Genomic DNA, 72,089 nt, shown 5'->3' with positions numbered 1-72,089 from the left:
GTTTTGTTTTTTTTTAAACAGAATTGACATTTTGCTTTTTTAAAAACAAAAACAAATAAAAACATTCCTCATTAATATAGATATAAACCGTATTCAAAGATTATCTGAAACAGTTTTTGATATGGAGTTTTAGCAGAATCCAGCTACAAAACCCATGTCGAAAACGCTGTGCAGATTTATATCCTATCCTTATTTCTACACATTACATTTTTGTGATAATGCCAGTACAACTTTTGGCGCAGCAATGAGCGCTTCTGTATACAGTGGGGAAAATAAGTATTTAATACACTGCAGATTTTGCAAGTTTTCCCACCTACAAAGAGTAGAGAGGTCTCTAATTTTTATTGTAGGTACATTTCAACTGTGAGAGACAGAATCTTAAAAAAAAAAAAAAAAATCCGGAAGATCACATTGTATTAATTTTACGTAATTAATTTGCATTTTATTGCATGAAATAAGTATTTGATACAATAGAAAAGCAGAACTTAATATTTGGCACAGAAACCTTTGTTTGCAATTACAGAGGTCAGACATTTCCTGTAGTTCTTCACCAAGTTTGCACACACTGCAGCAGGGATTTAGGCCCACTCCTCCATACAGATCTTCTCCAAATCTTTCAGGTTTTGGATATGTCGCTGAGCAACATTGAGTTTCAGCTCCCTCCAAAGATTTTCTATTGTGTTCAGATCTGGAGACTGTCTAGGCCACTCCAGGACCTTTAAATGCTTCTTACTCCTTAGTTGCCCTGGTTGTGTGTTTCGGGTCATTGTCATGCTTGAAGACCCAGCCACAACCCATCTTCATTGCTCTTACTGAGGGATGGAGGATGTTGGCCAAAATCTAGCGATACATGACCCCATCCATCCTCCCTTCAATACACTGAAGTTCTACTGTCCCCTTTGCAGAAAAGCACCCCCAAAGTATGATGTTTTCCCCCACCATGCTTCACGGTTGGGATGGTGTTCTTGCGGATGTATTCATCATCCTTCTTCTTCCTCCAAACACAGCAAGTGGAGTTGATACCAAAAAGTTCTATTTTGGTCTCATCTGACCACATGACCTTCTCCCATGCCTCCTCTGGATCATCCAGATGGTCATTGGTGAACTTCAAACGGGCCTGAACATGTGCTAGCATGAGCAGGGGGACCTTGCATTCCCTTCAGGATTTTAATCCATGATAGCTTAGTGTGTTAATAAAGTTAATTTTTGAGACTGTGGTCCCACCTCTTTTCAGGTCATTGACCAGGTTCTCCCGTGTAGTCCTGGGCTGATTCCTGACCTTTCTCAGAATCATCCTTACCCCACGAGGCGAGACCTTGCATGGAGCCCCAGACTGAGGAAGATTGACAGTCATCTTGTGTTCCTTCCATTTTCTAATAATTGTGCCAACAGTTGTTGCCTTATCACCAAGCTGCTTGCCTATTGTCCTGTAGCCCATCCCAGCCTTGTGCAAGTCTACAGTTTTGTCCCTGGTGTCCTTAGACAGCTCTTTGGTCTTGGCTATGGTGGAGAGGTTGGAGTGTGATTGACTGAGTGTGTGGACAGGTGTCTTTTATACAGGCAACGAGTTCAAACAGGTGCAATTAATACAGGTAATGAGTGCAGGGTATGAGGGCTTCTTAAAGAAAAACTAACAGGTCTGTGACAGTCAGAATTCTTGCTGGTTGGTAGGTGATCAAATACTTATTTCATGCTATAAAATGCAATTTAATTATTTAAAAATCATAAGTGATTTTCTTTTTATTTTTTTTATTTTTAGATTCTGTCTCTCACAGTTGAAGTGTGCCTACGATAAAAATTACAGGCCTCTCCATTCTTTGTAGGTGGGAAAACAAAGAGTTGTCGAGTTAGCTATTGCCTGTGATAAATACATACATTAGCGATTAACTCTAATTGACTGGTAGCTCATCTACCTGAAATTCCACCCCAAAAAGTCAATCTAGCACTGAAAATGTCTTATTATTCATACTGTAAATTCTTCCTCTTACATATGTGTGAGGCTAATGACGCATTCATACATCCGTGTGTCATGGTCTGATTACTGACCAACATTCACGACCAGCCGCAGGTCTCCTGAGATGAACATGACAGCTGGTTCTCACAAAATTAGAATATTATCAAAAAGTTAATTTATTTCAGTTCTTCAATACAAAAAGTGAAACTCATATATTATATAGAGTCATTACAAACAGAGTGATCTATTTCAAGTGTTTATTTCTGTTAATGTTGATGATTATGGCTTACAGTCAATGAAAACACAAAAGTCATTATCTCAGTAAATTAGAATAATAAACACTTGAAATAGATCACTCTGTTTGTAATGACTCTATATAATATATGAGTTTCACTTTTTGCATTGAAGAACTTAAATAAATTAACTTTTTGATGATATTCTAATTTTGTGAGAAGCACCTGTATATGGCTAAGAGGCTGTCAAGTTTGTGTCAGGAGACCCATGGCTGGTCCATGGATCACAGTCCATACTCAGAACAGGACACACGGATGTAAATCTGGCATTACAAACATTACTTACATGCATATAACTATTTTATAAGTTGATGCAACCAACAAATGTATCAGTATCTCATACTTAGTTTTAAGTTGATATCAAAGAGCCCTTGGTAGTTTTCTTAGCACACGTAGCGAAAAAAAATGGGTTATCAGTTATTTTTACAGATAGATCACAGACCCATTATAATCATAGGCTTTTCACATGTCCTTTTATTTTACTTATGGACCAATTTTTCACTAAAAACTGTGACCCCAAAATGGAGCAATCTGGCCATTGCCGGTCAATGGCCCCTGAAAAAAACACAGATGTGATCTGTGTGCTGTCTGTACTCTACTGTTAAATGGTTAGGAGAAGCTAAAAAGCAGATCCAACAAGGATTGTAAAAAATTTACAAGGACTGAAAAAAACAAACAAAACAAAAATGGACCATATGTTATGTATGAGAAAAAAAACTTACGTGTGAAACCGGCTTTAGGGGTATGCGCACATGATGTCTTGGATGCGGGTACATTGGCATCTAAAAGATTCCGTGTGAAGGTACTCACAGACATCTCTCTTTTCAGGGGCATCTGGTGATGTTGAAAGGGTACTGAAGAAGATCCGGTTTAATCTCACTGAGCCATGTCCAAACAACAATTTGTCGGATATAATGTGTGCCACAGCTAGAAATGGAAACCTTTCTGATTGTACGGTAAGATACGTATTATCTGGAAATAGAATTTTACTTCAGTCCATTCTGTATGTTCTTGTTGTATAACGTACAATGGAAAGCCCATTTACACCTTACACTACTACACTAAGGGGGTTGTCCAATACTAATGGCCTATTCTTTGGATAGTTTATTAATACGAGATCGGTGGGGGTCTGACTCCCAGCACCCCTACCGAACAGCTATTTGCAGCATTAACAATAGCCGGATATAAATCATGTACAAGAACCAGAACATCAAGACTCCATACACCATGTTATGGAAGTTCTAGAGAACTGCAGCTCATCTCTATTGAAGTGGATAGGAACTGAGCTACAGTACCCAAAAACAGCCACTAACAAGGACCTCAAGTGCTGGGGGATGTCAAAAATAAAAGATGTTGAAAATCATTCTGATAAACAGGTGGTCAAGCAGCCTCTTACCACGTTGGTGCTGCAACGAACATGTCTGAACACACAAGTGTTCCTTAGCACAGATAATCTATAACAGCAATCAGTTTGAGAGCCATTACTGTCAAAGGAAAAGAGAATGGCAAGGCTCCAGTGAGCAAAAAAGTGCAGATGTTGGATCACTTGGCAGTGGATAAACAGTTCTGGACAGATTAATCCAGATTTCTGCTGTGCCATGCTCATGGGTGGGTAACAATTTGGCTCCCACAACATGAATTGATGAATCCTCACTGTCAGGTGGCAACAGTTAGGGCTGGCGGAGGTGAAGTAACAGTGTGGGAAATGTTTTCATGGCACACCCTAGATCCTCATTTACCTGTGGGTGAATGTTTGGACAGTAGGGCTTACCTAAGCATTGAGGATGACCAAGTTCACTCATTCATGGCAGCTCTCTACAGTATGGTAGAAGGACTTTCAGCAGGACATTGCACCATGGCACAAGGGTCGTATAAGTTATGGATTGGTTACAGGAACATGATAGTGACTTTTCCTTGCCTTCTGGGATGTAATATTCTACAGATCTTAATCATATAGAGCAGTATGAGATTTAGTAGATTGGGTTGTTCAGAACATTTCAGTATCACCATCTAATTTGTAGGCCTATATTACTGCTGAACAATTTCAATGGCTAGTAGAATTTATATCATATACAAATCTGAAGACCAAAAGTCCAACACGCTATTAAATGGGTTTCTCTAATAAATTGGCCAATTTATTATTGTCTAGTGCCAACATATCACATCACACTATTGAAGACTTCCGAGCTCATACACACAAACACAACACTGGGTAAATAGTATAAGTCCATGTAGATGTATTTTAGTGGCTATAAACCCGCACCCCTGGGAGAGGAATACATTTGGCTTCAGATAACTTCACCAACAATTTATATTTCTAAACAGGTAAACAGTGGTGATCCTCTAATGTGCCAGTATGCAAGGACCAATGTCTGGACAGTGGTAGGAATAGCAGCTCTTGAGACAGATTGCAAGTCAACAGTGATATTTGCCAGGACAGCCAGCTATATTACTTGGGTTAAAGAAAGCACAGAAATCGAGGGGAAGCCTTTCATTCCCAACTTAAACTCAGAAGAAGAGTCAACCGGAGATGCCTCTAATAAGGAAAACCTTACAAACAGCAGTGTGTACTATGAAGAAACTCCTTCTGGAGATTATGATGAAAATAAAGACATGAGAGCATTTAACAAGGAGCGGAAATTAGAGGCTGAAGAAATGATGGCCTTATTTTTATTTTACGCTCAAGCTTTATTCATCATCTTTGCAATATAAAACGTAATACATGCTTCTTCCAAAAATCTGAATTTTTATCTTTTTGCTCCTTACCAGAGTCAACCGGAACCCTACATCTCTCTGATTATTGTTGAATGGATTAAGGCTCATTCAGACAGCTGAGTCAATCAGTCCAAGCACCGACTGCAATGCACGGACTGGCTGCGGGTCTCCCAACTTGAAAGCTTCATATATTTCTATGAAACTCATGCTCAGGTGGGGAAACCTGTGGCCAGTCCGTGCATTGCGGTCTGATCTCAGAACGATTTGCATGTATGTCTGAATGAGCCTTTAGGGTGCAATTACACTTGCTGTTCATGGCCATTAAACCATTCTCAATCCACTATGTATAAGCCAATTGGCGGTCAATTTATACAAAAGCCAACTGCACTTCCCTTAATTTGATCATTCTGTAGAATATCATTGATCTTGTTAGTACATCTCCTGGGAGGCCAGGCTTTGTATGGAAAAGGAGCAGTATGGGGGTGGGAAGAGAGACCTCAATATGGAGAGGGCTTTGTAAGGTAGATAGGGCAATATGGAAAAGAGGCAGTTTGGAGTTTGGGAGGGTTCTGTATGGAGATGGAGAAACAAATTGGAAACAAGGCACCAGAGAGATAAGTTCATTCCTTTATTTATCCAAATGCATCATAACGGCAATCTCTCGGTCAGCAAGCGGCCTTTTTCAAGCATAAGCAAAATGGCAGATGAAGCTAATGCAGTACACAGAGCCATTTTATATCTGAGAACCATTGGGCCGCTCCTTCCAACTCCTCCCGCATGTCCCTCCCATGTTACCATGGAGACTGTATACAATTGAAAGACATTGGGGTAAAACATAGTACAATATAAAAACAACACTTGCATAAAATCACATCGCAAAGTAAGGAGAGCATCAATGATGTGCAGCGCCATTTCATCTCGAAATTATGTTCCTGATCATGTCCTGTTGCTATAGCATATGAGTCCCACCATTCAAGAAGGGAACACCCCTATTGTAGAAACACCAATCAGAGAGTATCTCTCAAACTTAGATGTGACTGCTCATGTCAGTGTAATATGCATTGGTGCTTAGTATATGGGTGTATCCAATTGGGGGTTGATAGCTCCTCCTACACCAACCAGCTGTGTGTATACCTGATGCTCTGATGTGGTGATCATGTGATCAGGAGTCATTACACGGAGACCATGTGCCTCTGTTGCATCATGTGGGCTAGTAACCCATCGACCATTCGGTGGTCATGTGGCTGGATGTCATGAGCTAGCAGCTCCTCCAACAGGGGCTGTATATATCAGAGGCATATTTAAGGGAGAAAGGCGGGACATCGGCCCCGGGTGCAGCCGACAGGGGGGCACTGTCAGGCCGCCTAATGTGATGACTTGAGGTGTCTCCCCGGTGGCTGCATTTTGCCACCCCCCCCCTGGATTAGGAGTTGGCTGTTCCCTGAGCTGGCTGTCAAGCTGATGGTGCAGCGCGCCGACTCCCAGTGATCAATTGTACTCGCATCTTTCAGACACGAGAATAATTGAAGCTCTGACCCCCGGGTCAGGGCGACGTCAGCAGCGTGATCAGGTCAAGTGATCATGCTGCTGACATCACTCGCAGGTGCTGCAGAGGTGCGAACAACGTTGGTGGTAAGTGCTCCAGTGGAGCTGAAAACACCGAAGATTTAGTGTAACGAGGGGAGATTTGAGAACACAGTTTGGGGAGCAAGACAGGGACAAGTGCAAATACAATATGGAGAGCGAGAGAAATTTGAAGACACAATATGATGAGCAAGGGAGGAGATGTGGGAATGTATGAGGAAACCGTATGAGGGGGGATGGATGCGGATGCAGTATGAGGAGCAAGGGGGGAATGGGTGCCGACAAAGTATGGTGAATGGGGGCATTGGTGCGGATGCAGAATGAGGAGGATGTGTGCAGACACAGTATGGGGAGCGAAGGGGGGGATGTATGCAGACAGTATGGTGAGCAAGGGGGGGGATGGGTGCGGACATAGTATGAGTAGCGAAGGGGGAGAATGTATGCAGACACAGTATGAGGAGCGAGGGGAAGAATGTATGCAGACACAGTATGAGGAGCGAGGGGAAGGATGTATGCGGACACAGTATGGGGAACGAGAGTGATGGGATATATGCGGACACAGTATTTTGAGTCAGGGGGGATGTGTGAGGAGGCAGTATGGAGAGTGAAGGGGTAAATATAAAAGGAGACACTATGGTGAGCAGGGGGATGGGAGAGGAGACAGTATGAGGAGCAAGGGAGAATGTGTGAGAAGACAGTATGGGGGGAGAAAAGTGTGGGTGGGCACAGAATATGGATTGAGTAGTTTGGCGTTGGGGGGGGTAGCATGGGGGGACAGTGTAAGGGCACAGCCAGGAGAAGACAGTAAGTCAAGGAGGGGGAAGTGTGATAAGGGGGACCCAGTGTGAGAGGACATTTTGAAGAGGGGCCCAGTATGTAAAGGAGAGGGCAGTGTGGTGGGCATGTACCATAAGCAGGACATTGTGTGGGTCATATTTTGTGCAGGGAATACAGGGGCTTAGTGTAGGGCAGACATTTTTAATCAGGAGCGTTATAATGACACTATTGTTAGGCTGTGTGCCCACAATGCGTTTTAAATGCGTTTCTGCAGTGTATTTGCAGCTGCGGAAACGCATTAAAAACGCATGGTAGAAGGGCAGCAATGTTCCCCAATGATAATCCGCATGTGCTGTGCACATGCTGCGGAAATTTCCGCTGCGGATTACAATTGCGTAAAAAAACGCAGCACTACCAATTATTTTGCGGAAGTGCTGCATCTTCGCCGCCACTGACTTGCATTAGGACGCATGGATTACGCATCACTGTATATGTAGATGCGTAATCCAAGCGTTCTAATGTGCGGATGGTACCCGGGTGTAGATGAGAGGAGAGTCTCATCCACACCCAGGTACCATTAAAAAATCTGTAAAAAAAAGAATAAAATAAAAAAGAAATATACATTTACCTTCCGGCGGCCCGCGCAGCGCTCCTCCTTGCTTCCCGGCACTTTGCAGTGGATTGAAGGACCTGCGCTGACGTCAGAGTCATGTGACGGGTCACGCGACGCTGACATCGGCAGGTCTTTCAATTCACTGCTGCTGGCAGCCGGGACCGAGCGAAGCAAGCCAGCGCGGGCCATCGGAAGGTAAGTATATATTTATTTATTTTTAACACTCTCTCGGGTCACACTATATAAATCCATGCCGTTTGCATGGATTTATATAGTGTGACCTAGTTGTCACAAGCACTTTCCAAGTGATGCTAATCGCTTGGAAAGCGCTTGTCAATCTGCATGTGGAAATGTCAGTGAATAATGCTACATTTCCGCATGTCCCTGGCAGGAAAACGCATGTACAATCCACATGTACAATCCGCATGCGTTTTTTTCTGCCAGGGAGATGCAGAAACGCTCAGGAAAAAACCTGAGCATTTCTGCATCGTGGGTACATAGCCTTAAGGGTTTTGTGGGGAAAAATGCTGCAGAAGACCGGAGCATTCTTCAGAGATTAGCTGTGGCTGTGAAGTCATCATGGAGTCTGGACAAAATGAAGAAAAGAGAGAACGTCTCCAATAAGAGAAAATGTCATCTATAAGTTACCTGCATGCAAATAGTTTTTTTGAGATGACTAATTCTCATGTTTATATCTTGGGAGCATTAAAGGGGTTGTCCAAGTTTGTGATGAGCAGCTAACAGTCTATTCAGTTGTGTATCTGTGGCACCCCAGGGGTCTGGTTTTCCACAGTAATGTAATGTTATGTCTGAGAGCAGGTGGGAGGTCCTTTGGTCAGGGATCCTGTGCATGCCACACCTCCTGCCCAGTCTTGGGAGGGGAAGAACTTCCCCTGTATAAACCCGGGGCTGAGGCAGGGTGAGTCAGACAAGGAGAGTGGAGACAAGAAGCAGCATAGGAAACAGCAGAGTTCCAAGGAGTCAGGGGCTGGCAGCTGCAGCGCTCGCCCTGACTAAGAAGATTCTTTACCGGACCCGGAGTCCGAGGCTGTGGGGACTAACTTCTACCCAGCAGCAGAATCCGTCAGGCAGGGGATTTCAGGTCCTCTGGCCCAGAAGCCCGAAGGCACGGTCACACGCGTGGGACCAGCACCGCCATCGTGGAGCGGAAGCCATTAGAAGGCCCCGAGTCACCGGCCATACGGGTGAGCACCACACGGTACACTCAGGGACGTGGGCTACTTACATCAGCTTCTAGCAAGGTAGCCAGAAGAGTACAGTCAGTTTGTGAGGCCTATAACTACGCCTGGCCAGGGGAGATCCCATCTGCTCAAAGACTGACCAGGCCCCGTTTGCTAGCAAGTACTCCGGGAGGGTCTATCGTTGTTACCAGTAAAGACCCTGAACTACACCGTACCGTCTCTGAGTGGTTCCTGCTACCCCCATCATCCACGTCGGCTGCCCTGAGGCCATACCCCTCCCGTTGGGGGTTATACTATCACGCTGCACAATCCTACCACCGGCCTCAGCGGTCTGCCCTGCAGCAGCAGCTCCCTGGCTGCACTCAACGGGTGGCGTAGTCATCAACTATTTACTACTAATAGACTGCCGTCTAGTTTGACTCCCTGGGCACGGACCGGGTCACCGCCACGAGACTACAACCCTCTACTGATCCGGCTCCGGGTAGGCTCCCGCATGCGCAACGCAGCGCGACACAGGCCCAGGGGCGCGTCAACTTTGGCGTAGTCGGCAGGATTTCGTGCCCGCAACCACCGGGTACTGCGTGCCTGAAAAGCAAAGACTGTTCAAACTTACCAGTGGTGAAGATTCCCGCTATCCGTGGAGGTTTCCCGCCATCCGGCGCCATCTTCTACCTTCTTCCCGCCATCGGTGAAGTTTCCCGCCATCCGGCGCCATCTTCGGCCTTCTTCCCGCCATCCGTGGAGTTTTCCCGCCGTTGGACGCCATCTTGGGGACGCCGCGCGGGAAGAAGAGGGGCGTGGACTCCGAAAGCGCGCGAGAACTGAAGCCCCGCCTCACGTCCGGACGTTGCGTAAGGTCCTGGAAGGAGCCCAGCAGACGCCGACGTCACAGGAGCGCGACGGAAGGTCCTCAACCCTGACGATCCACTGCGGAGCCGCGGCCTACGGAAGAGGATCATCGCAAGGTAGGCCACGGTCCACTAGGGGGGAGGAAGATGTCGGATACGGAGGAGAGCTTCACTGCCCCAACCCCCGCCAGCGCTACCGCTGCTGCAGTTATGCCCTTCACCATGCCCTATATCCCGGGAGCAGCTTGGCTACCCCAGTATTCAGGGGAGTCACATACCCTGCATGACTTTAGAGAAAAGCTGGATAGCCTCTTCCAGGTGTACCCCCTCACAGAAGAGCAAAAAGTGAGCATCCTGGTGGCCCAACTAACCGGGGCAGCCAAAAGGGAAGTAAAATCCTGGCCACCTGGGAGGAAGACTGTCGCAGGGATACTAACCCGGCTGAAGGACACCTTTGATACCCGCACCTCAGCCGAGATTAAGCTTAGATTCTACGGGTGCAAGCAGCGAGCGCATGAGAGTATAAGGGACTATGCACTAAACCTACAAGAGGCCCTGAGGGCCATAAAGCAGACCGACCCTGATGGGGTGGGAAACGAGGACAGGCTGTTGACTGAACAATTTATAGAGGGTTTATATTGCAATGCCCACCGAACCCAGTTGCGGGCAATGGCCTTACAGGATCCCCATCTGGACTTTGCACAGTTCAAGGACAGAGCCATCCGGGTGCTCCGAGAACCGGCAACAGGTGGCGTTGTGACCCACAGACGCCCCACTACCACTTACTACCAGGAGGCGGCGCCCTTGTCAGCAGGGCCTGTGGGAGCTGATGCGCAGGCTTTGGACAATGACCCGGCTCCAGACCTACACCATCAGGTCCAAGAGCTAGCTAAGAGCGTTGCTGCGCTAACCCGAACTGTGCAGTCTTTACAGGTTTCCACCCCAGGGAAGATCCAGCTGGCATCCGGACCGGAGGACATCCCGTGGCGTCGACCAAGGAGGACCCCACCGGCCAGAGGAAGACCCAGTGACCGATACAGCGAGGACGGACGACCCATCTGCCGCCGCTGCAATCAACCCGGACATATGGAAAGGTACTGTTCTTTAAACGGGCACAACCTGGGGTAGAGGGCCAACCCCCAGGAAAAAGATCACCAGGCCCATCGAACTGGCGCGACAGATATGTGGGAGGACGTCCAGTCTTGCCTGTGGTACTGGATGGCATTCCCATGAGTGCCCTACTGGATACCGGGTCACAGGTCACCACCATCCCATACGTGCTCTTCAAGCAGTACTGGAATGACTCGGATATTACCCACTACCCTGACGACGACTTGAGTATCATCGCCAGCAATGGCCAGCCCGTGCCACAGATCGGATTTAAGGAGGTGGCCCTCAAAATCGGTAGAGTCGAACTGGCCGCACAGGGACTGATCATTGTAGATATTGATAAACATGAGAGTCACCCAAAAATAACTCTAGGAACTAACGTAATTGAAAATTGTCTTGCAGAGGTGATTTTCCTTTTACAGCAGGTTGCCAAGAACGCCAGCTCCGGCGAGCAGCGGGTGCTCCAGAAAGAGATCCGGGCACTGATGCAACGGCAACAAGTGGAACTCTCCGGCGGTGAGATTGGTAGCGTAAGAATGTGTGACCCTTTTCCTATTGCCATGCCCCCAAAAAGTGAAATGATGATTTGGTGCCGGGCAGCTATTGGTCTGAGAGGAAGAGATTACCAGGCAATGGTAGAACCAGTTTACTCAGACAGTAGGCCCACCATTTTGACAGCACGGGGGGTGGTCAATGTACGCCATGGGAGGGTGCCCATTCGCATAATAAATATCGGGGAGAGGGAAGTGTACCTGCCCCGGTATGCCACGCTAGCCAAATTATATACCACTAATCAAAATTCTATACAATCTGTGGAACCCTTGCCTCCATCTCACCCGGAGGAAGGTAACGGCTCTAAGAAAGACATGGAGGACTGGTGTCAGCAACTACATTTGGGTACTGATTCCACTCCCTCACATCAGAAACAAGGAGTCTATCGGGTGGTTCAAGAGTATGAGAGAGTGTTTAGTAAACACCCGTTAGACTTCGGGCGAGTCAAGGGGGTAGAACACCGCATCCCCACGGGAGATCATCCTCCCATAAAAGAGAGGTATCGACCCGTACCCCCTGCACATTACCAACACGCCAAGGGGATGCTTAGAGACATGAAGGAGGCTGGGGTAATCCGGGATAGCTGTAGCCCCTGGGCAGCCCCACTAGTTTTAGTCAAAAAGAAAGACAACACCATGAGGATGTGTGTAGATTACCGGAAAATCAACCGTATCACACACAAGGATGCGTACCCCTTACCAAGGATAGAGGAGTCATTGGCTGCTTTAAGATCTGCTAACTTCTTCTCTACCTTGGATCTCACTAGCGGGTACTGGCAGGTTCCTGTAGCAGAGGCGGACCGGGAGAAGACCGCATTCACCACCCCGATGGGACTTAGTGAGTTCACCTGCATGCCGTTCGGACTCTGCAACGCCCCAGGAACCTTCCAACGATTAATGGAGTGCTGTCTGGGCCACAGAAACTTCGAGACGGTCCTGTTGTACCTGGACGATGTCATCGTATACTCCAAAACTTATGAGGACCACCTGAAACACCTGGCGGAGGTGTTCGAAGCTCTGGCGAGTTACGGCCTAAAGGTGAAACCCTCCAAGTGTCACCTCCTGAAACCAAAGGTGCAATACCTGGGACACGTGGTGAGCGCTGACGGAGTGGCTCCCGACCCCGATAAGATCACCGCAATTAAGGGATGGCCAAGCCCCTCCAGCGTAAAAGAAGTGCGGCAGTTCCTAGGGTTGGTAGGCTACTACCGAAGGTTTATTCCCGGTTTCACCAAAAAGGCAGCGCCTATGCAGGACCTCCTGATAGGCCAGTCCCGGAAGGCCAAGAACCAGAAGCCGCCCTTCAAATGGGAAGAGCTAGAAGAAGAGTCCTTCCGCCAGCTGAAGATGGCCCTCACGGGGGATGAAATCTTGGCGTACCCAGACTATAGCCAGCCCTTCATCCTCTACACCGACGCCAGTAACATCGGGCTAGGAGCCGTACTATCCCAGATTCAGCAGGGGAGAGAACGAGTGATCTCCTATGCCAGCCGAAAACTGCGACCCACCGAAAGGAACCCCGAGAATTACAGCTCATTTAAGCTAGAGTTCCTGGCCGTGGTATGGGCAGTCACCGAGCGCTTTAGGCATTACCTCGCTTCTTCCCGGTTCACCGTATATACGGATAACAACCCGTTGATACACCTGGACACGGCAAGACTCGGTGCCCTGGAGCAGAGGTGGATGGCCCGTCTGTCCAACTACGAGTTCACAATCAAATACCGGGCAGGACGCTCCAATACTAACGCGGATGCCCTGTCCAGGATGCCCAACCTGCCGGACGAAGGAGAAGATCCGGAGGGACTGGAAGAAGTTGAACTCCCTGCGTTCCACCGTCATGGGACTATCCAGTATTCCCACCGGGTAAGGGGTAAACAGGCTGCTACGTTGAACCCCTTACCCCACTACAACTGGGCGGAAACGCAAGACAGCGACCCTGCCGTCCGACTGGTGAAGGAGATGCTGACTCGGCCGGAGGCTCGACTTGAACCAGACGCTCCGGAGGAAGCCAAACAACTCTGGGCGGAGAAGAGTCGACTATTCCTTTACAAGGGGAAGTTGTGCCGCAGAATGGTCAACTCCCGGACGCATGAACTACTCTGGCAAGTAGTGGTGCCACGAAGAGACGCAGCCATGGTGATGGAGGCATACCACGACGGAGCTGGACACTTCGGGTGGAAAAAGCTGGAGTTCCTGCTGCGCGAGCGGTTCCACTGGGTAGGCATGAGGGGAACCATCGAGAAGTGGTGCAGAGACTGTGGCCCGTGCAATCTGAGAAGGAAGGACCGGGCCAGCCAGAAGACTCCCCTGCAGTCCATCGTCACCCGGCAACCGTTGGAACTGGTAGCCTTGGATCATGTAAAACTGACCACAAGCAGAAGTGGCTACGTCTACGCGTTAACCATCGTGGATCATTACTCCCGGTTCTTGGTTGTCGTCCCCGTCAAGGGCTTAACGGCTCAAACAGCAGCTAGAGCCTTCCAGCAGCACTTCTGCCGTCCACACGGGTACCCGGACCAAGTGCTGACGGACCAGGGACCTGCCTTTGAAGCGGAGGTCTTCCAGGAATTCTGCAATCTGTATGGCTGCCGGAAGATAAGGACGACACCCTACCATCCGCAAACTAATGGACTTTGTGAAAAAATGAACCAGGTGGTAATGGATCTGCTAAAAACATTGCCCCTGGAAGAACGCAGTCTGTGGCCTGAGAAGTTGCCCGATCTGGTGGACCTATACAACCACATCCCGGTAGGTTCCACCAACTGTACCCCGGCTTACCTAATGAGGGCGAGACCTGGTAAGTTACCTGTTGACCTGGAAATGGGAGTCCTGACACCTGAGGACACTTCACCAGAAACAGACTGGGACACAGAGAGGCAGCAGCAGTACCGGAGAGTACAAGAGAGCGTGGAGCGAAGTCTCTGTCAGGCTAGGGAAAGACAAGAGAAGACTTACAACCAGTATGCTCCCGCTGTTCCCCTGGTACCCGGAGAGCAGGTCTTGAAGAGGAAAAGACGGCTCCACAAGTTGGATGACCAGTGGGAGGAGGACCCGTACACCGTACTGCCCTCAAGCCACGAGAACCCGAAGGTCTGTACCATCAGTAAAGACGGAGGGGAAACCACAGCCATTGTATCCCGGGACCACCTGAAGAAGTGTCCCGAACAACTGAGGAACCCTGAAGAGGAACAAGAAGACCATCGACCCGTGGAAGAAAGGGAAGATATGGTTAGTACCGTGCTCGGGGACTTCCCTCAGTCTTGGACTCAAGTCAATGGTGCAGTTGTGGTACCCGTACTCACCTTCCTCCAACCATCATCCCAAGAACCTACGGAGCAACGGGTAGAGCTGGAAGAACAGCCGGTCCAGGAGGCAGAAGACTCCACACAAGCAGAACAGGAGAATCAACCCTCTGCTTATAGTGAGCCTGCCGTACCCCTAGTGAGACAAAGAGCCGGTAGACAGCTGCCCAGTTTACCCTTGACAGCTCCTACACCCTGTAGTTCAGGGCCAGACAGTCAGCTCCGTAGGTCCACTCGGGTCACTAGAGGCCAGTTACCCGCACGCTGGAGAATTTAAAGTGTATAAATTGTTTTATTTATGTTTTTCTGTGTATTGTTGCTTGTGAATAATTTTGTGTTTCCAGTTGTTTTTAGGAAACCTTGGTGGATTTACCGGGAATCCTTGTATATAGTTGGAGCGTAACCCAGGATGGACTAGAGACTGTTAAGGACTCGGGGTAGGACAGACCCCTACCTGGTTACGTCTCCCTGTGTTGGTGAAATGGACACCTTGCTTTCTTCAGAGACTGCACCCGGTTGCGGACACGCCGTAACCATCTTTATATGTTTTCTTATTGTATTATTAATGTTTTTGCCTTGTTATGTTTTTCTAAATGTGTTTAGTCCCGGAGTACTAAAATTCACTAGGGGGGAATGTGGCACCCCAGGGGTCTGGTTTTCCACAGTAATGTAATGTTATGTCTGAGAGCAGGTGGGAGGTCCTTTGGTCAGGGATCCTGTGCATGCCACACCTCCTGCCCAGTCTTGGGAGGGGAAGAACTTCCCCTGTATAAACCCGGGGCTGAGGCAGGGTGAGTCAGACAAGGAGAGTGGAGACAAGAAGCAGCATAGGAAACAGCAGAGTTCCAAGGAGTCAGGGGCTGGCAGCTGCAGCGCTCGCCCTGACTAAGAAGATTCTTTACCGGACCCGGAGTCCGAGGCTGTGGGGACTAACTTCTACCCAGCAGCAGAATCCGTCAGGCAGGGGATTTCAGGTCCTCTGGCCCAGAAGCCCGAAGGCACGGTCACACGCGTGGGACCAGCACCGCCATCGTGGAGCGGAAGCCATTAGAAGGCCCCGAGTCACCGGCCATACGGGTGAGCACCACACGGTACACTCAGGGACGTGGGCTACTTACATCAGCTTCTAGCAAGGTAGCCAGAAGAGTACAGTCAGTTTGTGAGGCCTATAACTACGCCTGGCCAGGGGAGATCCCATCTGCTCAAAGACTGACCAGGCCCCGTTTGCTAGCAAGTACTCCGGGAGGGTCTATCGTTGTTACCAGTAAAGACCCTGAACTACACCGTACCGTCTCTGAGTGGTTCCTGCTACCCCCATCATCCACGTCGGCTGCCCTGAGGCCATACCCCTCCCGTTGGGGGTTATACTATCACGCTGCACAATCCTACCACCGGCCTCAGCGGTCTGCCCTGCAGCAGCAGCTCCCTGGCTGCACTCAACGGGTGGCGTAGTCATCAACTATTTACTACTAATAGACTGCCGTCTAGTTTGACTCCCTGGGCACGGACCGGGTCACCGCCACGAGACTACAACCCTCTACTGATCCGGCTCCGGGTAGGCTCCCGCATGCGCAACGCAGCGCGACACAGGCCCAGGGGCGCGTCATATCCACCTGACTTCTGCACAACACAACTGATGGTCCCAACCCTATTTATAAGGCAAGAAATCCCACTTATTAAACCTGACAGGGCACACCTGTGAAGTGAAAACCATTTCCAGTGACTACCTCTTAAAGCTCATCAAGAGAATGCCAAGAGTGTGCAAAGCAGTCATCAAAAGGTGGCTACTTTGAAGAACCTAGAATATAAGACATATTTTCAGCTGTTTCACACTTTTTTGTTAAGTATATAATTCCACATGTGTTAATTCATAGTTTTGATGCCTTCAGTGTGAATGTACAATTTTCATAGTCATGAAAATACAGAAAAATCTTTAAATGAGAAGGTGTGTCCAAACTTTTGGTCTGTACTAATTATATATATACTGTGTTCCAAATTATTATGCAAATAATATTTTCTCAGATTTTCCCAAATTACCTATATGAATTGCAGTCATTGTAATTTTCCAGTCAAATAACTATTAGCGTACAATTGAAACGGTGCATTATCATGCATAAAATGATCTTGCTGCAGAATGCACGGTTCTTCTTCTTGAACCATGGAAGGAAGTGCTGTTTGAGATACTCAACATACATTATGGAGTTCATCTTTACCCCTTCAGGGATCCCAAAAGGGCCGACAATCTCTCTCCCCATGATTCCAGCCCAAAACATTACTCCACCTCCTCCTTGTTAGCGCCGTAGCTGTGTTTGCATGGGGTGTCCATCAACCAGCCATCCTCCACTCCATCCATCTGGACCATCAAGATCATTTCATGCATGATAATGCCCCGTCTCATGCTGCACATAACACATCTGCATCTCTGGCTGCTATGGGCATAAAAGGGGACAAACTTATGGTGTGGCCCCCATGCTCCCCTGACCTCAACCCCATTGAGAACCTCTGGAGCATCATCAAAAAAAGTGTCTATGATGGCGGGAGGCAGTTCACATCTAAGCAACAGCTCTGGGAGGGTATTCTGTCCTCATGCAAAACAATTGAAGCAGAAACCATCCAAAACCTGACAAATTCAATGGACAAGAGAGTTCAGAAGCTCCTTTCGAACAAGCGGTCCTATGTGCAAATGTAACATCACCTAGAATAAAGTTTTGAGTTGAAAACTGTTTGATATCAGTTTGTAATAACCTGCTAATGCTTATAATTTCAAAAATGACCATTTTTTTGTTCTTTATTAAAATGAAAAGGTTGAAAACTCTGCTGTGCATATTAATTTGGAACATGCATTTTGAGTGCAGTTTGAGTTTTTTATTTTTTTAAAAATATACTGTTATCATAGGCAGTTTGTACAAAAACCTTTCAATTGTACTCTAATAGTTATTTGACTGGAAAATTACAATGACTGCAATTCATATAGGTAATTTGGGAAAATCTGAGAAAATATTATTTGCATAATAATTTGGAACACAGTGTATGTATATATATATATATATATATATATATATATATATACACATACACACACACACACAGTACAGACCAAAAGTTTGGACCCACCTCATTTAAAGATTTTTCTTTAAAACTATGAATTAACACATGTGGAATTATATACTTAACAAAAAAGTGTGAAACAAGATTAGACATATTTTCAGTTGTTTCACACTTTTTTGTTAAGTATATAATTCCACATGTGTTAATTCATAGTTTTGATGCCTTCAGTGTAAATGTACAATTTTCAAAGTCATGAAAATACAGAAAAATCCTCAAATGAGAAGGTGTGTCCAAACTTTGTCTGTACTGTACATACACACATGCACAGTTGAAACCAGAAGTTTACATACACTATATAAAAAGACACATATGCATGTTTTTCTCAATATCTGACATGAAATCGGAATAAACCTTTCCTGTTTTAGGTCAATTAGGATTATCATAATTTTGCATATTTGCCAAATGCCAGAATAATGAGACAATATTTTAAGGTATTTTTATTACTTACTGCAAAGTCAAAAGTTTACATACACTAAGATTACTATGCCTTGAAACAATTCCTCACTGCCCATATGATGATGATGTCATGTGTTTGGAAGCTTCTGAGTTAGAGACACACCTGTGGATGTATTTTAATGCATCCCTGTGGATGTATTTTAATGCACATCTGAAACACACTGCTTCTTTGTGTAGCATCATGGGAAAATCTAAAGAAATCAGCCAAGATATCAGGAAGAGAATTGTGGACTTGCACAAGTCTGGCTCATCCTTGGGTTCAATTTCAAGATACCTGAAGGTGCCTCGTTCATCTGTACAAACAATTATACACAAGTACAAACAAGATGGGAATGTCCAGCCATCATACCGCTCAGGAAGGAGACGGGTTCTGTGTCCCAGAGATGAACGTGCTTTGGTCAGATATGTGCATATCAACCCAAGGACAAAAGCAAAAGACCTTGTGAAGATGATGGTGGAAGCTGGTAAGATTGTGTCAATAACCACAGTGAAACAAGTACTGTATCAACATGGGCTGAAAGGCCACTCTGCCAGGAAGAAAACATTACTCCAAAAGAAACATAAAAATGCCAAATTAATGTTTGCAAATGCACACAGGAACAAAGACCTTAATTTTTTGAGACATGTCCTGTGGTCTGATGAAACTAAAAGTGAACTTTTTGGGCATAATGACCATCGTTACGTTTGGAGAAAAAAGGGACAAGCTTGGAAGCCTAAGAACGCCATCCCAACTGTGAAACATGGAGGTGGCAGCATCTGCAGGAGGGACTGGTGCATTTCACAAAACAGATGGCAACATGAGAAAAGAAGATTATGTAGCAATACTGAAGCAACATCTCAAACCATCAGCCAGAAAGTTAAAGCTTGGGCGGAAATTGGTCTTCTAAATGGACAATGACCCGAAGCATACTGCCAAAATGGTGACAAAGTGGCTTAAGAATAACAAAGTCAATGTTTTGGAGTGGCCATCACAAAGTTCTGATCTCAATCCTATTGAAAATTTATGGACAAAACTGAAAAGGCAGGTGCGAGCAAGGTGACCTACAAACCTGGATCAGTTACACCAGTTTTGTCAGGAGAAATGGATCCAACTATTGTGAGAAGCTTGTGGAAGGAAATCCCAAACGTTTGACCCAAGTCATTCAGTTTAAGGGCAATGGTACCAAATACTAATGAAATGAATGTAAAATTTTGACTTTGTATTAAGTAATAAAAATGCCTTAAAACATTCTCTCTCTCGCATTATTCTGGCATTTGCAAATATTAAAAATTATGGTAATCCTAATTGACCTAAAACAGAAAAGGTTTATTCTGATTTCATGTCAGATATTGAGAAAAACATGCATATGTGTATTTTTATATAGTGTATGTAAACTTCTGGTTTCAACTGGAGTTGTATGACCTTTATTTCTGATAACTGCTTTACATCTGTGTGACATGGAATCAACTAACATCTGACACCGGAGAACACATATTCCAGCCCAAGCTGACTGGACTACATTCCACAGTTCTTTTGGGTTCTTAAGTTTTGTATCAAAAACAGCATTTTTTATGTCACTCACCAAATTCTCCATCACATTGAGGTCTGGGGATTATGCTGGCCACTTTATAACATCAATCTTGTTGATCTGCAGCCAGAATGTTGCCCGCTTAGTGGTGTGTTTGGTATCGTTGTCATGTTGAAACGCCATGACCTGTTTCAGTATCTATAATATAACCGGGGATGCGGGTCTCTGTCCGAAGCCTTGATAGACGCACAGTCTGGCTCCAGACAGAAGACCGCATCCAGCTGTTACAGGTAAGAGGTGTATGGCGTGGGAGATCGCGGTATGTGTAGGCACTGAACGCACACTGCGATCTCCGACGCCATACTTACCTGACCGGGAGGAGCGTTGCCGCGGCGCCTCTCTTTAGCGGAGACCGGGGGCAGAGTGAGACGTCGGATCGGCGCGTGCGCATAGCGCTATCCGGCGCCATTTTACTGAAGACACATTTACAGTGCGTCTTCAGCAAAATGGCGCTGGACAGCGCGGTGCTCTGGCGCCGCACTCCTCCCCCGGCAGAACAGGACGCTGCAGCGCTGGAGTACAGAGAAGAAAGGTGAGTATAACTGTTTATTTTTTTGGGGATGTGTGTATAGTGGGGGGGGGGGGGGGGGGGGGTGAGGGGTGCCACGCATACCAGGATTATGGGAGCCATGCATACCAGAATAGGGATGAGGGGAGCCATGCATACCAGAATAGGGATGAGGGGTGCCACGCATACCGGGATTGGGGATGAGGAGTGACACGCATACCAGGATTGGGGATGAGGGGTGCCACGCATACCAGAATAGGGATGAGGGGTGCCACGCATACCAGGATTGGGGATGAAGGGTGCCACGCATACCAGGGTTGGAGATGAGGGGTGCCACGCATACCAGGATTGGAGATGAGGGGTGCCACGCATACCAGGATTGGGGTGAGGGGTGCCACGCATACCGGGATTGGGGATGAGGGGAGCCACGCATAATGGGATTGGGGATGAGGGGTGCCACACATACCAGAATAGGGATGAGGGGTGCCACGCATACCGGCATTGGGGATGAGGGGTGCCACACATACCGGGATTGGGGATGAGGGGTGCCACACATACCGGGATAGGATGGTGGGGGCAGCACATACCAACATGGGAGACCATATACCAATAAAAATGCTCGCCACCCAGGTGTAGAACGGGTTCAATAGCTAGTTTTGATATATTCAAACTGGCCTACGGTGCCTGGTATGTGATAAATGGGCTCAACTCCATAGTATGAGAAACATCCCTAAACCATTATGCTTGCACCTCCCGGTGTGTACTGTGGTTTGAATTCAGGTTATGGGTCGTTTCAAAGGCTGTCTGCGGCCTTTAGGCCCAATAAGAACAATCTTGCTGTCATCTGTCCAGAGACTGTTGCACCGCTTCTCTTTAGGTCAGTAAATGTGTGCTTTGGCAAACTAACCTTTTCAACACATCTTTTTCATCAATGGTACTTTACCAGGGTTTCTTGCAAATAGTTTGGCTTCACGTAGGCGTCTTTTGATAGTTGCAGGATTCTTTTATCTCTCTGGAGCTGATTATTGGATGCTTACTTGCCATTCTTGTGATTTTATGCGGATGGTAGTATTTCTTTTCCTACCATGTGTTTCGGGTTAGTTTGCCATTTTGACTTACCAGTAGGGGGCGTCACCACTTACAGTGCCTAGGGCAGCATGAAAAACAGTGCATGAAAAAAACCCAAAAAACCTAACAACAAATTTTCAGATTGACTATATCCCACTGAAACCCTACAAAAGGTATAAAAGAGAAACACTACTCTTAAGATTAGAAAACTACATCTTTATTAAATAGAACATTTACATATCTACAAAATGTATGTTCATAATAGCAGATTAATAAGTTAAAACAGACTTTTACAATCTCCTTCATGAGTGTGCTGGAAAACATTGTACCTACAAAAAAAAAATAAAAACAGTGCTTTAAAGTTGTCCCCAGGATAAATCTGCTTATGAGAATCCAGAGATGTAGTAAATCCTCTCTGACGTTAGATGTATTCAGAGACTGGACCACTGTTTAATGGCTTTTGTTAAAATGAGCTAATGCCAGAGTGGACAGGAACGGCTTGAATTAATGTGAAATAGTACATTGTCATTACAGCATTGTGCCATGTATTTGTACTATGACTCGGTACATTTACACTGGCTAATAATCAGGGATGAGCATTCCCGGGACCAAAACACTAATCTGTCAAGTGAAGTGATTTTTTAGTCTTGCTTAAAAAAAAATATTTGTTCTCGGCAGCACATTGCATGTGTAAACAAGACGTGCTGCCAAGAGAAGTGGTATTCCATACGCACAGAACAATGGTACGAACAATCATCCTGTGGCTTGTCTAAAAAGGCTATTAAATGACCACCGATCAACCTGCACGTAGTTCATCGGTGGTCATGTAACGGCATTAATGCAGCCGGTGGTGCCAACAAGACATTGTAACTAGGCCCAACCCCAAACTGCTGCCTCTTACCTCCGCAGGCAAAGGGGGCGATTTGCTTTTAGCTGCATAATATAATAATAATTAGATATAGATAATGACATGCCTTGTTTTGGTGAGATAGGTAGACCATGTTTTTTGGATCTTGGGTGGTGGAGAACAAGGGAGCTGTGTTTTGTACTTAAGAAATAAAGCACCAAAGTTTTATCAAGTAGATGAGAAAATACAATTAATCATTTATATTGCAACTTGATGAAATTAAAAGGGGTTTTTACAATGAAGGCAAGTTATCACCTATCCATAGGCTAGGTGTTAAAAGTTTCTGGTCGCTGGGAGTTCCCACTGATCCCAGGAGAGGGGGGCTCTGTAGTGCTAGCTGAATGGATCAACAGTCCTGTATGTGCACCACCACTCCAATATTACCTACTGGATTGATGAAGATAGCCAACTAACTTGTGGATAGATGAGAACTTGCATTCATGGTACAACACCTTTATCTATAAAGGCGGGTGTATGTTAAGCCCTCTATTTCTATTTAAGCAGATTTCTGATAGATTGGCATTCACGGTGATCACATTGAAAATCATCTATATAGTCTGTGCACGTTCAAAATTTCCTAACAAGCTACACAAAGCCTTTAAATCTTTGGTAAAGTGATGCTTAACAACTAAAAGACTTCATCCATGTTGGTATCTGGAAGATTCTTTATTATCTGCTGCGTTAATCTAAATGTAGACAAGTTCATAAAATGACTCCTGCAAATGATCCTGAGTGTTTGTGCTTCCAGGCTCCTAAGAAACCAGCAACTCCATATATTCTTGAACATTAGTTGGATATGGATTCTTAGACATTTTATTATTTCTTGTTGTAGATCCCATGTGTTTTCTGCATTAAGAAACTGAAAAGTGAAAGGACGGGATAGTCTCTGATCACACTAGTGTCATTACAGTCTTATTGGAGCCATTACCAGTGTGATAGATTCCTACTCATCTGCTCAACTTTAAGTTGGGTTCCAGTATTGACTGTGAAAATAGTCAGACTAAGATCAATATTTTTTATCATAAAAAAAATTTAAATAAAACCACAGGGACTCTAAGGGTATGTGCACATGGAGGTTGTTTTTTAAAGAAGTTTTTTTTTTAAGCATGTCTGCTTAAAAAAATGCCTTAAATGCCTGGTAGTTTTTTTTTAATTAATTTTAATAAAGAACCACTTTAGAGTTTAATATGTTCAGTTTGAGCATTTCTTTTCGCTTCAGGTTTTGAAAAAAACGTGCACTTCTTTGAAAAACGTCTCCTTGTGGAATCTGCTCCAAAGTAGGCATTGTTCAATCGAAAGGCTATAAAAACTAAAATAAATAAACCTAAGAAAAAATAAGAATAAACACTTTAGGAAAAAAAAAAATCTTCCAAAATGCTGTAAAAACCATTCAGGAAACAAATAATTCCTCCAAAAAATCCCAAAGTAGGAGCATTTACTGGAGTGGTTTTTACTTTGAACACCTCAAAAAACCTGTGTGCGCACATACCTTAAAGAAAAGGAAAAGACTTATGTGAACAGAGCTTTACTCTATTAGAGAAAAAATATTCACAGTTTTATACAACCCCAAAAAAAAAAGAAAAAGATTTGATCTCAATTCCATGACAGTGCAACCTGATGAGTAGAAGTAGAGGAGTAAATCAAGAATTGAGTTAGAACAGGACTTCTCACATTATGCAAGTCTCAGTACAATCCAGAGGTCTTAAGGTTTCAATCAACATTAGTTAAAATAAAGAAAGTAAATCAACCCCAGTATTGGGTTACATGGCACATATTATGGCAAGGTCTCTGAAAACTTCAGAAACTGTTCAAGTATTTTGCCCCTTCTCCTATACAGATGTAGCAAGCGCCATACGCAGGTTTAGACTATTTGTGTAGCTTGGCCTTTACCATACAATTAATTGGCGGCTAAGTTACACAAATCGCATAAGAGTGATAGGATGGTTCGTCAGGGCACACAAGTTTGCCGTTTGCTACATCTTTAGGTTATCATATTAATCAAGTTGTTCTAGACATTGCTCTTCAGCAAATCCATATAATAAAATGTCGCGCCGAGGGCCCAGCTGGTTTCTACATCGTTGATTTTCTTAACAAGCTGTGGAGACAAAAGAATACAAAGAGCAGGACTTAGTCTTACATTAGGTACATTTATATCCTGCAGAATTGTCACAGATAAAAGGAGGAGACAGACCAGGAGAGGTGGGTAAGTTATTCTGATAAGCCAAGACGAAATAAAATATATTTTTTTGTATACAAGAAAGTTAGAATTTCTGTATTACTGACTTGCATTTTTAGAGATCTCTGCTTGCTGTCATTTAATAGGAACCTTTGTGGTTTGCGCTCAGTGGAAACAGCCTGCTCGCTACACTCCACAATATAAAGAGAAAGACGCAAAAGAATGACAGCAAAACCGCCGGTGAAGCCGCTTCAGGAAAACGACCGCCGGCGAAATGTGCACACAGCCAGACACATACGAAACCTGACGGCTGAGTGCCGATTTGGCCGGCAGCTATCTCACTTGACTCCCCCATACAGATGAATGGTCAGCTTGGCCAAACATTCATTTGTTTTCAAAGGGGAGAGCAAAGAAAGCCGTTGCCAAGCAGCTCTGGCAGGGACTTATCTGATCAATAAAAAAAAATTAGGTGTTAAAATTAAAAGCTTCCCGACCCTCATCTCCACCAACATGATGTTGGGAGGGCCTCACACCGGTTGGACTGTCAAACAATCGCACAGGTATCAATGGATTCAGCCATCTAATCTAAATGTGTATGGGGGCCTTTAACCCCTTAATAACATCTGACGTACTAACACGCGTCTGTGCCCTGGGACTTAAGAGCCAGACCGATATTAGTACGTCATCGCGATCGCGCGTGCACACAGGCTGTGCGGGCGCGATCGCCGCCGGGTGTCAGCTGATTGTCACAGCTGACACCCGGTACTATGTGCAGGGAGCGGTCCTGCACCGCTCCCAGCACATTAACCCCCGCGATGCTGCGATCGAAGTCGATCGAAGTCGATCGCGGCATTGCGGGGGCAAGGGGAGGTGATCGGCGATACTCACCTCCTCTTCCGGCTTCCAGCGCAGTCTGCAAAGGCTTCCCGGGTGTTGCCATGACGACCCGATGTCGTCATGACAACATCCGGGTCACCAGAGAGCAGGAAGATTGCTTGGACATGCGCAGTGCATCTCCAAGCAATCTTCACACTGTGCACTTCTGACAGCCTTCATGGCATAGGGATGGTGCTCCATTCCTGTGCCATGCAGGCGATCAGAAAAAAAAAAGTGAAAGTCCCAGAGTGGGACAAAGTAATAAAGTGTATAAACTGTGTGAAAGTGGAAAAAAAAAAAAAAAAAAAAAAATGTGCAAAAATATTATAAAAAAATAAAAAAAATAATACACCAAAAATAAAAATATAATGTACCCATCAATAAATATTATTATAAAAAAAACAAAACAAAAAAAAAAACAATAAAAGTACACATATTTGGTATCGCCGCGTCCGGAACAACCTGACCTATAAAACTGTCCCACTAGTTAACCCCTTCAGTGAACACGGTAAAAAAAAAAAAAAAAAAAAAAACGAAGCAAAAAACAATGCTTTATCACCATACCGCCAAACAAAAAGTGGAATAACACGCGATCAAAAAGACGCATATAAATAAAAATGATACCGCTGAAAAAGTCATCTCGTCCCGCAAAAAACAAGCCGCCATACAGCTCCATCAGCCGAAAAATAAAAAAGTTATAGCTCTCAGAATAAAGCGATACTAAAAAATATTTTTTTCTATAAAATAGCTTTTATTGTGTATAAGCGCCAAAACATAGAAAAATGATACAAATGTGGTACCGCTGTAAACGTACTGACCCGAAGAATAAAGCTACCTCATCAATTTTACCACACGCGGAACAGAATAAAAAAAAAACAAAAAAAAACAATTCCTGAATTGTTGGTTTTTGTTTATTCTGCCTCCCAAAAATCGGAATAGAAAGCGATCAAAAAATGTCACGTGCCTGAAAATGGCACCAATAACGTCAAGTCATCCCGCAAAAAACGAGCCGTCACATGACTGTCTGCCAAAATCTGGAAAAATTATAGCTCTCAAAATATGGCGATGCAAAAACTAGATTTTACAAAAAATGCGTCTTTTAGTGTGTGACAGCTGTCAGTCATAAAAACCCCATATGATTCTGGCATTGCTGTAATCACACCGACCCGAAGAATAAAGTCGTCTAATCACTTATACCGCACAAGGAACGGCGTCAAAAATAAACTCTTGGGTTAGGATTGGGCTAGGGTTAGGGCTGGGTTTGGGGCTAGGGTTGTGCTGGGGCTAGGGTTGTGCTGGGGCTAGGGTTGTGCTGGGGCTAGGGTTGTGCTGGGGCTAGGGTTGTGCTGGGGCTAGGGCTGGGGTTGGGATTTTTTTCAAAAGTAAGAAAAAAAGATGACGATATGGCGACTAGTGTTGAGAGCAAGTGCTCGCTACTTGAGTTTGCATCGGGTGCTCTGGTATGCATTGAGCATCGTGGGTATTTGAGTGACATGCTCGAGTCTCTGCCCCATATGCTTCGCGGCCAAAAAACTTTACGGGGATTGCCTGCCATGCACGAGCGATCCCCGCATGTTTTTTTTTGGGTGTCTAATAACCGTGAAACATGCGGAGCAGGGACTCGAGCATGTCACTCGAGCACACGCTGTACATGGTGCATACCTGAGTACCCGATGCAAACTCAAGTAGCGAGCACTTGCGCTCAAGAATAATGACAACTTATTCAATATGATGACCTAATGTAAACAAATTCTGTGCCGTACCTCTGGGTTCAAAATGTTCACTATACACCTTAATAAAATCCTTGAGGGGTATAGTTTCCAAAATGGGGACACTTGTGGGGGAGCTCCACTGTTTAGGCACATCACGGGCTCTCCAAACGCGACATGGTGTCCGCTAACAAATTGAATGGAAAATCGGCTCAAATTGTTAGCGGACGCCATGTTGCGTTTGGAGAGCCCCTGTGTGCCCAAACATTGGAGCTCCCCCACAAGTGACCCCAGTTTGGAAACTAGACCCCCCAAGGCACCTATCTAGATGCAGAGTGAGCACTTGGAACCCCTAGGTGCCTCACAAATTGATTCGGAACAATGAAAAAGTGTTTTTTTTTTTTCACTTTTTCATTTTTACTAATCAATTTGTGAAGCACCTGGGGGTTGCAACTGCTCACTATGCATCTAGATAGGTGCCTTGGGGGGTCTAGTTTCCAAAATGGGGTCACTTGTGGGGGAGCTCCAATGCTTGGGCACACAGGGGCTCTCTAAACGCAACATGGTGTCCGCTAATTATTCAAGCAAATTTTACAATCAAAAAGTCAAACAGTGTTTTTTCCCCAAATATTGGGTATCTGCGTGCCCAGGGGAAATTGCACAACAAATTTTGCGGTCCATTTTTTCTTGTTACCCCTGTGAAAATAAAAAAAATTGGGTCTAAAGTAACATTTTTGTGAAAAAAGTTAAATGTTCATTTTTTTCTTCCACATTCAAAAAATTCCTATGAAGCACCTGAAGGGTTAATAAAGTTCTTGAATGTGGTTTTGAGCACCTTGAGGGGTGCAGTTTTTAGAATGGTGTCACTTTTGGGTATTTTCTGTCATAAAGACCTCTCAAAGTGACTTCAAATGTGATGTGGTCCCTAAAAAAATGGTTTTGTAAATTTTGTTGGAAAAATGAGAAATCGCTGGTCAACTTTTAACCCTTATAGCTCCCTAACAAAAAAAAATTTTGGTTCCAAAATTGTGCTGATGTAAAGTAGACATGTGGGAAATGTTATTTATTAACTCTTTTGTGTGACATATCGCTCTGATTTCAGGGCTTAAAAATTCAAATTTTGAAAATTGCAAAATTTTGAAAATTTTCGCCAAATTTCCGTTTTTTTCACAAATAAACGCAAGTGATATTGAAGAAATTTTTCCACAATCATGAAGTACAATATGTCACGAAAAAACAATCTCAGAATCAGGGGGATCCGTTGAAGCGTTCCAGAGTAATTACCTCATAAAGTGACAGTGGTCAAAATTGTAAAAATTGGCCCGGTCATTAACGTGCAAACCACCCGCGGGGCTTAAGGGGTTAATGTTCAGCTACAGCTTTGTCCACCTATGTCGTATATTTTTGGTAATTTTTAAGCCCCTTTTTTAGGTAACCCCATCCATAGTTACAATCCGAATATCACTAAGGATAAGCTCTTGGAAATGATGTTCACGAAGACATATTACAGCAAGCTGAGCTTTGCCAAGTACAGGCTTGGGTTGCGTGATTTTTGCTTCAGAGCTCTCCTGAATCCCTGTGTTGTGTTCCTCCATCTCAGTCTCTGTGTAAGCTTTTTAATTCTGCCCACAGTGTGTCTTTAAGGAAAATAAAAGTCATATAGCACTGACACACAGCAAATGTATTCTACGGTAGGGGGCTGAATAGAGATCAGGACATAGGTATGAGGAAAGTTAGAGGAAAAAAAGAAAACCATCAACAGCAAAACCAGGGTTGAGGTTATAAGGCACAAGGACATGTGTTTTAATATAAAAAACCCCTTTAAAATAACTGGGCAAACCAGTAACGTTACCTTTAAGCGTTTATCTTTTGAAAACCCAAGATCCTGAAGGATGTGTGTGATATATGTGAGGTCCATACAGAGGTACGGACTGCTGCCTGCCGTCTGTTCTATACTTGTACATTCTAACAGGGAAAAAAAGAAGCACATTTATTCTACAGATATTTCCAGATACTACAGACACAATATACATATATACATAGTCATAACCAGTAAACCTTAAATTATCTATTCTTTGTATTATCCAGGTAAAGAAGTTAGATTTTCCTCATTGCTCCATTATGTGAATCCCCTTATTCTAGAATTTTTTTAAAGACCCTTCCTCCATTAAATAAGTTACCCATGGCATATCAAGGGTGCTCGCTAGTAAAGGTAGACTGCACCATCACTATGGGTACGTCCCATTTTCCATTTCTTAAGCAGTATTTATCCTCTTGATGAAAGCTAGGAATCATGCAAATGTCAGTTACATGGAGGCAAGCAGTCTTCCCCCATGACCAATATCTGCACAAGTATTCAGCTTCCAGCAGGATATGAGGGATTAAAACCTACAGCCACTGATTTTTCCCTAGTACTACTTGTTATCAGAAATAGTGTCAATTTTTTATACGCTTTTTTAGGTCATAAGGATATTAGAATGGGGTTTTTTCTTCATTACCCAAACTTTAAAAAAAATATAGAACATCTGTAAAAATGCCCCATCTAGATACCTGCATGGATTATGTAGGACACAATTAGGGCTCGAGAATGGAGATTTATTAAGGTTCATTAACAACCTCTGCGGAGCTGTAATGGAGGCCCCACTGTATGTATAGTATTAGGACAACTGAGCATATACTACCTAACCAATTTGGCCTATAGCCTACCCAACATATCTCAGTTATGCAATGATGCAAGAAAGAATGAATTATCAGCGCATAACCAGCAGATCTGACATTTGGCAGCCCAGGAAAGTTCTGTGAATTTTACTTGTAGAGGTTCAATGGGCTGTCGAAACACTGGGGAAGTACAAAACAAAAAACATTGCCCACAGGCAATCATAAATGATCCCGGACAAAGAATAGTGAGAGAGCTGTGTCCCCCATTGTAATAAGAGAAAAAGGAAATTTAAGGCAAGTTCAAAAATCCAATTTTCTCGTTAATACCATTAGGGCACAAAGTACCATGGAACTACCAGGGCAGTCCCAATTTGTGAGAAAAAAAAAAGCTAACCATATGCGTTGTCTACCAGGACAGTCGCCTACAGCACCTTATGATTCAAGGTGACATCAGCAGAAGCCACAGAGGAAATCTTGTAGAACTTAGAAAATGTGTGGCAGCCTTGCAGACCTGAAAAATAGACGCTCAACCTCGCTTGTGGAAGATTTGCCCGTGGCATTGTAAGCTTCCAATACAGCGACCTGATCCTTTTGAAAATGGTCATCTTGAAGGTCGAAAGGCTCTTGCGTGAGACATCAGGAATCACAAAGAGAATGCCAGAAGGCACCTATAATGGATCCACATAGTGTAAAGAACAGTCCTGGGGATGAATAAAGACTACCTTATCCTGATGGAGAACTCTGAAGTAAGTTGAGTTTGCTACAAGAAAAGCCACTTTCCACAGAAGAGTTCAGGGCCATGGATAGTCTGTGACCAACTGGGTAAGGTCAAAGTACCAAGTTCAGTGAGGCCAGTCGGAGCCATTAGCATCACTGGATTCGTCCTCTGCCTTGACCTACTTGAGAATCCAGGTTATAAGGGCAAGAGGAGAGAAGAGAACAGAAAACTCTGTCCAAGGAGTTACCAAAGTCTCCACTGCTAAGGTAATCAGGACCTGGCGGTATAGGTTGGGATGCAAAAAGGTCTACATCTGAGGTGCACTAGCTAGCTAAGGCATGGCTGGCTGAAGAGCTTTTGGAAAAGAGCTCACTCTACCGGATCCTGTTTTTCTCTACTAAATGTCCACGGGCCAGCATTACACGCTGGGAATGTGGACAGTGGAAATGCTCCTACCAGTAAAGAATCTATTTCCCTCATACCAAAGGGGATTCCAGTGTAAGGAAGGCCACAGCTGTTAAGCTGTCCACCTGCAAACATAGTGGGTAGTCATCGAGTAGGGTGGACTAGTGGGAGAGAGATCCAAAAATGTCTCTCAGTTCCAGGAGAATAGGGAGGTGGGATACTTCCAGAGATATTGAGTAGTGTGATGGTTGAACACCACACCCCAGGCTCATAACTTGCCATCGATTGTCACCACCAGACTTTGGAGAGGATGGAAGGATCTGACAGAAAGCAGAATGGGGCTGTCAAACACTTCCAAGTCTCTGTGGACTCAAAAGGGAAAATAGCTGTGATGACTTGCTCCAAGTAGCGAGACAGAATGGAAAGTTGTGATATTAGGCAAAGAGTAAGGTGCTTTCACATTGTGTTTAGTTACATGCTCGGTGGCCTCATCGGGGCATACATCCAAACCCTCCCCACCCCCCACAAGACAGGATTCGGAAGTAAGCGCCGATGGGGCCATAGACTATAATGGTGCCGGCAGAGTGCATGTGCGCTCAGCCGTTCATCATTTTCGGGCGTGTACACCTAGAGGCAGATAAGCAGACTTAGTAGATTATAATCTATGGCCCCTTTGTCGCACACATCCAAATACCATTTTGCTGCGGGGGAAGGTAGGTTCGGACGCAAGCCCTGACGGGGCCCATGAACGTGTAACTAAATGCAATGTGAAAGCACACTAAAACCTCAAAGACTAAGAACATGCTGCCCAGAACACTCATTTCAGCTTGAAGAATGGAAAGCTTGTCTGAGGGAACAAGGACCCTACCCACTTGAGTGTTGAAATTCCTGCCTAGAAATTCCAGGCACTGCGATGGCGTTAGAACAGATGAAGACTACTATCAGCCAACAGAAGTCGTGTCTAAGTAATCCAAAGCGATTTGGAGACTCAGATTCTCCTCCCAGGCATTCACCAAAAGATCAGCCAGATAAAGGATGATTACCTCCCCTGTGATACAGAGTGCCATTGGAGGGGGGCAAAAACTTTGGTGAAGACCCTCAGGGCTGTTTGTTCAAAAGGCAGTGCAACAGACAGGAACAATAACGATTTGAAGCTCAAGGTTGTGGATGGCTTGGAGGAGAGCAAAGTCCAGACATCAGAGGGGGGAAATAAAAATAAAAATGTTTTTCGGAGGCAGAAAGAAGAATTTGATCTTGTGACCCCCCCCCAGATACCACCCCCCATCTTAAACGATGTTTTGAGACTTGAAGCGGTGTGTGTGTGTGATCGGGTAGGGACCATCATGTGCTGGAGGTCCTGGAAGTAGACAGCTGTGTTGCCTTGGGGCGTGTGTGTCAGAAAGGCTTTGGTTTGAATGAGGGCTGCTTGGCCCTCGGTGGGGGGGATAAAGGAGGGACTTCTTGTCACCTCCACAAGAAGAACGGTCATGAATGGAGTGAAACCTCTGGGATCGTCTACAGTACTTGGAAAACAAAACAAACACTCTTGATCCTTGTGGCATCCTTGATAATTTTGCCTAGATGCTTAACAAACAGCTTTTCCTCTGCTGAAGGAAGGCCAGGTAGGGTCTTTTTTTGTTGCTGGGTCTGCAAACCAGGATCTGTGACAACTGGAGAGACGAACAGCCATAGAATTGGCTTTTAAGAATTTAGAAGTGTGCACCAATCGATAAGAAATTCGGGTCTCTTCAGGAGGATCTTATATATGGTGCAAAAGCTTAGTGCAGGTTGAGCAGGCCTTGAAAAGCAAGATGTAAGGTAGAACCTGATGCCAAAAAATCCGCATTTGGTAGGGAGAAAGAATCTTTTTATCCAGCGGGTCACTGAGGGACGCCGCATCTGAAAGCAGCAAGGTAGTGGCTCTAGAGATTATCCAATTCATTTGCAAGATGGAAAAGTACCTCAAATCTCCTAGAGGAAGGCATGCACTTATCTGGGTGTTTATATTCTTTGACAAGAAGATCGTCAAAGTCTTTGTGGTTAAGAAAGGCGATATGTTGCCAGTAGTGCGGACACACGGTAATCGCTTCCCAGAAGGAGAGGTGAACTCATCCTTGACTTGGAGTGCGTCAATCACGGTCTGGATAAAGTTCTGTGTAGCTGTGGAGAGCCTAGTATCCTCCTTGAGCTCAGATTTTGAGTCAGCGGTGTTTCAGACTGGGCATGGAGACGAGTGCTCTCAATTGCTGTTGCACTATCCCATGAGTGTTCTAAAGAAGATTAACTTTAGGAATATTTCCTAAGTCTCTTGTGAGAGTTCTGTGCAGAGGAGGGTGGGGGGTAGATTCCTCAATCTCAGAAAGAGCTAAGGAAACAGACTGGACAAGAGAACACCGACAAGGGAACTATTAACAAGCACTCGGGGGACTATAGATTGGGTTTCCTCTGGCCTGAGTCAAAGGACTGACCATCTCTGCAGGGCTCTGCTCCTTAGAGGTCTTGAGCGGGTAGGAGGATAAAGCACTAGGCATGCATAGGGAGCCTGGTTGACTACATGGAAAACATTTGTCACAGCACGAGAAAATAAGATAGTTGGACCAGTGTGATGGGGGGCTGCCTAGGCAAGTCTTGCCGTAAAGAGGACATGGGGCCTAAAAAAAATAAAAAAAATCCCACTAATAGGCCTACTAGTACTCAGGAGAGGCTCAGGAACTGTGACCCTAAATTATGTTGGTGGATGAAAGGCGGCAGAAGCTGCAAACAGGAGGCTTCTGAGGTGCAGGAGGAAGAAATGCAGGAAGAGCAGTCCTCAGGGCTGGAAGCCAGGAGTACTCAAGTAAAAAGGAACTCTCCAACAATAAACGGGGTAGTTGCACCTACTCTTGCGACCTATTCAGACCCCTGTACTCCTTTGTTGATCTTTCATGACCATGGTTCACCAATAGTGATCATCGCAAGTGCTCGTTACTTGAGTTTGCCTGGGTATGTACAGAGTATCGCGGGTGCTCGACATGTTTAAGTCCCGCGGCTGCATGTTTTGCTGCTGTTAGGCAGCCACAAAACATGCAGGGATTGCCTGACAAACATGGACAATACCCGCATGTTTTGTGGTTGTCTAACAGTCGGTAAACACGCAGCTGCGGGACTTAAACATGTCACTCGAGCACCCGCGCTACTCTGTGCATACCTAAACACCCTTAGCAAACTTTTAGTAACAAGCACTTGCGCCCTTCACTATTCACAAGCACTCAGCTGCGGCAACAGCATTCAAGAATGGATGACCGGTGGAGATGTGGCGATCGTAAGGAAGTACACTAATGTGGAGTGCACGGTGTATCCTCCCTGAAGTGAAAGAAAAAATAAAAGTTAGGGCACATCCATGCCCACCTAAGAAAAAGAAAAGGAAAAAAAATTGCACAAGTAGTGTCTGCTTCCTATGGACATTAAACTAAAAATGAGCTGCCTAGTGTCCTAGGCCTAGATGGTACAGTCAACCAAGAGGAACCAACATGATTTTTATTTAGTGCAAACCTTCTAGTGGCAGGGGATTTATTTACCCATGGTCCAGGGCCCTCAATGCTATTAAAAAAGTAGTATATTATGCTTGATTCTGCGGTTTTTATTATTATTATTTTTTTAACTATCCTGTATTCGTTTAGTGGGATTTTAAAAAAAAGCTAATTAACCCAGCATTCATTTCAAAGGGACTGACCTTTTATGGCTGCTGTTTCAAAATCTCTCACTTTTAGATAGCCACCAACACTTGGATCTTTAAAAGAAAGAAAAAAAAACATGGTTATAATAAAAGAGCCAATGATTATTAATTATTTTCTAATATCTATAAAAACATAGATAAATGTGTATATATTTAAAAAATAAAGTCTACCCAGTTCTGTACCTATTAATTGTGTGTCCTCAGCGCGATCAAAATAATAAGAAAAGGCATAAACGAACAGAGTTGCCACTTCATCAGCGCGGTTTACTTTGCCAGTCAGCATCTTCTCTACACTTTTAGAACATGAGTCATATAAAGATTTCACTGTACATTAAAAAAAAGCCACAGTTAATTGAAAGCATTGTTTAATATCAAGAACAGAAAGGTAAAAAAAGGATACAAGAAACTCCATGAAGAAGATTCAAAAAATGCTTAGAGGCAAAGGAAATAATTCATTAGACATTACATGATTTCAGTCTTTATTAACAACTTAACTTTTATAATTCCTTTATCAACAGTTTATTTTTTAGCAGTTTTTATTTTCTGAACCATTCTAGTTGCAATGTTAATGGCTATGTCATTTTGCTGGAAAACTTATCAAAATGATATATAGCCAAAAAACAAACATTGCTTTTTTTTTTTTTTTATCACTGTAACTTGAGAACTTTGACATTTCTTTGAGCATTAATTCCCATACATTGCAGCTTCCATAAAGTATGCATACCATGCTGTTCTGACTGTACAGACAACATAGAAAAAGATCCTAGTTACTTACCGGTAACGGGATTTTACAGAGCCCATGACAGCACCACCTGAGAGAGGGTATCCGCCCACCAAGGACAGGAACCTACTGAATAAAAAGGCGGTACCTCTCCTCCGCATCAGTTTTGTTTCAGAGCATGAGAGGGCCTCCGAAGACAGGTTACTACATAACCACCACCTCAACATATGTACTAAACACCTTAAAAAAGTGCACACCACAGTGATAAAGGGGAGGGAATTAATAGGGTGCTGTCATGGGCTCTGTAAAATCCCGTTACCGGTAAGTAACTAGGATCTTTTCCCCTTCTCCCATGACAGCACCACCTGAGAGATTTATAGAGATCAGACACCAGAGGGAGGGATCACCGCTTGCAACACCCTTCTACCAAAGGACAGATCAGTAGAAGAGGAAAGGTCAAGACGGTAATGTTTGTAAAATGTAGCGGGGGATGACCAAGTTGCCGCCTTACATATAATGTCGATGGGCACATCCGCCTTCTCAGCCCAGGAAGCAACTACCGCTCTGGTGGAATGGGCCCTTCAGGTTCTCAGGAACCGGCAGATTGCTAGAAGAGTAGGCTAAGGTAATAGTATCCCTGACCCATCTAGCTATGGTCCCCCTTGTAACCTTAAGTCCTTTCCTAGCCCCCTGAAAGGATATAAATAAAGCGTCACTCTTTCTCCAGGCTTTTGTCACTTCCAAATACTGGACTAACACCCTCTTAACATCTAAGGTGTGAAGCTTATGTTCCTCAGAATCCCTAGGATTAGGATAGAAGGAAGGGAGAGTGATTACTTGCGTCCTATGGAACTTGGAGGCTACCTTTGGAAGATAGGCTGGGTCTGGTCTTAAGATTACTCTATCCATACATACTTGAGTGAATGGATGGTTAACGGATAGTGCGTGTAAGTCACTGACTCTACGAGCTGATGTCAGGGCCACCAATAGCGCAGTCTTTAAAGTTAAGATTTTTTCTGAAACCTTCTCTAAGGGCTCGAAGGGAGGTTTGGTTAATGCTTCCAGAACTAAATTAAGGTCCCAAGGAGGCATTCTTGGAACAGGAATAGGTCTGGATCTATGACAGGCTTTAATAAATCTAATGATCCATCTATTTGCTGCCAAGTCATAATTATACAGTGCCCCCAGAGCCGATACCTGTACCTTAAGAGTACTGGTGGCTAGTCCCATGTTTAACCCCTTCTGGAGGAATTCTAGCATGGCCTCAATAGGAATCCTCCCTTTGGCAGACTGACCCGAGGTAGACAAGAACTTAGCCCAGGTTCTACCATAGATTCTAGTTGTTATCGGCTTTCTACTTGCTAGAAGGGTAGTAACAAGATCCGGAGAAAACCCCCTTTGCGTCAATAGCGACCTCTCAAAATCCAAGCCGTCAAATGCAGGCCCGCTCTTTGGGGATGACAGACTGGGCCCTGCCTGAGGAGATCCGGGATGTCCGGAAGAACCCATGGATCTGCTTGGGACATTCTCTTCATCCAAGTGAACCATGGTCTCTTGGGCCAGAACGGGGCGATCAATATAACCCTCGCCCGTTCCTCTCGGATCTTCCTCAGGATAGTAGGGATCAGTACTAAAGGGGGAAAGGCATAAGCTAGAGTGAAATCCCACTGAATCTGCAGCGCGTCCACCGCAAACGCCCCCTCTTTTGGATTCAGGGAGCAAAAGGTTTCGGTCTTCCGATTGTGTCTGTTTGCAAACAGATCTATCTGGGGCTGTCCCCACCGATCCACAATCTGCTGAAAAACGGCTGGATTCAACTCCCACTCTCCTTGTTTCAAGATGTGACGACTCAAGAAATCGGCCTTTATGTTCTCTTCCCCTTTTATATGCAGTGCCGAGAGCGTAACCAGCCGACTCTCGGCAAACCTGAAGATCTGATCCACTATTAACATCAGAGGGAGAGACCTGGTACCCCCCTGATGATTGATGTAGGCGACTGTTGATCTGTTGTCTGACATTATCCTGACGTGAGGACCCTGAAGAACAGAACTGAATTCTTTTAGCGCGTTTCTGGCTGCCAACAGCTCTTTCATGTTGGAAGAGAGACTTGTCGCGCTGTCCGACCAGAGGCTTTGTACAGAACGATCCCTTAGGTGAGCTCCCCAACCTTCCGCACTTGCGTCTGTTGTAATTGTATCCGACACCTGGAAGGTCCAAGGAACCCCCAAAGATAGGTTGACCGGAGATGTCCACCAGTCCAGGGAGTTGATCACAACATCTGGAAGAGATATTTTCCCATTCAGGCGACCTTTGAGCTGCCTGTCCACTGCCAGAATCTCCTGTTGAAGACATCTGGAATGGTGCTGGGCCCACTGAACCGCCGGGATGCAAGACGTCATTGTACCCAACAGAGACATTGCACTCCTCAGGGTCATGGTCGGATTGCTGACAACCTGAGATGTTAGGGATCTGATCTTCAGTTTCTTTTCCTCTGGCAGAAGACAGGTTTGGTTTTCTGAGTCCAGAATGAGACCCAGGAAAGACTGAACCCTCTTTGGTTCCAGCCTTGACTTCTCCAGATTTAACAGCCAACCTAGGCGTCTTAGACTGGCCATGACGTCCGCCAGGGCTAGAGCACAGAGTTGACTTGATCTGCCCACTACTAAGAAGTCGTCCAGATAAGGGATGACCAAAATATCTCTTTCGCTCAAGTGCGCTGTGACCTCCAGAATGATTTTTGTGAAGACTCTCGGCGCCATGGAAATGCCAAAGGGAAGAGCTGCGAACTGAAAATGCCTTACGTGCCTGCCGAATTGTACAGCTACTCTTAGAAACTGTTGATGATCTGGCAAAATCGGGACGTGGTAGTAGGCGTCCTTCAGATTGAGGACGCACATAAAACAGTCCGGAAATAACATCTTTATGGCCGATTTTATTGTTTCCATCTTGAAAGGCCTGTAGATTAAATGGTCGTTCAGTCTCTTTAAGTTCGCAATGGTCCTGAAGGAGCCGTCCGGCTTCTTTATTAGGAAGAGAGTCGAATAGAATCCTCTTCCTTGCTCGGGTGCAGGTGTTTCCACCAGAACTCCTTTCATGAGCAGAGAGAGAACTTCCTGCTGTAAGGCTATCTGTTCCGCTAAACCTCTGGGGGCTGATATTTTGACAGTGTTCTTGGGCCTGCTTTTGAACTCTAATGTGAGCCCCCTCCTGATTATCCCTAAGATCCAAGAATTGGATGAAATTTCCTTCCAGGCAGGCAGGAAGTGGGACAATCTTCCTCCCACCTTGGGGGAACTGTCACTTAGGGGCTTTCTTATTCTTGGAGGAGGGACCCCCAAACATGAAGCCTCTGCTATACGGCTTTCGGTCTTTCCAGCTACCTTGGTCTCTGGGAGCTTTACTGCGGCTGTATTTTCTCTTCCGAAAGGAACTGTTAAATCGGGAACCAGACACCGTGGGAAATCCATGTTTTTTGTCTGCGGCTTTATCTAGGATGTCATCTAGACCTTTGCCGAACAAGAAGTCCCCCTCACAAGGGATTGAGCACAGTTTAGACTTTGACTGCACATCTCCTGGCCAGCTCTTGAGCCATAGCGCCCTACGGGCTGCATTAGAGAGGTTTGCAGACCGGGCAGCCAGCCTAACTGAATCTGCCGATGCATCTGCCAGGAATGCAGCCGCTCCCTGCATAAGAGGAAGGTCTGATAGAATTTTCTCCCTGGACACATTCCCCCTGATCTGGTCTTCCAATTGTTGAAGCCAGATCATCATAGATCTAGCAGTGCAGGTCGCTGCTACTGCCGGTTTAAGGGCCCCTGCTGACGACTCCCAGGTTTGCTTAAGGAAGGACTCCGCTTTTTTATCCAGCGGGTCTTTTAAGGCTCCTAAATCCTCAAAGGGCAGAGTGGATTTTTTTGAAGATTTTGAAATGGCCACGTCAATCTTAGGGGTTTTGTCCCATTTAGCCGCATCCTCATCCTCAAAGGGGTACCTCCGCTTGGAGGATGACGGCAGCTGACCCTTCCTCTCCGGTTTCTTCCATTCCCTTTCTATCAGAGATTTAATCCTGTCATTGACCGGGAATGAGCGTCTCCTTCTTTGGTCTAAGCCCCCGAACATAACATCCTGGACTGTTCTGGGCACTTTGGTATCGGTAATACCCATAGTCCCTCTGACGGCTTTAACTAGTCTCTCAGTATTATCAACCGAAAAACAAGGTCTGCCCCCCCCATCATCATCCGAAGACTCCGATGACGATGAGGAGTGATTAGAGGAGGAAGGCAGTTCTCTCATAAAACGGGACTCCACTGATTCCTCTGATTCTGAAGAAACTAGTTTTCGCTTCTTCTTTTTGAGTGAGGTTAAGCCTCTTAAAGACTCTCTGACCTCTGTCTGGATTAGATCCTTTAATTCTAAAGAAAACCTGGGGGACTCCTCTGCAATGGTTTTCTGAATACAGTCCGAGCATAGGTTTTTGGCATAGGAGGTGGGAAGACCGATTTTGCATAAAGCACACTCCCTGTTTTTACTTTTAGCACTACACTTCTTCGCCTCCTGCCCCAAGAAATAAAAGGAGAAGAAGGAGGAAAAGAGAGAGAGAGAAGAGCACATTATTCAAGGTGAGACTTTCACGAAGATCACTCACCACACCGCCGTTCAGACTAGGGTACCGGAGGCGGTGGTTGCCGTTCACATGAGGGCTCCCATCTGGCGGAGGTGGACTGACGAAGTCTTTTCTGACCAGTCTTGCCGGAACTCGTACGCCCCTCACTGCTGTGACTTTGTCGATGGGAAGATTCTCGTTCCATTTGTTTGAGCTGCTTGCGCTGCTTTGATGGCTGTGGCTGCTGCTGTACTTCCTGTGGCGGTGACAGCTGCTGCCCAGGTGACTGCGGTTCCTCATCCATCATGGCGGGGATGCAGACACCGCCATCCTGATTGCTCCCCATCCTTAAAAGCAGTAGGGCTCCACCTCCTTTAGGCTCCTCCCCTTCCGGCAGCGTGCTCATCTCAAATCTCTCTCTTTTTTTAAATTTTAGCCCTCTGCGCGTGCGCAGCCCAGCGGCACCCGGCGCGCTTGCAGCGGGATGACAGCTTCCCACCCGCGCATGCGCAGACCCGGTTTCCGGCGCACTCCGTGATAGGGCGCGTCAGCACCCCGCACGTGCGCAGCCCGGACTTCCGGCGCGCTCCGTCACAGGGTGCGACGCGACCCCCACGTGCGCAGCCCGGAAGACCTGCCGGCCGGCGCGCTCAGTTCATCTTTGCGAGGCGCAGACCCGGCCGCAGGCCCCGGCGCACGCGGGGAGGAATCCAAAAAAAAAAAACAGCACCTCCTCCCCACACGCAGACCCGGGCAGCAGCCAGACGGGCTGGGAACAGGGACCATCTGCTGCTTCCACGGCCTCCAGGCCGCACCGTCCATAATCCAGGTACGTGAGGTACCACCTGGTGAGGCTCCCATCAGGGACAGGAACCAAAACTGATGCGGAGGAGAGGTACCGCCTATTTAATTAAGTAGGTTCCTGTCCTTGGTGGGCGGATACCCTCTCTCAGGTGGTGCTGTCATGGGAGAAGGGGAAAAAAATGCATGAGTGCATAGCGGCAGTTTTCCCATTATTAACTCCTTCATTACACCGTGGGTGTGGTGAATATTCATGGACTTTAATAGCGGGCACGCTGACAGCAGAGCGCAGCAGGAGTCGCGCTGTGGCTACAGAATGCGTGCTATTAGGGAGAATGAATGGTCACTGCTCCCCACACACACAGTCCCGGCGTGGGGAGCAGTGACTATTCCGGCAGAGCGGGAACAAGCACTAGAAGAGCGAGGAGGTGAGTATAATTGTTTATTTTTTTCTGTGCAGTGCGATGGGGATCAGGGGGTGCCAAGCATACCAGGATGAGGGGGGCCATACATACAGGGATGAAGGGTGCCATACATACCGGTATGAAGGGTGCCATACATACCGGGATGAAGGGTGCCATACATACCAGGAAGAGGGATGAGGGGGGGGGGGATCTCAATACCAGGATGGGGGATTGGGGTGCCATGAATACCAGGATGGGGTATATTAACAGAATTGGGGGACATTACCCCTATAACAGTGTCAGCAGCAGACCCCCATAACAGGGCATCATGACCAAATTTTTTGCCTACATTTTCCTCCTCTAATACCTAGGTGCATCTTGTGGTCTGGTGTGTCTTATAGTCCAAAAAATAGGTTATATATATTTGCAACTTTTTAACTACTAAAAAAAAAATAATACAAATACAGAACCTTCTATATTTGCTATTGCCTGTAATTGTACTGACGAAGAGAATCACACTGCGAGGTCAAGTGTTTTAAATCAATAAGAAAATTATTCATAATATTAAAAGAGAATCTGCCACCCCTTGGGACTTTTCAGACCTCTAATGTGGGCATTCAGGTGATAGAAATGTGAATCTATACTTACCTGTAGAGGTTAGCTTGCTTTGAAATTGCTTTTTATTAAATTAGTTTTGACTTGCTTCCTGTCCGGGGAATGCAAAGAAATCGCCACCTATTAACTTAATTTCCACATTCCCCCCTCCGCTGCACGTCACTGGGCCCTCTGAGGTGCAGTTCCTGTGACCGGATCCCACGCCTGCACAATTTACCTTGCTTGGAAGGCACAGTAATCCCTGCCGTCTGTGTAGCCTTGTGGAGCAGCAGGACACTTGTGTGGACGCGCCGGGAAGGCAGCGTGACTCACCAGACCCTGCGCACAAGTTTCCTGCTCCACAAGGCTATACAGACGGCAGGGATTACTGCGCCTTCTGTATAAGGTAAATCGCGCAGGCGCAAGATCCGGCCACAGGAACTGCACCTCACAGGGCTCAGTGATGTGCAGGGGGGGGGATATATAGAAATGAGGCTAATAGGCGTGGATTTCTTCACGTCCCCCGGATGGGAAGTATGTCAAAATTAATTTACATTTCTACCACCTGTATGCCCAGATTAGAGGTCTGAAAAGTCCCAGGGAGTGACCGATTCCCTTTAACAAATTCCATAATAATCTCTTTTTCAGACTTTCATTAAATAAATGAAGCACATAATACTCAAACAAAACACGTTAGGTAGCACAGCTGCATAGAAGAATGATGCAGAACATTATCATATAACTAATATGAAGGAGTATTCTTACAGTCATTCTGTCCCTTCACTTTGTACGTTATTCCTGCGTGGTTAAACTCTGTGACAAAGCCTGGTGTAATACAAGACGTTATTAACGCTCCACCTGGCTGCACTGGAAAAAAAGAATAAAAGAATAGATTTGTATTTTCCAACTAAAATCTACAGTTACAATATGCGCTCTCAGTAATCTTCCCCCTGAGTAATAATAGTTCTGTATCTCCATAGACTTCTACATGATCGAAATGTCTGTCCATTCCTAATTCCAGGTGAGATCACCTCAGTAGGTAACAAGCTGCAGTTCAGGGGCATTTACATGGCTCATGATGAGCTACCAGCGTCCCAAGGATTGCAAGGAGTTTGTCTGTTCTCCCCGTGTTTCCTCCAGGTTCTCCGGTTTCCTCCCACACTCCAAACACATACTGAATCTAGATTGTGAGCCCCATTGGGGGCAGCGATGATCATGTCAGTAAAGCGCTGAGGAATTAATGGCTCTATGTATGTGAGTAAAATAAATAAAATTTCATCATTTAAAGAGGCAGCTGAACTGTGCATTTTTTTCTCTATTGGGGCTAAAAAAGCTCAGTTGCAGAGTCAAAACTTTTCTATAAAAAAACAAACAAACAAAAAAAACAAACATTGAAGAAGTTGCTTCAAATCTTCACCAAAAACACATTGGATAAAAGGTAAAAAAAAAAAAATGCAACAAAAAAGCAATAATCAGATGATTGTTACTATACACCTGCAGATAACAAAACAGCTGAAAAGTCCCACCGCATTTCTGCTATGCGTAAACCCGGCCTTATAAAGAAAAGCAAAGAAAAAACAAAAAAACAAAAACAACTTACATGGCTTTCCTTCAGTGCCTCCCATGATCTGCAGTCTTGCTGACATTAATCCAAGTCCAAGGTAACTGCAGACAATAACAGGACAAAAGAGATGGTAAATGAGACTCGCTGAATCATGTGAAAGTGTAGCATCCCGCAGACCACAACATAACAGGTCATGTCCACAGACAATGTATAATAAATGTATATAGTTTATGTAGATTATTAGAAAATAGACCTTATTTAAACAGGTCGCACGTGGAACCTGATATGTTCTACTAACTACAGCTTTAAACATAAAGGCAATCCAGGATATTACAAGGTAAAGGGGTTGCACACGTCTGGGACAATTATATATTACATTTTTTTACTTGAATGCATGTATTTGGAACTAAATATTTTTGTAGTTGTGCTTCATTTAAAATTTGGATTTTACAGTTTCTTTGTTTCCCCACACATTGAACTTTGATGTGGTCAATGAGCTGAGAAGAACTCAGAGAAAGACAGTTACAAAGTCTCCCGTCAAAACAAGCTCAGACTGATTCTCACCCAAGTCATTCTGCAGCCAGCCAAGAGGCTAGGATGGAAACACTGCAACATTTTTAATGAAACCCAATAACAAATAAATTTTAACCCCTAATATATACATCCAGGTAAAAAAAAATGGTCTCCAAAGGTGGACAACCACTTTACTGGAGAAAATAAAGTATAATAAGAATCTAACATTACACACCTCAAAATTGTTCAAACCAATGTGGCAGATGTGCAGTACCCAGCCGAAACCACTATCAGATGGCAGAGCAGCTTGACAATTGACCATTTCCGGCCAGTAGCTGCCGACAAGAGAACAGCTGATCGCTGGGGGTGCCGGGTGTCAGACTCTAAGGCTAGGTCATCATTGTAAAATTAGTGGATAACCTCTTTAGGGTCCGTTTACATGGACCAACCGGTGGCACTAAACAACCAATATATTTACCAATCGGTGGGCATTTAATAGCCTTTTTCCACACACACCATGGTAAATGATGCGCCCTGAATGATCTGTTCAGTGTGCACAGGCAGCCATAGATCTCGGCAGCACGTGCACAACGTGCCACAAAGAATGATCATCATTTCAGCTGTGCAAAAGATAATTTCCCCTGAAGTACGCAAGGTTTGATCGTCCATCAAGTAATCAACCTGTCTACACTGCAAGATAATTGTAAATGAGCGTTCTTAAGAAAGCTTGTTCACGATGATCTTTCAGTGTAAATGCAGCTTTAAGCCCTATTATTTGTAAGTCAAGGTCATGAGTGGCTCCTATGAGAAGAAATGTGAATCTTTCATTTAAAGAGTTTCTCTTTGCAGAATCCACTCCTGATTGTGGCTTACAAATACCAGTGCAAAATATCATGTGAATGAGGCCTAAAGCCCCCGTCTCACATAGCGAGATCGCTGCTGAGTCACGGTTTGGGTGACGCAACAGCGACCTCACCAGCGATGTCGCTATGTGTGACGGGGCCTTTAAGCTGCAGGCAGTTGTCCTTTATCTTTTCTGCTTTGCTGGAGACATGCATTAGATGGATATCCTGGGATCATTAGGCTGCATTCAACAACTCATTCAGGACCAAGATCAGGTTATGTCTGGGGGAAGGGTGTCCCCTGTCTAAAGGCCCCGTGACACATAGCGACGCTACAGCGATCCCGACAACGATACGACCTGTCAGGGATTGTTGCCGCGTCGCTATGTGGTCGCTGGTGAGCTGTCAAACAGGCAGGCTCACCAACGATCAGGGGAGCAGCGACATCGTGGAAAGAATCTTTCCACGATGTCCTGCTCCTGGTTACGAGCCTGCTGAAGCAGGAGCAGGCTGGTAATCATGATAAACAGCGCGTTACTAGGGGCACACGCGCACCTAGTAACCCGCTGTTTATCATGGTTACCACTCTGCTACGGTGAGCGGGAGGTTACTGCTCACCGTAGCAGAGGGGTAACCATGATAAACGGCGGGTTACTAGGTGCGCATGTGCCCCTAGTAACGCGCTGTTTATCATGGTTACCAGCATGATCGCTGGTCACACACAGCGATGTGTGCTGACTAGTGGGAGGGCAAAGACCAAAAAATGGTCCAGGACATTTTGCAGCGATCAGCGACCTCACAGCAGGGGCCTGATCGCTGCAAAGTGTCACACATAGCGACATCACTGGTGAGGTCGCTGTTGCGTCACCGAAACCGTGACACAGCAGCGATCTCGCTATGTGAGATGGGGGCTTTAGGGCTACACACTATAGATAACAGTGGGCCGATAACTCTGGTCTTCCTCATGGGACCAGCATGCATGTTGCACAAGGAGAGAGGATTAATGGTCTTTTTATATGAGAGGATTATTTGCAGGCATAAAGATGCCAACACACACCGGGAGAACAAGCAAAATGCTCATTAATTGGGTGATTGGACTTTTATGCCGGCATAAAAATAAAGATTTTTGGTATTCACTGTAAAATCCTTCTCGTAGCCTCGATTCGGGGACACAGGAAACATGGGTTATATAATGCCATCTGGAGGCTGACACTAAGAATATATCTTAGAAAATAAGCCTCCCCAACAGGCTCTGCCCCAGCTATTCAATTAGTGGAAAAGCAGTAGGAGGACAAAACCAAGAACCTCACCCCCCAAAAAAACATGGGAGGATGCTGTTTCTTTCAGAAAAAATTTATGACTAGTACCAAAAATCTTTATCTCTTGGTCACATCATTGGGAGACTCAAAAACCAGAACCATGGGAAGTCCTAAAGCAGTCCTTAGGGTGGGAAAACCAATATCAGTGCTGCAGAAGGAAGAACAACAACCCCTCAGGTTACCACCCAAGCAACTGCTGCTTTTAGCACCCTTCTAAGACTTGCATCCATAGATGCAAAAGTAAGAGCTTCACAAAGATGAGGACAGAAGACTACCCCATGGACAGGCTTCTACCCCATGGAGGGAAAGGGCTGTGGAGTCAGTAAGCCAAACCTGCGACTCCGACTCCACGACTCCAACGCCCTCATACATGGTTCATGGTTAAGTGATAAATTTACGGTAGGACATTTTTCTCAGCTAAAAGTCTAGACCCTTAGATCAGGAATAGGACATTTCAGAACTTTCTCAAATTCTTATGAAAAAATATTCCTCACAAACTGTATTGAACTACTGCACCCAATTTATTATATATTTTAGGAGTCGGTCCATTTTATACCAACTCCAACTCCACCAAAATGGGCACCGACTCAGACTCCCGACTCCACAGCCCTGAGAAAGAACAGTGCCCTGGCAGGGGTGTCCTAGCTTAGCCTGATATTCCACTCAAAACCAGAAAACAATGGTAGCCCTAGAGGCGGTCTGACCTCCGAGGGCCACGAAGCTAAACTGAATAACTGGGTGTCAGCTGGCTTGATGTAGCCTTCTGGGGAAGAGTCAGCTTTATGTTCTAAGATGTATTCTTAGTGTCAGCCTCCAGGTGGCAGCATATCACCCATAGTTCCAGTGTCTCCCAATGACGTGACTGAGAAGTCATTTTTCTTGGCAGCACATCGCACCAAACAAACAGGGGATGTACTGCTGACAACATGACGCTCTATGGGGATAGAAGAACATATTCGTGGTTCCTCGGTCCCCATAATTGTTCCTCAGCCTGTGTAAACATGTCGGTAAGCAATGAAGAATAACTTAAAAATAGTTGATCAGTGCCATTATAAACGGAACTGAAGCCACTGCCAGACATCTACCTTAGGCCTTGTTCACACGTTCAGTATTTTACATCAGTATTTATAAGCCAAATCCAGGAGTGGGTGATAAATACAGAAGTGGTGACGTGTTTCTATTATACTTTTCCTCTGAATGTTCCTCTTCTGGTTTTGGCTTACAAATACTGAGGTAAAATACTGACCAAATACTGAATGTGTGAACATGGCATGAGGGATACAAAAAGATCGGGCAGTATAATGCAACATACCTGATCCTTATCCTCTCTGACATCAGTCAGGAAGAGTCAGGAGTTCTCCACACAAATTAGACAGTTAATTAAATCGGCGAGTTTGTCCGGCTTTATCTAATGTGTATGGAAAGGATCAGATTTTGTTCTTGCTACTAAATTAGTCCCATGTGGAGCCATATTTCAGCTGTCTGAATGCATTTTTACCTTCGAATGCTTTATGCATAGAATTTTCCAGATAAAACAAATTGCTCGCTAATACCTAATTTTCTAATTGTAATTGTTAGGAAATATTTCCATTCATTGTTCGGATGTTTACTTTCCTTGGTAATGTCAGAAGAGACACCAATAGCCGGCGCATATTTACTAGTTGCACCTATGGGGAGTGGTGAGTGACAATGGCTACACTGCACAAAAAAATATAAAAATCTAAAGTCTCATTTAAATGAGAAGTCGGTACGTGATCACATGAATGAAAACCGCTTACGGTCACGATGTCCGCACGGCATGGCAAGCAGAGACTAACCATAAGACCCCCTAAGTCTACGATAAGGCCCAAAATAACTCACCTATGTGAATAGAGGTGGAATGTGCGGTTGAAGAGTTTAAAGTTGGTGATATATCCAGCTGGTGCCCCAGTAAACGTGGTCTGTGTATACAGAAGACAACGTTACTGCAGTAAACTCATTTTATTATATAGACAAATCCTAAATCAAAAACCTAAGTGCTGAACATACATGGCAAAATTCAAGACCTAAGCAATTTTTAAAGGGGTTTTGCCTTTTCAGAAAATAATTGGCCATAGCCGCAATTTGTAATATTAAAAGAAACAAATAAATTGAGCCTTACTCACCCTGCCAAGGTCCGGGCTGAATCTCCGCTGCTGCCCCAAATATCTGTTATTGGTTGCGTTCTGATGTCACGATGACAGCCCATTACAGAGTTCAGTGACTCTGAACGTACAGACGGGAACTCCCCGCTCAGAGCTGCGGAGCTCACCGATTACTGCCTGCTGTATTGTCAATGTAACGTCAGCACTGCAGCCAAGACCAGCGGCTGGGTAGTGTCAGTGATGGACCTGTGTAGGGCAAGAAAAAATCTGCACCCGGGGACTGAAATTTTCTGATAGGGAATAGCCCTTTTACTTGTAGCACCTAGTGGTCAGATTCACCATCAGGCCTCATTCAGACATAAGTGTCTCATGTATGTATTCCATCCTTGTTTTTCATACAGATATCTATACAATATTTATCTAAGACTGACACACTGTAACTTAAAGAGAATCTGTCCTCACAATTTTGTAATGTAAAGTAAAGACATGGCTGTAGTGGTACTGTAGTACAGATTACATTGATACCTTTGGTGAATAAATCTGCTTTGTTGTTGTTCTTTAATCACCATTTGAAGTTTTCTGCTGATTAGATTTCGGTGCACAGGGGCTGGACTGTACACGGGGTCTTCTCCTCCCTGTCTGTGATTCCCCTCCACCTGCCTCTGATCATTCAATGACCCTCCTCCTCTGTATGAAATCTCAGCAGTGACCTGTAATTCAATGACCGGAGGCAGGCGGAGGGGCCGGGGAATCACAGACAGGGAGGAGAAGACCCCGTGCACAGTCCGGCCCCTGTGCACCGAAATGTAATTAGAAGAAAACTTCAAATGATGATTAGAGAACCACAAAGCCGATTTCTCCACCAAAGGTATCAATGTAATCAGTGAAGTCCTTGAATGTGGTGCATATATTCCACACCACTTACACAAGGTGCAGTATTCCAGTTTTATTAATTGATTGCCCCTGACTGGTGTATGTTATCTTAACTGCTTGTTTTGACAGTATTTAGACCTTACCCCCTCAACCCTGTTATAACATAAATCTCTGAAAAAGTTTGACCGTGAAACGTTGGAGCGGTGGTCATGTGTCAGCACTATAATATCTCCCAGTCCCAAGAAAAGGGAGACATCTGACTGATAAAGTCTTTGGGTCTATTAAAAAAAATTAAAAAATGGATAGCATACAATGTGTTTTTTTTACTGTTAAGTGGGTAGCAGAAGCTTGTACATTTTTTTTTTGAAGAGGAGAAAATCTGATGCCACATTGAGGGTAGATATGGACACACTGACCAAAAATGGCTAAAAATCTCTGGGTATCTGAATGAGGTCTTACTGTAAAGTAGTCAATAATAACATTGGGTTTCTCCTGCTATTGAAGATGAACACTGTGGTGTGGTCCACAAGAAGCAGCTGCTTCATATAATTACATTAAGGTGTCATGGTGGCCAACTATACCTTTTCATATGGATAGAAGGTAATCTGCGTTGATCCACCACCGAGATCCAGCATTCCAGCCAACTTTGCTGAAGGATTTGTTAAACTTCCTATTTACAGACGACACAAACGTAACATAAGACAAGAAACTATGTTATGTGCTCATCAGATCACAAGACTGGAGTCCTCCCATCAGATACCCACGTATGGTGCCTTCCTAAACATAAAGGCAATGCTCTGCTGTATATAAAACGCAATGGAGGACTATAAATCACTGTAAATATATGCATCATGTAACATCTCATCAGACCCCCTACAGGAGTGTGTCCCGAAAGATCTAACAAGTCTAGAGGTCCTCTTCACAACATAAAATTATTAGTGTCCCCCCACATGAAGGTCTTTGCATACACTGGAGGTCCGCCAATCTGAAATGTTGGGCCAGAAGTGTTACTGATCTTATATGCCTGACACTTTACTATAGCCGGATGCTCCAAAGGAAGTGGTCATCAAAAGTATCAACATATAGTGCTAAAATAGTTATTACATAAAGCTTGTCTAGTTCAGAAGCCTCAGCATTATACAGCCCATCGGAGAACTCTGAGTTAATACAGAGCGATCCTTATCTCTTTGTAACTCCAGATTGGTAATAAAGATTGTTTCTAGCTTTGAAAGATCCAATCCATCCAGCACTAGGCCTCCTACATTTCACACATTTGCTGATCACATGTTCTTGTTTTTCTGGACAGTGTCAAAAAGAGAAGAAGAAAAAAAACAGGACATGTTTGTCTTTGATACAGGATATGAACCAAACTCGCCAATTAATTCAATGGGTCTGTATCTAATTTTTTTTTTAATAAAACACTATAAAAGGCTATGAGAAAAAAAAAATGAAAAAGGGTATCAAATGATGGTACAAACTGACACAAGGTCAAAAATGGGATAAAAAATAGAATCCAGCACACTGTAAAAAGAAAAAACAAAAGCCAATGTCTAAATGAGGCCTTGCATAGGGAGCTCATTCATTTACATGGACAATGCTCAGATTCTTCTACGTGGCACAGCAGGGGAGTTAAACAGTTAATGCCATGGTTCCCCACAGATTGCAGCTGATCACTGGAGGTTCCAGCAGGGAAACACTTTGGGGCAGAATAATGAAGACAGGCATGGTACACACCAGTTTTAATGAAGCGGCATAAAGGAGTAGGCTACATTGAATTCATTAATAAGTATACGCCACATCTTCTCAGTGCCGCACGTCTCACCAGAGATGCTACTCCTGTCAGGGACTGGAGTAACATATCTGTCTTAAGTAATGCCATAACTTTTGACTGATTTGATGACCCGGAGCATATGCTCTGCCTTTCTTGTGGAGCTGGCCAGGACTAGCATGAAAACGGCAAGCTTGCCAAATTTTTGTGCAACTTCACATTGAGAAGTAGAACAGATTTTGTGCAAAGTGTTTTTACAGCAGAAATCTGGATTAGGCACTTTGATGAATTAGCCTTTTTGTGATCAACCCATTTTCAAAAGGACCTTTCGAAGATGTAAGGACAGGGCAGGAGAGAACAAGGTCGGGACATACTTTGACAATATATTTATGTAGGACATGACGTATATTCGGAAGTGTCTATTTAAGGTGATTCCAGGCTTTGGGCACCTTCCTCAGAGTTGAGAATCCCTTTCAATCATATGTGCTACCTTAATGCATGTGCATTCAATAAAATAGCAGCTAGCAATGCTTACCTGTTAGAAAATTAACAGTGATCCAAGCAAAAATTCCTGGAAAGGAAAAAAGCACTTTTTAAATAACAGGATATTGGATATTTTAGATTTTTAGGACAAATACTTCAGAATTTTTAAATGCCTATATTCATAAGTACCTCAAATATATGACCATACACACCTTCATCTGTGCCATCCATAATAGAGACACTTTCCTTTCCAACAAGGAACGGGGAGGACTGAAAAATGTTCTTCACCTAAAATATATGCAATCAAGTTTACTACCTGCTCAATGTAACTGTTGCCAGACATGAATGGACATACACTGTATGGCCAATAGTAAGTGGACACCTGTTCTTGGGCTCCGTTCTGTGGCTATATAAGACTTCTTTGTACTGGGAAGGTTTAGCATAAGATTTTGTAAGTGCTTCTGTAGGAAACAGCATTTGTGAGCACACGGTCCTGTGCATCGCACTGGGCAAACTAGGTCTTCGTGATCCTCACCTGGTGCACAGCCATGCTTACACAGGAAAGGATCTTCCCCTCAAAACTTTTCTCACAGATTTGGAAGAATACAATTATGTGCAGTTGAGTAATGTTATGCATACTCCATCATTCACAATATCCTTAAATAACTTTAGAAAAAAAAAATTAAATAGGTGTTGTCCAGATTTGGCATGAATGTCTGCAGTCACTACGTGACTTGTAAATCCTCGAAGTGCACGCTATCAGGATTCACTGGTGCCAGGAGTAGGCGGTCGTGTGACGGCAAGTATGTGATATGCTGTATACTCCCTGTCACATTCAGACTAGACTTGAACAGCCTCACTCAATACAAGTTAATTAGAGCAAGGTCACGCACGTCTAGTCGGAACGTGGCTGGGGCTATGCATATCACGTACTTGCAGTCACAAGATCGCCCGGTCTGGCTGCCGACACTGGAGAATCTGGACAGTGTGTGCTGTGAGGGCTCACAAGTCTGCAGTCACATAGTTTGACTGAAGACTTCCATGCCAAACCTGGACAACCCTTTTTTTTCTTTTTTTTTTACCAACTACTGGAATTGAATAGTTATTAATTTTTGAAGTATCCTTTATTCCCTTACTTTGCTTCCAAACATTATGCTGCAGAACACCTTTTTCTAATCAATAGGCGCTGTTCTGCAGTACCCGTCAGCAGCCACTAAACATTGAACGGCGCTGTGCAGTTTAGCTTCAATGCTGACATCCGGCCACAGCTGATCGATGAGGGTGCCGGATCTCACCAATCTAATATGGATGACTGTCCTAAGGATAGGTCATTGATATCGTATGCCTGGACAATGCTTTCCACCTATAAATGCAGATGTCAGGCACAACGCAGGAAGGGGATAGAGTTGCTCAGCTCTACAATATGACCCAATGTTTGTTAATAGAGATTACAAAGCTATGCTCCATTTTATCCAATAATTTGCAATGGGGGGTGGGGAGAGGTGGAAATGCCCGAATTCAATAATATGGAGGATGTTCCATATACTTTTTTCCATGTAGTGTGAGTTTTTGCAGATATTTAAGACAGGTATAGAAATAGATTCCCCTAACATTGTTGGAGCCCATCGTCTTAGTCATTGACTACAATAATGGCATTCATCTCCATGTCATTGTGAATTGTTCAGAAGATACAAACGGGATCTGTCCTAGAACAATTCATTCTACAGAGGAAGAGACACACAGACATTGTTGTAGTGCCCTTGGCCCCGGCTAAACGCAAGGAGGGGGATGAAGAAGAGGTTCTCCTCTCATCCCAAAAAGCAGTAAGACCCTACTTAAAAATGGTTTCTTTAATAAAAACAGACAGATAATGTCTTCTAATGATCCTTTACAGAAAAGCCTGCATATTACCGTGTCCAGCAGTTTCTGGGCCTTCTCTTCTGGTAGCAGACGTAATCCAGCTGTAGCTTTCAGCACAAGGGGAGTAGATCTCCTGAGGTGTTCGGGGATTTCTTCAATAGCAATATCTAGCAGCTCTTTTATTCCGGCAGCGCACTGACAACATAAGAGAAAAGGGTGATGGTTCTATGTTCTTCATCTAATGTAAAGGTACTATGGGACCCACAATACTTGGCATCTGTTATGTTCCTCTGCCCATTCTACTATAGGTCTACGTTGTTTTTTTTGTAAAACATGACGCTGGCATTTGTCATATTCAACCTTCTGCTGACCACAAATATTCTGGAGTAGCACCCACAGGTCCTATGTACTATGGTGGAGGTCCAACTTTCCGGTCCTCACCCTTAAGGCTACGTTCCCACGTTGAGCATTTGGCGAGTTTTTGATGCTGTAGATTTTTTGCACCTATTAGGTCACTTGTCTTTGGGTGCATTTTTTTTACATGCATTTATCCCTTTTTTGACACCGCAGTTTGCATCTTTTTAGCATCTCAGGTTTTAAATAAAGCGGCTTTGTTTTTGATACTTTCTGGTAATTGGTTTTAACAAAATTTTATTGATAGTCACGTGCGGATTACATTTGTTTTTACTTGCGTTCCACACTAGAAATGTTTTTTATTTTTTTTTTGCCACCTGTGGATTTTCCGTATCTAATGCAAATCTAATGGAGAAAATCTGCACAAGAAACTTAGCGCCAGTGTGCCCTCCAGAAAGACTGACATATTCAGGATTACAAACACGCACCGCAGGTCAGATTACGCTGCGAGAAAGAAAGGACAGCGGGCACGCGATTTGTGTAAATCCCATCTGCTTTGCTGGAACTGTAAGACGCTGCAATTTTTGCACAACAAAAAATATGCAGCGTCAAAAAACTCGTCATGGGAACTTAACCCGCTTTTTTCCCCCCTAAGAAAGTGGCACTTACCCCATCCTCATCTATAAAGGGCAAAACTGAGAAGAGTACTGCATTGCTAAATCCACACTACAGCCCCTTCATTCTCAGGAACATGGTGTCCCACAGGTGAGATATGTATCCAAGTCAGTTATAGTCAGGGCTGTGGAGTAGGTCAGCCAAACCTCTGACTCCGACTCCCTCATACACGGCTCATGTTTAAGTGATAAATTTACTGTAGCACAGATTCATCTCCGCTAAAAGTCTAGACCCTTAGATCAGGAATAGGACATTTCATAACTTTCCCAAATTCTTATGAAATAATATTCCCCACAAACTGCATTGAACTACTGTACCCAATTTATTATATATTTCAGGAGTTGGAGTCGGTCCATTTTATACCGACTCCACAGCCCTGGTTATAGTCTAGCAATATGTCACCCCCTTTGAGTTGGAAATACTTTCCTAAAACCTTCACTATTAGACCACATGCACATGTTCAGTATTTGGTCACTATTTTGCAAAGACAGAAAAATCCAGCTTCACGGAAATCCAAAAAACCTTTTCTTTATTGGTGTGAATGGAAACATTCCAGTTGAAGAATTTAAAATGCTATGATAGTGGATAAAACAACTAGTCTCAGGTAGTGAAACCCTTAATCAAGTACATCAGTGTTTGTAACCCAAAACCAGGAGTGGAGCAATCACAGGAAAAGTATAATAGAAACACGTCCCCACTTCTGTATTTATCACACACTCCTGGTTTTGGCTTACAAATACTGATGTAAAATACTGACCGTGTGAACATGGCCTTATAATTCTCTGAAATAAGAGCTTTTGAGAAACCTTCATAGATGTGTAATTCAGTCTTTGTGTCAGAGCTATTTGCAGAAATCTCACATAATACCTCTGCAAACAAGTTATGTTCCAGGACACGGATAGAAAGTAATGGCTCAGCACCAAATCGCACGACATTTAACAAGCGCTTCACAGCCATTACTAAGGCAATGAGTTGTCTAATATTTGTTTTGGCTGCTAGCAGCCATCGGGTAGTTTCACATCCACTTTTTCTCATATCCCAACAAATAGGATCACCCTCTCATTTAGTGAAACGGGGGCAGAGTTTATCTGGGAATGAATTAGCATAACGTCAAATTAAAAAAATCACAGAAACTATTATGGCCTCAATTCCTAAGGAGTCTAGAAAATTTCAATAATATTGCGGACAACATCATTCTCATTAAGTGCCATTTATAAAGTCATCAAACCAGAAAATAATTGGTTAGTTATAGTGATGAGCGCAAGTGCTGGTTACTCGAGTATGCACCGAGTATCGCGGGTGATCGAGTGACATGTTCGAGTCCCCACAGCCGCATGTTTCTTGGCTGTTAGACAACCACAAAACATGCAGGGATAACCAGTGTTTGTCAGGCAATCCCGGCATGTTTTGTGGCCGCGGGGACTCGAACATGTCACTCGATCACCCGCGATACTCGGTACATATCCGAGCACCCTAGGCAAACTGGAGTAACCAGCACTTGCGCTCATCACTTGTTAGTTACACTGTCGTGTCCGAAAAAATGGTGCACCCAATGTCCCGCTCTTTCAGGACAAGATATATTACACGCTACAAATAAAATTAAAAAGTATGCTCCTATATGATAACTATAAATCCATGGCTTTATCCCACCGAAGAGACAGACCCAGATAAAACCCTTCCCATATTTACTTAGCTTCCAAATGTCAGACCAATATTTTCCATTGTTTTTGGGAGTGTTCTCATATCCAAGAGTTATGGAAAACACTTTAAGTTTCTGACAAATGCTTTTAATATTTTCATTCAGCCCAGAATGAGCCTTTTTAATATCCTGAAAATAGCTTGTGAAATAATGGAGATAACCGCACCTCACATACTTGGGCAGCAGCTGCCCGGAAAAAACAATGCGGAACGCAGAACTCGCACCACCCACTTCCCAATATCAAAATTAATTTCTTATTTAAAATGGACTGGACAGATACCTTACTAGAAAAGAAGAAATAACCCCAAAGCTTTTATTTTATAGTGTATGGGCAAAAATAATAATTTATCGACCATTAACCAGAAGACAAGCTTTACATTCCTGTTTTCAGTTTCCTAATGGGTACATGTGAGAGGACAATTGGCCGGACAGACTCCTATTCCACGGACCTAAAATATTAGCTCATATTGTCAATTACCGTAGCTCCTAAAATATAGATATATTTCAGGTAGAATCATCTTTAGCTTAACCTTTAATATGCTGGAGAGAAATGGAAGGGGAGTTTATGGGGAAGGGAGGGATTGTTAATTTGGTTTATGTTATACAATATGAAAATAAGGTCATTATAGTATTAACTGGTTTATACCCCAACCAAGCACCAGCTCATGATTTATCTGTATTCATATGTTGATATTTATTGACCTAATTAAAAAAGAGACATATCACAACAGGTGGAAGGAAGACCGTCTGCCTAAAGGGAATCTGTCAGCAGATTTTGACGATGTAATCTGAAAGCTGCACGATGCATAGACAGAGATCCTGATTCCAGCGATAAGTCACTTACTGGGCTGTTTAGTGTAGTTTCAATAAAATCAGTGTTTTATCAGCAGGAGATTATCACTACAGGACTAGTTGCCTGGTGCCATATAGCCCTCCTGCTCTGCATAACTCCACCCCCACTACTGATTGTACACTGTGCATTGACAGAAAGCTGCCAATCAGTAGTGGGGGCGGGTTATACAGGGCTCAGCATCCTGGACATTGCTAGATCTGAACAGAGAAAACGGTGATTCTATCAAAATGACAACATGCAGACCAATATGTGACACATCGCTGGAATCAGGGTCTCTGCCCCTACATCATGGTGCTCTCAGATAACATAGCAATAACCTGGTGATAGATTCAGTTTCAAAGTTTCAAGACAGGTGGCTACAAATTAATTTCATTTGTACTTACCTTTTCTGGCTCGTCAGCATACTCAGACAGGCCTGGCTTTATAGCCTTAAAGAGTTCATGATCTAGATGAGGGGCTCCTGCGCAAGACACAAAATCATCAGATGGAATGAGTGCATGTGCCGGAGCAGCGATGCTAGGGACGCAGTCACACCACCATCACACAGGGTCATTACAGCAGCTACAGGACGTGTGACAGAATCCATTACAGTATTTATCTGATGATTATTCATTTTACGGTACAACAAGCAAATCAACACTTCTCCAGAAGTAATCATATAATACAGAGGAGCTACCAAGAGATAGCAAAAGAAAAAAAAAAAGGTATTTTTCCCCCCAGAGGAGAGCTAATACTTTTTCCCCCCAAGTGAGCCATGCTTGTATGGCATACGTCAGCTAATTATTACAACCTGGCTCAATTCTTGATAGAGCATTATTACTGCTTTTGAGCCTTTTTTCCTGGAGAAAAAAATGGTTTCAAATAATTTTATAATTTGCACCTCTTTAATTGGAACCTGTTAGAAATAAGCTATTAACCTGCAGATATAAGGGTAATCTGTAGGTTAATAGGGTTCTAAAGCCTGGTTGCCAGAAGGAAATTAACTTTATTCCTCCCGGCATCCTCAGGCTTTCAGTCGTAGAGGCAGGCCGGTGCGGCTTCAGTCACCGCTCAGCGCATAGTGAGCGGTGGCCGTGATCGCACTCGGCACTGACTGACAGCCGCCTCTCCACTGATGTACTGCTGAGCGGCTGTCAGTGCTGCGTTGTGGTTACAGCCGCCGCTCACTATTATGGGCATGTTTTGGATGTAGCATAATTATGGCACAATTGTACTCCAGTACCCTAGTTGGTACAAAAAAACAAATTTCTATTTCACACAGTTGAAGACCAATGCAACATTTTATAAGACCTGTGTGACTTTTAGCAAAAAAAAAAAACAAAACAAAAAAAACAACTATCTTTGAATTCAAACATTACGTGTCCATTTAGCAAATATTCTGCCAGAGCAAAAAGACTGAAAAAAACCCCAAAAAAACATAAAAATAAATGCAAAATCATGAATCAAGGCCCATATATTTAAACTGATCATTAGCCAATACAGTAAAAGAAGAATAAAATATTCAACTATTAATTTCTAGCTGAATGTAGCCAAAAGACATATCAGGGGCCCTAGCCCCATCTAAGCTCCTACAATGCATGGCTCTTTAAAAAAAAAAAAAAAAAAACCCACAGAATTCTAAATATAACAGGAAAAACATGTTGCCCACAATGAGTCGTTTTAAAGTGAAATCTACCAAACAGTTCTAGAGAAATAAACCATTTTATTTAGTGCTAATCATTATCATTAAGGGGACTGTCAACTCAGAATGACTGTTCAAACTAAGTCCTGCTAATCAATGCTTCATAGCTGGGCCAATCATCTTCCCATCTACTTGTTTTCCCTGCTTCCTCACTTCTCTGCTCTATGATGACAGAGCTGTCAAAGAAGAGGGGGTGGGGTTAGACAGAAAACAAGCAGGTGGGAAGGTGTATATAAATGATTCCCCCCCCCCCCCCATGAAGCACCGAGTGCCTGGACTTAGTTTGAACAGTCATTCTGTGCTGGCAGTCCCTTGAAGGTCTTTAGGTTAAAGACATGCCCCCAGAAGAATCCGGTGAGCCACGCCCCCCTTGTAAAAACCATAAAAAGGGAGCAGCGGGTACAGTATAGAAAAAAAAACTGGCCGCTTTTGATCTGATGAGAGGTCCAATTTAAAGGGAATCTGTCAACTGGTTGTTGCTACCCCCATCTGAGAGAAGCATGATGTAGGGGTAGGTAGAGACCTTGATTCTAGTGATGTGTCATTTACTGAGCTGCTTGCTGCAGTTTTGATTAATTACCTGTTTTATCTACTGCAACCCAGCCCACGCCACTGATTGGCAGCTTTCTATGTACACTGTGCATAGGCAGAAAGCTCCCAATCAGTGGTGAGGGCAGGGTTATACAGAACTCAAATATGGAAGACTATATGGCAGCAGCCTCTACTGATATTCTCCTGCTGATAATACAGTGATTGTATTGAAACAGCAAACAGCCCAGTGACACATCACTGGAATCAGGGTCTCTGTCCCTACATCATGCTGCTGTCAGATTAGGTGGCAAAAGTCTAATGACAAATTACCTTTAATAATTCAACTAAATCCAAGCATAAAATGGAAACCTGAGTTCCACGTAGTACAGGAAATATCCCGGTCTGTCAGTACAATAAATGTCCTGGAAAGCTTGTTCTATGGTTCAGTGTGTACATTTTTAGAGCATTTAGTCATATGTGAATAATGAAGGAAGATTTTGCAGCACTAGAAATTCTGGCATATCTACATATCCAGTATTTCACTGCAATGCAGCATCACACAATGGAGGTCACTATTACTGTTAATGTCGGACAGTCTGGGTGCTAGGACTACACCGCGTCTAAAATCCGCATTGTGCTTTCTCTAAGGGGTTTGTCAGACAGCACATCCCACCCTGCAGCCCCAGGTACCCCCGGCTCTGCCCGTACACCGGACCCCTTACCTGAGGATGTTTGGCTGAACTTGTAAACGTGCACTCGCGTGCCTGTGCTCCCAGCGTCAAACATTATCCCATAGAATAGCTCATTCTGAGCAGTTTCCCTCCCGCTTCCATAGGCACTCTTCAGGTTAGGCACAGATTTCTCGATTTGCGTACTTGGACTCCATCGGAGGTAGCTGACATAGAGAGTGATGCATAAAACCACAAATAGCAGGAATGGGAGCTTTGGGATTTTCATGGTTGTTGTTTCAGAACTGCAAAACAGAACATTTTCTTTTCAAGAATTTCAGAATCCTTGACAATACTGGCGGGATATAGAGAACTGGACAATAATACACGCCCAAAGAATAAATGCCATAAGTAATGTGCAGATGTGGCGCCCATGCTGCGCATTAGTGCCACAGATCCTAGAGGGGTGCATGGATGGATTCCTCCACAAGAGGCAGTTCAGTTCCTGCAGTAGATGAGCCTGAGAGAGGTCAGCCTGCAGTGGAGCTCAGTCTAGAGAACACAGCTAATAGTTCAGCAGTGGAGCACGAGGCTCCTGCAAGCTAGACTCAGGGAGCTCAGTTAGAGCCCAAGGCGTGCAGACGCCATAAGAGCAGTGAAGCGCGGCAAGCTGCCGCTAGTGTGTATAGCCTAGTGAGGGCCTCGAGCGCGGCCGAAGGCTAGAGGAGTGAGTAGCATTGGGGGCAGAGGAGCTGTACAAGCTTACCCCAGAAAACATATACTGGACACCGGGTCCGCGTCCGCAGGGCCGTATACACATCCCATTGCATCAGCCCTGACACTGGTCTGTGACCCCCCCCCCCCCCCCGCAGGGGGAGAGGCAGGACCACCCTTTACCTGACTGTATCTGCGGCTCTTCTCTAGGTTAGGTGGCCTGGGGTGACATCATCACTGCGATTAGACACACATGACATCATGCCAGGCCAACTAATCAGAAGAAGAGCCACGAACGTCCGCAGGTAAGAGACAATTCTCCCGCTTCTGTGCAGCGACCAATGTCGTGATCCATGGAATGGGATGTGAATGAATTTGCACCAACTCTAAGGCTACGTTCCCACCATGAGTTTTTGGGGAGTTTTTTTATGTTGCAGATTTTCTGCACCCATTAAGGTTACATGCGTTTTCATCACATATTTGACGCGTCGTTTTTTGTCTCTTGTTGGTAAGTTATATTTTAAATAAAGCAGCTTTGTTTTTTTATACTTCCTGATATTTGGCTTTGACAAAACTTTATTTTGATAATCATGTGCGGATTACATGTGTCTTTGATGCGTTTCCGCCGAGGAAATGCACTAAAAATACATTTCAGTTTTTTACCTGCAGATTTTCTGCATCTAATGCAAGTCTATGGGGGAAATCAGCACATAAAACTCAGCGTACCCGCTAGAGAAACTGACACGTTGCGGATATGCAACACGCACCACAGGTTAGTTTACCCTGATCAAAAAAACAAAACAAGAAAAAGCACGGTGGGCATGAGAGGTCTATAAATCCCATCTACTTGCTGGAACCAAAAGACATGGAAATGTACACCAAAAAAGGGAATATCACCATTAATACATGTAAATGGGTATTCACAACAAATATATATATATATATATATATATATATATATATATATATATATATACACAAAAAAGTGAATGACCAAAAACAAGAACTAAAAATATATTTAAAAAATATTTTATTAATACATCTAATTAAAATATAATATATTTTAGTAACACATGGAACTGTAAGGCGCTGTGTTTTTGACACAGCGAAAATATGCACCATCAAAAACTCATCGTGGGCACAGTGTGTTACCCCTGTACTTGCTGCCCAAATATTTAATAGGATATTTTCTCCTAACAAGCAATTAGCAGTAAATATCAGTCTTGGATGCGAGATGGGGAACAGGGAACCAAGTCTTGAGACAGACGCACGTCTCACGTCTGGGAACCATTGTCCCCCAGTTTTCCCAGGAAAACAATAGGCCATTCCTATACTATCGCTCAGCAAAGCATCCACAGAGTCTCAATAGTGAGCGGGGAGTAAGCTGCTGCCAGACCCCTTTGGCAGTGGCCTATAGCCCATGAAAACAAAAAAGAAACTTTACATGTGGGAATCCAATATGCAGGGTGACAACTATATGGCCTGACAACAGCCATCTTAATTCACAAGACTGGGTGGCTATCAGGTTGTCAGGTTTGTGTCAACTATCCCCTGATGGAAGGCTAGGACATGCTGGATTTTTCGGGGGATGTTGGCCAGGCTTTTTCCTCTGCCGGGATACAAGGGGTGGGGGGTCACATCACTCCATTAGCACTCGGGAGATCTGGGTGCTGTAATGGTGGCCATACTGGATGGAGCCTTTCTTTTCTCAGTTCTAGCAATATTGATGGGGAGGTCTCAGCAGTGGGGGGCCCGAGCCCTGTGATCCCACCCGATCTATCATGTGTCACCCACAGCAAGACGTTTTATCATAGATGGATGTAGGACCATAGTGGCAGACTAGAGACATCACTGCCCAGTCCTGTAATATAAAGCCATGTCTCAGGAGCGGCTCTATGAACAATGACTTTCTGTTCTCTAGAAGCAATTAGAGATCTTAAAATTAGCAAAAAAAAAAGTTAAGTTTAACCGCTAAGAAGCTCAATCAGTGTAAAATACAGATTAGAATGGCACCAAATCTGGGATCTAATTATCATGGAAGCTGGCACAAAACAGCGGACGGATTATAGTATTCAACTGCCAGAGAGGCGGCAATCCCAGGTACAACCAGGGGCGGCAGTGTGGAGCAGCATTAGTAATACCCCAATAATGATAGCACAAGGCGCACTGTCGGCTGAGTGTTCCCCTGCCGCCCAGAGGAGCAGCGGCTCCCACTTGTTACTCCCCGGCTCCACTCACCTGGACATAGTCAGAAGCCATAGGAGGTCACGGTGCCGGCAGAGCTGCTGTCACTGCCGAATAACTCCACATCACTGCACCGCTCTCACCTACGTCATTGCGAGGCGTCTGCAGGAGGTAACGTGATCAATGCGTCCGCGCTGATAGGCTGGAGGAGAGAACGGAATGCCAGGAAGGAGGTCACGAGAGCAGAAAAGAAGTGGGCGTGGCTTGCCGTCAGTGCCGGGTTGTAGCGTCGTGTTCCGTGTACATTCCTGGTATCCCGGGCTGTGAGGCGCTGAGGACGGTCACATTGTGCTGTCACAGGCGGGGAATGTGCTGCCCGGGACCGGGGCTCTGACTGAGGGGACTGTGCTCTAGTTTTACCAAGAAGAGATGCATAATGTGGCAGCAAATATATATCCACAATGCTGGAGGGAGCTATGGTTGCCCAGCAGTTCTGGCCGTGTCAGGCTGACGTGGAGTGTTGTGGTACAAGAGTTTGTATTGGGTCACGTTCACACGTTCAGTAATTGGTCAGTATTTTTCCTCAGTATTTGTAACCCCAAACCAGGAACAATGAGAGGAAAAGGTCTAAGAAACACGTCACCACGTCTGTATTATCACCTGCTCCTGGTCGCGGCTTACAAATACTGAGCAACTCCAAAAACAAGCTTTACACATAGGCCCAGTTGATTTTAAAAAGTAAATGTTTATTAACAGAGAATTAAAACCATACATAAGAAAGTGAGAGGTGGGTACACTGGGGCGAGACAAACCACCTACAAAACAGGAGGTGGGTACACCGGGACGAGACAAACCACCTACAAAACAGGAGGTGGGTACACCGGGACGAGTCCAACCACCTACAAAACAGGAGGTGGGTACACCGGGACGAGACAAACCACCTACAAAACAGGAGGTGGGTACACCGGGGCGAGACAAACCACCTACAAAACAGGAGGTGGGTACACTGGGGCGAGACAAACCACCTACAAAACAGGAGGTGGGTACACTGGGGCGAGACAAACCACCTACAGAACAGGAGGTGGGTACACTGGGGTGAGACAAACCACCTACAAAACAGGAGGTGGGTACACTGGGGCGAGACAAACCGCCTACAAAACAGGAGGTGGGTACACTGGGGCGAGACAAACCACCTACAGAACAGGAGGTGGGTACACTGGGGTGAGACAAACCACCTACAAAACAGGAGGTGGGTACACTGGGGCGAGACAAACCACCTACAAAACAGGAGGTGGGTACACTGGGACGAGACAAACCACCTACAAAACAGGAGGTGGGTACACTGGGGCGAGACAAACCACCTACAAAACAGGATGTGGGTACACCGGGGCGAGACAAACCACCTACAAAAACAGGAGGTGGGTACACCGGGACGAGACAAACCACCTACAAAACAGGAGGTGGGTACACCGGGATGAGACAAACCACCTACAAAACAGGAGGTGAGTACACCGGGACGAGACAAACCACCTACAAAACAGGAGGTGAGTACACCGGGACGAGACAAACCACCTACAAAACAGGAGGTGGGTACACTGGGGCGAGACAAACCACCTACAGAACAGGAGGTGGGTACACTGGGGCGAGACAAACCACCTACAAAACAGGAGGTGGGTACACTGGGACGAGACAAACCACCTACAAAACAGGAGGTGGGTACACTGGGGCGAGACAAACCACCTACAAAACAGGAGGTGGGTACACCGGGGCGAGACAAACCACCTACAAAAACAGGAGGTGGGTACACCGGGATGAGACAAACCACCTACAAAACAGGAGGTGAGTACACCGGGACGAGACAAACCACCTACAAAACAGGAGGTGGGTACACCGGGACGAGACAAACCACCTACAAAACAGGAGGTGGGTACACCGGGATGAGACAAACCACCTACAAAACAGGAGGTGAGTACACCGGGACGAGACAAACCACCTACAAAACAGGAGGTGGGTACACCGGGACGAGACAAACCACCTACAAAACAGGAGGTGGGTACACCGGGACGAGACAAACCACCTACATAACAGGAGATGGGTACACCGGGACGAGACCAACCACCTACAAAACAGGAGGTGGGTACACCGGGGCGAGACAAACCACCTACAAAACCGGAGGTGGGTACACCGGGACGAGACAAACCACCTACAAAACGAGGTGGGTACACCGGGACGAGACAAACCACATACAAAACAGGAGGTGGGTACACCGGGACGAGTCCAACCACCTACAAAACAGGAGGTGGGTACACCGGGACGAGACAAACCACCTACAAAACAGGAGGTGGGTACACCGGGGCGAGACAAACCACCTACAAAACAGGAGGTGGGTACACTGGGGCGAGACAAACCACCTACAAAACAGGAGGTGGGTACACTGGGGCGAGACAAACCACCTACAAAACAGGAGGTGGGTACACCGGGACGAGACAAACCACCTACAAAACAGGAGGTGGGTACACCGGGACGAGACAAACCACCTACATAACAGGAGGTGGGTACACCGGGACGAGACAAACCACCTACATAACAGGAGATGGGTACACCGGGACGAGACAAACCACCTACAAAACAGGAGGTGGGTACAGCGGGACGAGACAAACCACCTACAAATCAGGAGGTGGGTACACCCGGACAAGGTAGGAATGCCTCTATGTTGAATATATAGATCGCACAATAACCCTAATAATCCTTGGGAATTTATATATATCCAACCCTTGCAGTAAAAATACATAGGAATGGAAAACAACCGTCAGATATATTAATATAAATGTGTACAATAGTGGTCTACAGACCCCTGGACGAAGCATTTCAGTGCGAAACGCACATCAGGTGTGTTGGGTCCAAGGAGGCATCATCAAGGTAATGCATGGTAGACCCTTCCTATGCATTTAGTTCTTATATCTTGTATGTTACTTTATTTCTTCCTTTGGAGTCTGTCACTTTATATAGCAGTAATTCTTACAAAAGATTAAGTGTGGCTATGTTACTATGCATTTACAACTGGTGTAGTATGACTCTGTGGAGAACTATTGTACACATTTATATTAATATGTCTGTTGTTTTCCATTCCTATGTATTTTTACTGCAAGGGTTGGATATATATAAATACCCATGGATTATTAGGGTTATTATGCTATCTATATATTCATCATAGACGCAGTCATACCTTGTCCGGGTAGTTTTAATTCTCTGTTAATAAAAATTAGCTTTTTAATATCAATTAGGCCTATGGGTAAAGCTTTGTGTTTTTTGGAGTTGCTATGTGACTATTGGATCATCTTTATTCTCATTTGCACAAGGAAAGACTAGAAGCAATGGGATGAAACTGAATGGGAGGAGACACAGATTAGATATTACAAAAAACTTTTTGACATTTAGGGTGATCAATGAGTGGAACAGGCTGCCACGAGAGGTGGTGAGTTCCCCTTCAATGGACGTCTTCAAACAGAGGCTGGACAGACATCTGTCTGAGATGATTTAGTGAATCCTGCTTTGAGCAGGGGGTTGGACCAGATGACCCAGGAGGTCCCCTCCAACTCTACCATTCTATGATTCTATTGCTTTACGGCCGTACAAGTGGGTTACTTTTCGGTGTATTTACAAATACTGAGTTAAAATACTGATAGTGGGGCCGTAGTCTTACTTGTAACAGTAGGCGGCTTATACAAAAGGGCAGTCATACAGTGATTGACAACCTTCCTTGTGTAAGTGTGCATACAGGCGTAGGTGTCCATTACTTTGATATTGGTTCCATTGCCTTAGGATCTATATCAGATTAGTGAGGACCCCGCACCCACTGATCACTGGTTATACATGGCAGCACAGATCTGTATGCAGGTTAGTGGCTGTTCCTACACACGTGGTCAAAATTGTTGGTACCCCTCTTTTAATGAAAGAAAAACACACAATGGTCACAGAAATAACTTGAATCTGACAAAAGTAATAATAAATGAAAAATCTATGAAAATGAACAAATAAAAGTCAGTCATTGCTTTTCAACCCTGCTTCCACAGAACTTAAAAAAAATTAAACTCATGAAATAGGCCTGGACAGAAATGATGGTACTCTTAACTTAATATTTTGTTGAATAACCTTTTGAAGCAGTCACTGCAATCAAACGATTCCTGTAACTGTCAATGAGAGTTCTGCACCTCTCGACAGGTATTTTGATCCACTCCTCATGAGCAAACTGCTCCAGTTCTCTCGTGCTTGAAGGTTGCCTTTTCCAGATGGCATGTTTCAGCTCTTTCCAAAGATGCTCAATAGGATTTAGGTCAGGGCTCATAGAAGGCCACTTCAAAATAGTCCAATGTTTTCCTCTTAGCCATTCTTGGGTGTTTTTAGCTGTGTGTTTTGGGTCATTATCCTGTTGCAAGACCCATGACCTGCAAGTGAGACCAAGCTTTCTGACACTGGGCAGCACATTTCTCTCTAGAATCCCTTGATAGTCTTGAGACTTCATTGTACCCTGCACAGATTCAAGACACCCTGTGCCAGATGCAGCAACGCAGCCCCAGAACATAACAGAGACTCCTCCATGTTTCACAGTAGGGACAGTGTTCTTTTCTTGATATGCTTCATTTTTCCGTCTGAACATAGAGCTGATGTGCCTTGCCAAAAACTTCCATTTTTGTCTTATCTGTCCTTAGGGCATTCTCCCAGAAGCTTTGTGGCTTCTCAACATGTAATTTGGCAAATTCCAGTCTGGCTTTTTTATGATTTTGTTTCAACAATGGTGTTCTCCTTGGTCGTCTCCCATGAAGTCCACTTTGGATCAAACAACGACGGATGGTGTGATCTGACACTGATGTTCCTTGAGCTTGAAGTTCACCTTTAATCTCTTGAGAAGTTATCCTGGGCTCTTTTGTTACCATTCATATTATCCGTCTCTTTGATTTGTCATCAATTTTCCTCCTGCGGCCACGTCCAGGGAGGTTGGCTACAGTCCCATGGATCTTAAATTTCTGAATAATATGTGCAACTGTAGTCACAGGAACATTAAGCTGCTTGGAGATGGTCTTATAACCTTTACCTTTAACATGCTTGTGTATAATTTTCTTTCTCTTTTTCTCCTGAGACAACTCTTTCCTTTGCTTCCTCTGGTCCATGTTCAGTGTGGTACACACCATGTCACCAAACAACACAGTAAGTATCTGTAGCCCTATATACAGGCCCACTGACTGATTACAAGATTGTTGACACCTGTGATGCTAATTAGTGGACACAACTTGATTTAACATGTCCCTTTTGTCACATTATTTTCAGGGGTACCATCATTTCTGTCCAGGCATATTTCATGAGTTTAATTTTTTTAAACAATTCTGTGGAAGCAGGGTTGAAAAGCAATGACTGACTTTCATTTGTTTATTTTCATAGATTTTTAATTTATTATTACTTTTGTCAGATTCAAGTTATTTCTGTGGCCATTGTGGGTTTTTCTTTCATTAAATGAGGGGTACCAACAATTTTAACCACGTGTGTATGTGCTGCTGATCTCACTGCTTACACTTAGGTGCAGAGCCCCTACTTGCTGGCTGTCCTGAAACTCCTGGAGCAAAAGGAGCCAGGTTTATGTAAACCCTACCCAAAAGTGGGTGGCCAGGAGTGTTCCTAGGAGTGGTGGGGTGTGAATGGAGTTCAGCTAAGACCAGGCTGGCCCAAAGTGATTCAAGGCCTAGAAACTATCATCAGAGTGGATAAATAGTCACTTTTTATTAATTTGGATAAGAAACAAGTGTTTTCAAAGGGTTAAATGAGCACTGTACTTGGCACCTCCTGTCACTGCAATCAGTGGAGCAGAGATGTACATACTAGATCTGTGCCTTAGGGGCAGATGGAAAGTCATCCAATTCGCATCCAGAAAAATGGCCAATTTTCATCCTTGTCATCCTTATACCTTATGTGTGTCAACTATATGTTAGTTTTATACATCAGCAGTGAATAAAATTTATAAGACTAAATACAAGTTTCTTACTTTAATAATGGCAATGTATCCGTCAAAATTGGATATACTACTGATGATCAGTATGGTATCCAATTTTTTGCATACACCTTCACCTGAATCACATTAATTTGATGCAGGGCATCCCCCTGTATTTTGTCCGTGTACGATTTGTACAAAGTTCACCATCTGCCGTAAATTGGTTGTGAAGTTCCTTTGCATAATGGAAAGTAGGAGCCCCTGCTTGACTTGCAGCCAATGTAAACAAAGGTATCTAGCCTTTTTTTTTGGATATAAAGCTTCACATTAAAAATATTGGATCAAGGCAAAAACTCACGCATTTCGAACATAATTGTCTTTAGCCATGGTATGAACATAGTACAGTTATGATTTAAATAGAGAAACCAGCAAAAACATGACACACCCAATTGATTGGATAAATACAAAAAACAGGAAGAGTGTGGAACTGTTAACTAAAATGTGAGAAAACATCACTTGAGTACATTTATTGACATAGATGATAAGGCAACAGTTCACACACAGCAGAAAAAATATATAATTATCGTAATAACAAAGCATCCTGCTATGCCAGATTGCAAAGATGTTTGACAGTGTGAAACTATTGGGTAAAACATGAGAAAGGATCACCCGAGTACATTTAGTCAACCGTTCACAATGAGCATATAGAAAACACACATATATACAAATAGTAACCATGCATATCGCCAGGTTATAAAGGTGTCTAATAATGAAATAATGCATCGTTTTTGAGATTCATCCCTTTTGGGACACTTGTATCTAAGTTGATAATTAAATTGGTTTCCCTACTTAGTAATGGAATCATTCAAGGAAAATGAGGACTTCATAAAAAATGATGGACAATAATAACATCTTGGAAGATACCAACACTTCTACCAAACAGGCCTAATCCAAAGAGACATTCAAGACTATGCCATTAATGAAGTACTCAGCTGGAAAAAAAAATGTGAGAGGTGATTTTCCACTCTTAAATCAATATTGAAACCTACTAGTGCAAACAAAACACAAAGAAACAAAAATCAACATGTCACTTTCAGCTTCTTCAGCTTTGAAACTTAAAGGGAATGTGCCATCAAAAAAAAAAGTCAACAATTGAAAAAATGTAAAGTATAAATGTTTAAATTTTTTAAAAAAATATGATTTGTTTTTAATGAAGTAAAATATGAAAAATAATTTTAAAAGGTTTGGTATTTCCACTTTTAACCACTAGGGGTAGTAGCTACTGAAATTTGCCATGAAAACCTAGTGTACAACTAGCTCACATTACGGACTGCAGTAAATTAGTGATGGGCTCTTTTTGGTTATCTGGCTCCGCTAACCAAAAAGAGTCGGCTCTTTTGGATCCTAAATGGATCCTATTAAATATGTGTTCACCATAGGTGAACACATATTTAAAGGGAATCTGTCACTCACCCCCTGGGAGATAACAGACCTCTACTATGGGCATACAGGTTATAGAAAAGTAAATCTATACTTACCTGTATGGCCTATAGTAGAGGTCTGATTGCAGAGAAAAGTGTTTTTATCACCTCTGTTTTCCACAGGCTTGGCTTCTGGAGGACGCCAAGAGATCCCCGCCTGTTTATTATTCCCTGAAATCCCCGCCTATATGCTTAGTTACCATATTCCCCCCTCCCCTGCACGTCACAGGCCCTTTGACGTGCACTGTGCTCCCTGACTTCCCGGGCATGCGCAAAGCGCCGCTCATATAGGACGGGGTTTGCTTCATCCCGGCCCCGTCTGCCTGTGCACTGCGCCGCAGGGTTCTATTACGCAGGCGCTGGGGAGTCACTGTCACTTCCCGGCGCCTGCACAATAGAACCCTGCGGCGCAGTGCACAGGCAGACGGGGCCGGGATGAAGCAAACCGCTTTCTATGTGAGCGGCGCTTTGCGCATGCCCGGTAAGTCAGGGAGCACAGTGCACATCACAGGGCCCTCTATTGAAAATACTTCTTGTATGTCTGGAGAACATAATATTTTCAAATACCACAATTTTCAGGAACAATATGCCTAAGGCTTCCATCACACGTCTGTGTTTAAACACATATGTGAAAAAACGGTACCGGTGTCATCAGTGTTTTGGATCAGTGTGTCATCCGTGTGTCCATTTTTACCATCAGTGTGACATCAGTGTTTTTCCGGTATGGATAAAAAAAAGATTTAAATCACAAAGCTTCTCCTATACTTTGCAATGTTAAACACGGACAGCACACGGACTGTACATGGATGCATTTTCACGAACCCATTGTATTGACCCTTGTCATCTGTGCTGCCGGAAAAACATAGACATGTCGCTGTGTGCTTTGCAAGGACACATGGTCTGTGTAAAAACACGGACATGTGAACTGCACCATGGGTTATAATGGGTACTTGTGGCATCTCTGAAAAAAAACGTATAACACACATCCTGGAAACACAGATGTGTGAAGTAGGCCTTAGTCAATTGGGTACAATTAGAAAATTCTGGTGTTTCTCTCAATCCAAATTCAAATAATGCCACTTGCTTCCCTACCTCCTATGTGCACTTTTATCCATTAGCGAGTTAACTCCATGGATAAATTTCAACGATTGGTTGAAGATGATTTAAAATGATTATATGATGCATCTGGATAGCTTGGCATCTCCAATCTATCTATGAAAATTTGCCAAGCCTTACAACAATTAGAAAGAAACAAATATTTAACAATCAAAGTGTCTGACCCCAGAGGTACTGCTGTTGTTTTAGACAGTGTAGATTATTGTAAGTATATAGAGCAGACGCTGTCAGATGTTAGTGCCTACTGTTTATTCAATCCAATCCAATTTACAAGTTCCAGAATGAACTGGTGTCTTTAGTGGAAAAAGGACAGAGTCTGGGCATTTTTTTTGAAAACGAAAAAGGAGTTTCTGATTGCTAACCACTCAGTCACTCCAATGCTCCATGCACTACCGAAAGTGCACAATAGGGTTAATCCTCGACCACTGTGACCATGGTGGGACACTTCTGACTGAGCTGGGTTGCAAGCCCCAATGACCAAGCCATGACCCCGCTCAGAGCGAACTCCCCGACTAGGTGTCTTTGGAAGGGTCTTTAATAGTTTCTGGGTGGTGCTTAATAGTCAGCCTGTGGAATTCGGTGGAGAGCTTAATAGTCGGCCTGGAAGTTGGTGGAGGGCATAGTGTCTGAAAACAGTTTCAGAAAATTTGGGCAGAGCTCCCCTGCCTCTGACTTCCATGGCCAAAGAAGGGGACCAAGCCCTAAGAGTGTCTGAAAATAGCTACAGAGAGTTTGGCGATAAGTATCCTTTGTATTTAGAAAAAAATCTGGCCTGAACGACTTCCAGGGCCAAAGACCGGGAAACAGCTGCGTGGTGTCCGAAAACAGTACCAGAGCGTTGGATTGAATTCCCGGGAAGGTCCG

At 44.4% G+C, this 72,089-nt stretch overlaps 1 protein-coding gene across 1 annotated transcript; it reads right to left on the bottom strand.

The window, feature by feature from the left end:
- Positions 1 to 21,852: 21,852 nt before the first annotated feature.
- Positions 21,853 to 62,852, bottom strand: ENTPD6 (ectonucleoside triphosphate diphosphohydrolase 6). Its single transcript, XM_073672514.1, has 14 exons — positions 62,703 to 62,852; positions 59,805 to 60,055; positions 57,254 to 57,330; positions 53,341 to 53,484; positions 51,642 to 51,717; positions 51,482 to 51,517; positions 49,760 to 49,848; positions 48,043 to 48,122; positions 43,545 to 43,609; positions 42,710 to 42,811; positions 35,005 to 35,145; positions 34,819 to 34,875; positions 29,178 to 29,290; positions 21,853 to 24,659 (listed from the first exon to the last, which is right to left on the bottom strand). Exons 1-14 carry the CDS (start codon positions 62,708 to 62,710, stop codon positions 24,573 to 24,575), a joined length of 1,326 nt encoding a protein of 441 aa, XP_073528615.1. The 5' UTR covers positions 62,711 to 62,852; the 3' UTR covers positions 21,853 to 24,572.
- Positions 62,853 to 72,089: the final 9,237 nt, after the last annotated feature.

The sequence above is a fragment of the Phyllobates terribilis genome, unplaced genomic scaffold, assembly GCF_046119375.1.
Source record: "Phyllobates terribilis strain yellow unplaced genomic scaffold, ASM4611937v1 Scaffold_3__8_contigs__length_932513732, whole genome shotgun sequence".
Lineage (NCBI taxonomy): Eukaryota > Metazoa > Chordata > Amphibia > Anura > Dendrobatidae > Phyllobates > Phyllobates terribilis.
The sequence above is the reverse complement of the archived record's forward strand: the minus strand, read 5'-3'. Positions and strand labels throughout refer to the sequence as shown.

Excerpts from the sequence above, each read along its gene's own strand:
- ENTPD6 (XM_073672514.1), bottom strand. Across the intron at positions 34,876-35,004 it reads TGAGGACACACAATTAATAG|ATCCAAGTGTTGGTGGCTAT; the intron begins GTACAGAACTGG and ends TTTCTTTTAAAG. Across the intron at positions 24,660-29,177 it reads CAAAAGATAAACGCTTAAAG|CTTGTTAAGAAAATCAACGA; the intron begins GTAACGTTACTG and ends TTGTCTCCACAG.